This window comes from Chionomys nivalis, chromosome 10 (assembly GCF_950005125.1).
Source record: "Chionomys nivalis chromosome 10, mChiNiv1.1, whole genome shotgun sequence".
NCBI classification, from domain to species: domain Eukaryota; kingdom Metazoa; phylum Chordata; class Mammalia; order Rodentia; family Cricetidae; genus Chionomys; species Chionomys nivalis.
In genome coordinates, this window is record NC_080095.1 from 10,884,636 (window position 1) to 10,956,724 (window position 72,089).

At 39.2% G+C, this 72,089-nt stretch overlaps 4 gene segments (V, D, J or C); all 4 read left to right on the plus strand.

Moving 5' to 3' along the window:
• The first annotated feature begins 20,170 nt into the window (after nucleotides 1-20,170).
• Nucleotides 20,171-49,292, plus strand: LOC130882824 (Ig heavy chain V region MC101-like). The segment is given in 3 exon segments: nucleotides 20,171-20,216; nucleotides 20,301-20,706; nucleotides 49,214-49,292. Coding segments are annotated over 3 exon segments (531 nt in total).
• A 19-nt stretch (nucleotides 49,293-49,311) lies between these two features.
• LOC130882826 (Ig heavy chain V region PJ14-like) lies at nucleotides 49,312-49,800 on the plus strand. The segment is given in 2 exon segments: nucleotides 49,312-49,357; nucleotides 49,442-49,800. Coding segments are annotated over 2 exon segments (405 nt in total).
• Nucleotides 49,801-54,481: 4,681 nt separating this feature from the next.
• Nucleotides 54,482-55,128, plus strand: LOC130882827 (Ig heavy chain V region PJ14-like). The segment is given in 2 exon segments: nucleotides 54,482-54,535; nucleotides 54,620-55,128. Coding segments are annotated over 2 exon segments (555 nt in total).
• A 15,054-nt stretch (nucleotides 55,129-70,182) lies between these two features.
• Nucleotides 70,183-70,680, plus strand: LOC130882828 (Ig heavy chain V region PJ14-like). The segment is given in 2 exon segments: nucleotides 70,183-70,228; nucleotides 70,313-70,680. Coding segments are annotated over 2 exon segments (414 nt in total).
• The last annotated feature ends 1,409 nt before the right edge of the window (nucleotides 70,681-72,089 follow it).

The window sequence follows — 72,089 nt, forward strand, 5'->3', positions numbered from 1 at the left end:
TTATAAGAGGCCATCCTTTAGGCAATAGGGAAGACAAAAATATTCCAGACTGAAGAGAGGCCATTTGTGGAATTACATTATTAAGAGATCTTAGATCTGTTACCATTCTCCATTTTCCAAAATTTTTTAACAACACATTCAAGAGAATTCCAAGACTAGTTGATTCGTCAATATGCTGAAAATCTTGTTGCTCCTATACCAGATGTTCTAAAGCCTGTAGTTTCTCTATTTTTAAAAGTCATTGTTTAACCAATATAGCTTTCTTCATTAATCATTTTAAAGTTAGGGCCATTGGGTTCTATGAGAGTTTGCCAGTTGTTGTGCTTGTTTGGACAGCATGAATGTTCGGTGTCTGCTTTTTTAAGTAATTTATAATATCCTTCCAAAAATATAAGTTGGCTTGTGGTCTGTTTTGAGATTACATAAGTGTTTATCTGGGTATTCCGTTGTTGTAAAAGATCACAACCCATTAGCATCTCTACTATATTAGCCACATATGGCCTCAGCCTCTCTCTCTCTCTCTGTCCTCCTGGCCCTATGCAATCAGCCTAACTCATGTTTGATTTATCTGAGAAAGGTTTCCAATTCTTAAGAATTGAACTCTGCCTCCTATAGAGGCTAATTCAGATACCAAGATTCTGTAGTAATTATACTCATCTGTACCGGTGTCTCATAATCTTTCAAATATAAAGTTATTTATTTGTATTCTTAGCTTTTGTCAGTGATCATTTATAAAAGTCTGCCAAAATACACTTTTTCAATTTCCTGTTATAATTTTTTGAATTTCCTCCATGATTACTTGATCATTTATAAAAGTATAATTATTTTATAAAAAGAATTGAATTTTCTGATTTTCCTTGGGAGGCATGTTCTCCACAGTGCCTGGGAATGACTAGACCACATTTTACCTGGGGGCTTGCAAGAAGCCCCTCAAAGTGTTTCTCAGTGATAGCAGGTTGCCTTGTTTGTCTCTTTTTGCTCTACACTCATTGGTCTATTTGAGCCTTTGCCATATTGTTTACATAAAGCAGACATTTGGGGCCTTCTATTTGGGTGATTCCAAGACAAAACATTGTTTATAGGCATGTAATGTCTACAATCCCTTCTCAGATGGCCTGTTGTGCCAGAGTTAAAGCATTTGGAATTTGACATCTCTTCATAATTTTGGAAATTACTCCCTCTACATAAGCCTCAGTGTTAAAGTCAAAGGATTCAACCTAGCCTATGTGTAGTATCTATTTGTACATTGGTACTGATTTTAACTTCAAGGTTCCAAGTATCTTTTTGCATTGTAAATTATCATTTTTTCAAAACCAAAGATTCAATGAGTTCTCATCTAGCTTCTGGATAAGCTACCCTTATTTGTACAGCTTTTGTTAATCTTTGCAAAAAGTCACTAAAGTTTTTTCTTAGGCCTTGTATAACATTAATACATGATTCAATTCTCTGTCTTCTTGAATGTTATCCCAAGCAGTCAAGACTGTTGTGTGGCCTAGGGACAATATGTATACATTCTTTGTACCTTAGCTATATGAATTAGAATTAGGGCCATCACCAAGAATTTGATCTTATGAGGTCTCAAAACTTCTGACTCTACAATGTTCAATGACCTTAGCTTCCTCTCTCAAATAACACTTCTACTGAAGTTGTGGATCATGGTCTAGTGAAACTGAAACTAGTTGAAGTGGAGTGGTCTTATTTCTTGAAGTCCATGTCTTTACCAACTCACTCACATATGATTGATGTATGCCATGTGATACTACTGCTGGCTTAATACCTTTTAGATTATTTTAACATATAGTTTCCCATTTACATTCTGCATGTCCTTTCAGTATGTAATATTTGATAGCTTTTCAGAGGTGATAACAGGATAAGTATCTACAACTCTTGCTATGTCATGTCTTACTCTAAAAGGGACTGACAATGCTAAACCTTTACTGTCATCTTTTGCCTGTACCTCTTTTCCTTACTTACCAGTTCCAACATGTTCCTCAGTCAGTTCAGATTATTGTTTTTTGTAAGGTCTGAAGCTCTTGATCTGTAAATATTTCTAATGATTTCCTCAAATCAATTAATTCCTATTCTCATCATATACACATGACAAGGTTTTTTTTTTTTTTTTTTGAGACAGGGTTTCTCCATAGCTTTTGGTTCCTGTCCTGGAACTAGCTCTTGTAGACCAGGCTGGCCTCGAACTCACAGAGATCCTCCTGCCTCTGCCTCCCGAGTGCTGGGATTAAAGGCATGAGCCACCACCACCCGGCTATGACAAGGTTTTTATAATTTTTACATTAATAATATTTTCTTATCCTTAGAGATAATTTTGATGACATGTAAATATCCTTCCAGAAGTGATGTTCTATCTGCTAGCTTGCCATAACTTCTTAACAGATTTTGACTGTCAGTTTCAAAACTATGGATTCTTTTAGATAATCTCTCATTTTCTAAACTTTCATAATCCATTAGTATGAATTGAATTTTGCCAGTCAAATTAAGGTTGCCATTTTTAATGGTATGAATCCTTTTGGCTAACTTCTCATTATCAGTTTGTAAAGACTGTACTATTTCTAAAATTTCACATTATTGACTCTGTTTTCAAATGATTTCTTAAAATATATAATATGAATTATCAAACTGATAGCAGCTATGGGGAAGCATGCATGTGTCCCAGGTGGGTCACATACTCTCCTAGAATTCAATCAATAATATAACTGAAAACATTACTAAATTCCTGGATGGAGACCTGGGAGGTGGTAGTGTATTCCTGTAATCCTAGCACTTAGGAGGCAGACATATGTACATATCTGTGAGTTTGGGGTCAGCCTGGTCTATTAGACCTATGTCTAGGACCACAAAGGCTGATACATAGAGAAACTCTGTCTCCAAAAAAAAATATCCTAGATGGGGATATTATCTGACATTATCTTAGGAATGCTTTACAAATTGAAAATAACAATAATAATAAATAGTTAACAGATGACTTACCTCTGTTAAAAGTCTGTTTTGGTTGAGACTTTGAAGGTGTAATAATGATTTGGGTCAGGAAAATCTGTGGATTGTACACGCAGAACTCAAAACAAAACTGAACATAATTTTGTTAGACACCAGCCGTAGAAGCCATCCAACCGCGGTGTGTGGGACAAAGGAGTCAGGGAAAACTGCGGCAGCCACATGGGAGCTGCATGTATTTGGGACTGGGACCAACCCATGGCGACCTGGGAGCCAAAAGAAGCTCTGGAGCACTGTAGGAAACAACGTGGATGGCATGTGAGAGGCAGCAAGGGTGGGTGTTTAGCAAAAGAAGATGCTAAATTGGGACAGATTATAGCTGGAAGTGCTAGTGCCTCCCATGAACCCTGATGGCAAGTTTGGGGTCCAATTCCTAGAGCTGGAATTCCAATCCCTGCTCTGGCCTGATGCCTAAAAAAACTCGGACAAATGGCTTTTTGGTGAACTTGTACCCCAAATTTGAGCACCAAATGTAACATGATTAATAAAACTCAGAGACAGAAATAGGGGTTAAACCTGAAGGTCAGGTCCGGTGGTGGTGGCACACGCCTTTAATCCCTGTAGTAAGAGCTGTGGGCCTCTTCCCACAGCCCGGCTCATGGCTGCCTGGCTAGCTTATGCCCCAAAATAACGATACACAAACGGTATTCTTTTAAACACTGCTTGGCCAATTTCTATTCATGTGTGTAGCACCCCAAGGTGTGCTTACCGGAAAGATTCTAGCCTACGTACATCCTGGGTCGGAGCTTTATTGCATCTGCCGGGGAGAGGGGAGCATGGCATCTGCTCCAGAGAGCAGAGCTGTCGAGTCTGAGCTCACTTCCTCTTCCTCCCAGCATTCTGTTCTGTTTATTCCACCCACTTATGTTTTAACCTGTGAGGGCCAAGCAGTTTCTTTATTACTTAACCAATGAAATCAACAGATTGATATGACACTCCCACATCACTTCCCCTTTTTCTGTTTAAACAAAGAAAAGGAAGGCTTTAACTTTAACATAGCAAAATTACATATAACAAAACAGTTATATCTATTTTATCTTTTATCATAACAATGGAAAACTATAACTATAACTATCTATCTATTCTTCGACTCCGTCAAAGACTCCAGAAGAATACAATATTACCTAAGCAAACAAAAAGTAAGCAATTTTCAAAACTCTAGAAATGACAGAGACATCTCACTGTCTGGACAGTGACCCAAAGTTCCTCTGTACTGTTGAGGCATCCATCTTCAGCCTTCAGGCCCATAGTATCCAGCAGACTTTTCAATGAAGCAGGAAATTTCAAAGGCAGTTCAGTCACTATCTGCTGTGTCCTACAGAATGTCTCGCAGACTCTTTCATAAATCAGGAACCCTGAAAGATCATCTCACCTTTAGGCAAGTTCAGCAGTCCTCTCTCTGCGGGTTCTTTGTGTCCAGTTTATGCAACAGTCCAGGCAAGAGCAGTTTCTTGCCCAAATGTCTAACAAACTCCATAAGGAGCCTCTTCGATGCCCATCTTCTTTCTTCTTGAAGTAGATTGGTGCTGCCAGGAGCAGACGTGTCTCATTGTCATGAAAAACCTTAAGTTATTAAAACACTTAAAATGCCATATTTTATAATCTTTGAAAGATATGAAGAATGCCTATCTAAAATATATCTATGTACATCTAGAAAATCTAACTAACATGACTACAAGCTTGACTATTATTGATAATTATCCATTAACAACCTATATACATTACATTTTTAAGTGAACTACACAATCACAATACCTTAATCAATATCAGAAATACATATACATTAATAAAATTGACCTTAAATTAATATCAGTAAACCAAGATTCATATCAATGCAAATTATTCACATCTATATCATCTCCCCCTTTAAATGTAAAAGAACATTTATAAACAATATATGGGAACATGGGCGCAGTTTTTTCTCTCCAAACTGCTTCCTGCTGAATGGGGGCGCTGTTATTCAGATCTTTCATGGAGTAACCTGTGTGCCAGGGTTATCTCAGTTGGCAGTTGAGTGAAGTAATTTTCTGAAGGTGTTCACAGCAACCTTTCAGGAGGGCGTGGTCTATCATACCATATTGGAATAGAAAAAATCGACAGGGTCTCATCCTCTGTGAAAACAAAAGAAGAAACTCCTTTCCAAAGCATCATGTCCTTAGATTCAAATTTTAAAGTCAAGATATTTTGAAAATATCTATCTTGGATTAGTTCAGCAGCATTTATAAACAAATATCTTTTAGCATCTGTTGCTCCTTCCTCAGCATTCAAACAATTCAAAGAGAGCATAATAGCATACAGTATCAAGATTCTCTGTGTATTTTCCATCTTTGTGCAGCTTTATTTTAACTCTATTTTGTTTACTTTTACTTTTATTTTAGATTTTCTGTATATCTTTGTCCTGGAATAACTCTTTAGACCAAGCTGTCCTTGAACTCACAGAGATCTGTCTGTCTCTGCCTCCCAGGCAGTGGGATTAAAGGAGTGTGCTACCACACCTTGAAGTCTCAAAGGTCAATCTCCCTATGCCTCCCAAATTTTGGGATTAAAGGTGTGTACTACCATACCCAACTACTTCCTTATTTTTGTTTTTTTTACTTTTAAGAACTTTATCTTTCAGCCTGCATATATTTTTAAACACACTGTAAATCATTTAAAGTTTTCTTTGTCTTTGAATCTCTCTTTACTGTATATCTCTCTTTTTCTGACCACATGAATCTTTAATTTACCAAGCAATATCAGTAGGATGAAAGTCGTGGCTTTGATGGCTGGATCCAGCCATTCCTTAGCTTTCCAGCCTCATGGCTGAGGTACCGGCTGTAGCCATGTTTATCACCACAACTCTGTGGCGTTTCAAGGTCCTTGCCAGCAAACAAACTACAACACTCAAATGCTCTCTCTGTAGCTGACCTCCTGCCTCAAAGAGTCAGAGTTTGCCCTGGCAGGATGGCCCACAAAGCCGGCATTTTAAAACAGCACAACTTTTTTCCTGCTACAGCTGAAAACCGAAAAGCATGCCTTCAGCTTTTCACCAACACTGTTTTAAGTATTTCGTGGCAGGACCTCTTAAATGAGCTGCAAGGTTTCACAGCTGAAGCTGAGTCAGGAAGCCTCTCTTAGATGAGAGCATTTGCTTGCCTCTAGCAAGCAGAGCAGACCCGAGAAATTGTTGCTACCAAGAAAACATGCTTTACTCTATTCTTGCCCAAGCTTTCTCAAGCTTTCTGTAGATTCAGTGCCCCATGTCTGGGCGCCATCTGTAGTAAGAGCTGTGGGCCTCTTCCCACAGCCCGGCTCATGGCTGCCTGGCTAGCTTATGCCCCAAAATAACAATACACAAACGGTATTCTTTTAAACAAGCTTGGCCCATTTCTATTCATGTGTGTAGCACCCCAAGGTGTGCTTACCGGAAAGATTCTAGCCTACGTACATCCTGGGTCGGAGCTTTATTGCATCTGCCGGGGAGAGGGGAGCATGGCATCTGCTCCAGAGAGCAGAGCTGTCGAGTCTGAGCTCACTTCCTCTTCCTCCCAGCATTCTGTTCTATTTACTCCACCCACCTATGTTTTAACCTATGAGGGCCAAGCAGTTTCTTTATTACTTAACCAATGAAATCAACAGATTGATATGACACTCCCACATCAAATCCCAGCACTCGGGAGGCAGATGCAGGCAGATCTCTGTGAGTTCGAGGCCAGCCTGGTCTACAAGAGCTAGTTCCAAGACAGGAACCAAAAGCTACTGAGAAACCCTGTCTCGAAAATAAAAAAAAAAAAAAAAAAAAAAAACCTTGAAGGTCAGAAAAGCAAAACAGCCAGCTACTGGCTTTTTTCTCTACCTCATTTCCAAAATGATAATTCTGCTTCCAGCTATCTCAGAATGAGACAGAGTCGGAGAGCTGTCTCCTCTAGCTTTATACTCCTCTCTAGTTCTGAGATTAAGGGCATGTACCACTACTGCCTGGTATCTATGGCAAGCTAGTGTGGCTACTGGGATTAAAGGTGTTTGTCATTGCTAACTTGTCTGTAAGGCTGGCCATTGTGTTTGTTTTACTTTTCTGATCCTCAGCTAAGGTATAGTTATTAAAGTGCAAATTAAATGCCACTACACCTTTCAATGGGATCATAGTTCTTCTAGACATTGGTTAATAATATATAGGATCATCAGAGAATTAGAAACAAAGGCCATGTGACCAGCAATAGATTAGTTGTGTGGAAATGGAGTAGGATTTTCATTTGCAATTGATTTTTTTTTGCATTTCCATGTTTATTTCCTGATATCACAGATACACTATCTCTCCATCTGGATTCTCTGTCTAAAAGCCTGAGCCCCATAAAGTCCCATAAAGAACCCTTCAATGAATGGTGCTTCGTCCTCTCACATTCCCACAATTCTTATACTATGTGTCATTAGCATGGAGCTTTTCCTTGACTTAAAGTGGGGACTTGCAATGAATCAGCTCAGCCAGGGCACTAGGATCAATGGGACAGGGTCTCAGGAATAGGTGGGTAAGAGTCAGTGAATGATAGTCACAAGACTCAAAGGAATGGCATCTGAATGTATTTATTTATACTAGGCATGAGGCTCATCATATATACAGAAAAAAATGCTTAACAGCATGTATTTTTTTCATGTGATACAGATTATTCTTGGAATCATTATATCAGATGCATGGAAATAGATTTTAATCAGAGAGATGTCCCTGGTATGAGCCTGTGATTAGTCATGCTTGACATGGCTTGGCATTTGTTTCGATATAAAACTTTATCTAGGTTATGAATTCATTGCATTTTGAGCTAAGGGCAATCAGTCGGGGTTAATAGTCGAATAGTCTACTGTCTTTTTATATTTCTGTAATACATGCATAAGAACTTCTTTTATTCTCCTCCATGTTTCTAACTCCTTTTCAAACCTTCCCCAAAACCAATCTCGAGACGTTATGGGTATTTCTCTCTCTCGTCTTATAGTTATCACATCTTTGCTGAATTTGTCTTAATTACTTAATTAAGTTTGCTTTTTGTCACCTTAATCAAGAAGAAGTAGAAAAAATTGGCTTTATGAAAGTGATTGATGCCCTTAAACAACATGTAAAAAATGCCCTTATAGAAATGGTAGAGAAGTATAACAGAAAGTTTGAAGAATTGAGTAAATCAGTAAATGATACCCTAGGAAACCAAGGAAAAACAATCAGACAGACAATGGAAACAGTTTAAGACTTGAAAACTGAAAAGGAGGCAAAGAAGAAAACACAAACAGAGAGCTGGCTGGACATAGAAAATCTAGGTAAATGAATAGAGACTACAAAAACAAGCATAACCAAGAGAATACAAGAATAGAAGAAAGAATCTAGGATTCTGAACATACCATAGAGAAAATAAACACGCTGATCAAAGAAAACAGCAAGGCCAACAATCTCTCATCACAAAACATTCAGAAAATATGGGACACAATAAAAAGACAAAACCTAAGAAAAATGGGGACAGAAGAAGGGGAAGAGGTGCAGCTCAACGGTCCAGAAAATATATTTAATAAAATTATAGAAGAAAACTTTCCCAACCTAAAGGAAGATATACCTGTGAAGGTTCAAGAAGTATACAGAACACCAAATAGGCTGGATCAAAAAAAAAAAAAAAACATCCCCATGCCATATAATAATCAAAACACAAAGCATACAGAATAAAGAAAGAATATTAAGAGCTGCAAAGGAAAAAGGTCAAGTTACCTATAATGGTAAACCTATCAGACTTATACCTAACTTCTCTATGGAAACCATGAAAGCCAGAAGGTCCTGGATAGATGTATTGCAGAAACTAAGAGACCATGGATGCAAACCCAGACTACTATACCCAGCCAAACTTTCATTCACTATAAATGGAGAAAACAAAATATTCCAGGATAAAAACAAATTTAAACAATACGTAGCCACAAATCCAGCCTTACAGAAAGTAATAGAAGGAAAATCACTAACCAAGGAGTCTAACAATGACCACAATAACTCAGACATCTAGAGACCCTTCACCAGCACAACTCAAAGAAGGGAAACACACAAAATCTACTACTAAAAAAGTGACCGGAGTTAACAACCACTGGTCATTAATATCACTTAATGTCAATGACTCATCTCACCTATAAAAAGGCACAGGCTAAGAGATTGGATACAAAAACAGGATCCAACATTCTGCTGTTTACAAGAAACACACCGCAACCACAAAGACAGGCACCTACTCAGAGTAAAGGGCTGGGATAAGGCTTATCAAGCAAATGGACCTAAGAAACAAGCAGGTGTGGCCATACTAATTTCTAACAAAGTTGACTTCAAACTAAAATCAATCAGAAGGGTTGGAGAGGGCCGTTTTCTACTCATAACAGGAACAATTCATCAGGATGATGTCTCAATCCTGAATATATATGCCCCTAATATAAAAGCACCCACGTAAGTAAAAGAAACATTGCTAAAACTCAAGGCAGCCATCAAACCGCACACAATAATAGTAGGAGACTTCAACACTCCTCTCTCACCAATGGACAGGTCAATCAGACAGAAACCTAACAGAGAAATAAGAGAATTAATGGAGGTAATGAATCAAATGGACTTAACAGACATCTATAGAATATTCCACCCAAATAGGAAAGAATATACCTTCTTTTCTGCAGCTCATGGAACCTTCTTGAAAATAGACCACATACTTGTTAACAAAATCTAACATCCACAGTTACAAAAAAATATTAGTAACCACCTGTATCTTATCAGATCACCATGGATTAAAGCTAGAATTCAACAAGAATGCTACCCACAAAAAGCCTACAGACTCATAGAAACTGAACAGTCAACTACTGAACCATACCTGGATTAAGGAAGAAATAAAGAAAGAAATTAAAGTCTTCCTTGAATTCAATGAATATAAAGAAACAACATACTCAAACTTATGGGACACTATGAAAGCAGTCCTAAGAGGAAAGTTCATAGCACTAAGTGCCCACTTAAAGAAACCAGAGAAAGCACACATTGGAGACTTAACAGCCCACCTGAAAGTTCTAGAAAAAAAGAAGCAGACTCACCTAGGAGAAGTAGAAGACTGGAAATAAACTGAGGGCTGAAATTAAGAAAATAGAAACACAGAAAACAATTGAAAGAATCAATGTAACAAAAAGCTGGTTCCTGGAGAAAATCAACAAGATTGATAAACCCCTATCCAAACTAATCAAACGGCAGAGAGAGAATGTGCAAATTAATAAGATCAGAAATGAAAAGGGGGACATAACCACAGACACAGAGGAAATTCAGAGAATCATTAGATCTTACTACAAAAGCATGTGTGCCACAAAACTGGAAAATGTAAAAAAAGGACACTTTTTTTGATAAATACCATATATCAAAGTTAAACCAGGACCAGGTGAACAACCTAAATAGACCTGTTAGTCGTGAAGAATTAGAAGCTGTTATCAAAAACCTCCCTTTCAAAAAAAGTCCAGGACCAGATGGTTTCATTGCGGAATTCTACCAGAACTTCCAAGAAGACCCAATACTTATACTCCTTAATGTATTTCACAACATAGAAACAGAAGAGTCATTGCCAAATTCCTTTTATGAAGCTACAGTAACCCTGATACCAAAACCACACAAAGACTCAACCAAGAAAGAGAATTGCAATCCAATCTCACTCATGAACATAGATGCAAAAATCCTCAACAAAATACTGGCAAACTGAATCCAAGAACACATTAGAAAAATTATCCATTATGACCAAGTAGGCTTCATCCCTGAGATGCAGGGCTGTTTAAACATATGCAAATATATCAATGTAATCCATCATATAAATAAACTGAAAGAAAAAAGTATGATCATTTCATTAGATGCTGAAAAAGCATTTGACAAAATTCAACATCCCTTTATGATACAAGTCTTGGAGAGATTAGGGATACAAGGGTCATACCTAAATATAATTAAAGCTATTTACAGCAAGCTGACAGCTAATATCAAATTAAATGGAGAGAAACTTAAAGCCATCCCACTAAAATCAGGAACATGCCAAGGCTGTCCACTCTCTCCATACCTCTTCAATATAGTCCTTGAAGTTTTAGCAATAGCAATAAGACAACATAAGGGGATGAAGTGGATTCGAATTGGAAAGGAAGAAGTTAAACTTACGTTATTTGTAGATGATATAATAGTGTGTATAAGTGACCCCAAAACTCCACCAAAGAACTCCTACAGCTGATAAACACCTTTACCAATATGGCAGGATAAAGATTCACTCCAAAAAATCAATCGCCCTCTTATAAACAAAGGATATGGAAGCAGAGAGGGAAATAATAGAACCATCACCTTTCAAAATAGCCACAAATAGCATAAAATATCTTGGGGTAACTCTAACATGGAAGTGAAAGATCTATTTGACAAGAACTTTAAGTCATTGAAGAAAGAAATAGAAGAGGATACCAGAAAATGGAAGAATCTCCCCTGCTCTTGGATTGGGAGGATCAACATAGTAAAAATGGCAATTCTACCAAAGGCAATTTATAGATTCAATGCAATCCCCATCAAGGTCCCATCAAAATTCATCACAGATCTTGAGAGGACAATAATCAACTTTATATGGAAAAACAAAAAAACCCAGGATAGCCAAAACAATCTTATACAATAAAGGAACTTCAGGAGGCATTACCATCCCTGACTTCAAACTCTATTACAGAGCTACAGTAATGAAAACAGTGTGGTACTGTCATAAAAACAGAGAAGTCGACCAGTGGAATCTTATAGAAGACCCGGATATTAACCCACAAACCTATGAACACCTCATTTTTGATAAAGGAGCTAAAAGTATACAATGGAAGAAAGAAAGCATCTTGAACAAATGGTGCTGGCACAACTGGATGTCAACCTGTAGAAGAATGAAAATAGACCCATATCTATCACCATGCACAAAACTCAAGTCCAAATGGATCAAAGACCTCAATATCAATCTGACCACACTCAACCTGATAGAAGAAAAAATGGGAAGTACCCTACAACACATGGGCACAGGAGATTGCTTCCTATGTATAACCCCAACAGCACAGACATTAAGGACAACATTGAATAAATGGGACCTCCTGAAACTGAGAAGCTTCTGTAAAGCAAAGGACACTGTCACTAAGACAAAAAGGCAGTCTACTGACTGGGAGAAGATTTTCACCAACTCCGCAACAGACAAAGGTCTGATCTCCAAAATATATAAAGAACTCAAGAAACTAGACGTTAAAATGCTAATTAACCCAGTTAAAAATGGGGCACTGAACTGAACAGAGAATTCTCAACAGAAGAAGTTCAAATGGCCAAAAGACACTTGAGGTCATGCTCAACCTCCTTAGCAATCAGAGAATTGCAAATCAAAACAACTTTGAGATATCATCTTACACCTCTCAGAATGGCTAATCAAAAACACCAAGGATAGCCTTTGCTGGAGAGGTTGTGGAGAAAGGGGTACCCTCATCCATTGCTGGTGGGAATGCAAACTTGTGCAACCACTCTGGAAATCAGTGTGGCGGTTTCTCAGGAAATTTGGGATCAACCTACCGCTGGACCCAGCAATATACCCAAGAGATGCCCTATCATATGACAAAAGCATTTGTTCAACTATGTTCATAGCAGCATTATTTGTAATAGCCAGAACCTGGAAGCAACCTAGATGTTCTTCAATGGAAGAATGGATGAAGAAAGTGTGGAATATATACACATTAGAGTACTACTCTGCGGTAAAAAACAATGACTTCTCGAATTTTGCATGCAAATGAATGGAAATAGAAAATACTTATCCTGAGTGAGGTAACCCAGACCCAAAAAGAAGATCATGGGATGTACTCACTCATAATTGGTTTCTAGCCATGGATAGGGGCCACCGAGTCTATGATTTGTGATCGTAAAGAAGCTAAATAAGAGGGTGAACCCAATGAAAACATATAGTTACCCTCCTGGCTATGGGAAGTAGACAGATTGCCGGGCAAAAAATTGGAATCTTGGGGGTGGGATGGGATGGGGGTAAAGGGAGATGGGGAGAGAAAAGTGTGAAGGAGAGGATGGGGGGAACTTGGGGAAACGGGATGATTGGGGATAAAGGAAGGTTGGATAGGGGAGCAGGGAAGCACATATCTTAGTTAAGGGAGCCACCTAAGGGTTGGCAAGAGACTTGAACCTGGAGTGACTACCAGGTGCCCAGGGCAATGTCCCCAGTTAGTTCCTTGGGCAGCTGAGGATAGGGAACCTGAAATGACCCTATCCTATAGCCATACTGATGAATATCTTGCATATCACCATCGAACCTTCATCTAGCGATGGATGGAGATAGAGACAGAGACCCACACTGGAGCACCGAATGAGCTCCCAAGGTCCTAACGAGGAGCAGAAAGAGGGAGAACATGAGCAAGGAAGTCAGGACCACGAGGGGTGCACCCACCCACTGAGACAGTGGGTCTGATCTATTGGGAGCTTACCAAGGCCAGCTGGACTCTGACTGAAAAATCATGGGATAAAACCGGACTCTCTGAACATGGCGGACAATGAGAGCTGACGAGAGGCCAAGGACAATGGCAAGGGGTTTTGATCCTACTTCATGTTCTGGCTCTGTGGGGGCCTAGACAGTTTGGATGTTCACCTTCCTAGACCTGGATGGAGGGGTGAGGACCTTATACTTTCCACAGGGCAGGGAACCCTGACTGCTCTTCGGACTGGAGAGGGAGTAGAAGAGGAGTGGGGGGAGGGAGAGAGGGGCGGGAGGAGGGGGAGGGAAATGGGAGGCGGGGAGAAGGCAGAAATTTTTTTTTCAATAAATAAAAGAAAAAAAAGTTTGCTTTTTGTTCTTTATTTACTAAACACCACATTAAACCTATAAAATTTTCTCTTGAATGTTAACCCATCATTTTCCATTAGCATCCTATACTCCTGTATAGATTGCTCATCAGTAGATTCTAGAAACATAAACAAACTATCTTTCCTTCCAGAAGAAATCAAACTGAATTCCTTAGAACATAAGTAGGTAATGCCAAAAGTTCAACGACTCCAATGCTGGTAGGACAGCACACACACACACCTTCCCTGCGGATACTCTTCCTTGAAGATTTTGCCACATCTTACATCATTGACCACACAGACTCCGTGGAAGGTGGCATGACAGGAACTGAAGTTACATAAGTCAGAATTTTAATAAGAAATTTACTGAGGTTGTTTCAGCATACTACCATCTCTGGTTACTAATGTGTACCTTGATGTATATTAAAATAGTTGTATTGTGAGTTAACACTGGTAAAAACATTCATTTCTCTCTTGAGGTTTCCATCAATATTACATCATGCAATTTTTTTTAGCCACTTTGAAGCTCATGTATTGAAATGTTTATGCTTTCTGGATGAGTTTCCCTGGTCTTTTCATCTTTCGAAAAATGCTCACTGAAATTTTATAGTGGATTTTATATTTTTTATATATTTCTAATCTCATAGATTGTTTGTCTTCAGTGTTCCTTGTCAAACACCTGAGTCTTCAAGCATCTTTGCTTCCCACTATATTGAAACTTAGCATATATTCAAGAAATTTTAATTAAATGTTCTTTTCACAAATTCATGAAACAAAGTTTGTGGTTATTATCATTTTCCCCCTTTAGAGATCCTACAATTATCTCATGAGCCTGTGAGGCCCCATGAATACACCTGAAACTCCTAGTCACTCTTATCTATAGGGAATTCCCAAATCCCCATTCACTGTCCAGCCAGCATCTTGAATTTCTCTTCCTGGTCCCTCTTTTTTGAGGCATCCCCAAATTTCAAGCACAGACTATCAAGGGCCCTCTACTTTTCTCACTAAGCCAGCAGAACAATACAATGAATGATCTTGCAACTTTTACTCTGTGAACATCTCCACTAAGGAACATCATAAAGTCCCTCTTGCCAATGCCCCACTATTCTCTCTCAGGCCCTCTCTGTTAAGAGTCTCTATAGTTATATTTTCACCAGCCATTGATCCTTCAGTTGCCCTGTGTGTGGAGGAAGTATAAGTGGTAAATTTCATTTCCTCCTGGCCCCTTTGCTCTTTCCCAAACTCAGCCATCATCCTTTACCATGCACATCTTCTGGGTTTCTACATTTCAAATATCCCCAATGTCCTGCTTTCAGTATATCTGTTGTCCTTAGATGGCTAAGATAACTCATATAGTTACCTAGCTATACTCATTGTACTCTTACCATCTCCCTAAACATCATCCAGGGAGGAACACTGCCTGTTTTGATCATTTTTAGAACCTGGAATATGTGTTTGGTGATGGTTAGCACTAAAAACAGGCCACTCACCATGGACCTGAGGCTTATTTATCTTTTTCTTGTCATTAATTTAAAAAGTAATTTGTAGAGATGAGACGGTGTGTCATGTGTGTGCATGGGAATGAAAAAAAATGGATTTTGGTCAGTTTTATGATCAGATTTCTCTGGCTTTCAGGTGTCTAGTGAGAGGTGCAGTTGGTGGAGTCTTCGGGATTCTTAGTGAAGCCTGAAAAGCTCCTGAGACTCTGTGGATGCACCTTCAGTATATATAACATGAACTGGGTCTGCCCAGCATGAGGGAAGGGGCTGGGGTGGTTTTCATGCATTATGGGTGGTAGTAGTTCCAACTACTATGCTGATGCCATGAAGATCTGATTCACCAGCTCTAGAGACAGGGACAAGAACACTCTGTACCTGGAAATAGGCAGTCTGAGGTCTGAGGACACAGCCATGTATTACCGTGCAAAGCACACAGTTAGTAAATACTATTGTGAGATCAGATGCAAAAGTCCCTGCAGGTACCTAAGGATCAGCAGGAGGCGCTAAGAACACACAGAAGAGCCTGTTGACAGAGGCAAAAAAGGACCACACACTTCTTTGTCTGTGCTGATTCTCCAAATCACACTCAGGATTCGCTCTACAGATTTGGTGTGTAGAAATTCTTGAAGTCTCCAAGTGTTTATTTAAATTTTTGGTTTTCAGTTTGATAAGTGTTTTCGTATTTGTTTTATTCATTTTTACTTTATAAAATTGTATTTATATATGTAATCATTTGTTATACTGTTTTTTCTTCCTCTCTCTCTCCCTCTAAATCCGCCCATGTTTATATGTGTATTTCTGTACATTTTGATATGTGATTCATTCATCTGTCAATCTGCACCTTATTTTAAAGACAATCTGTATCACTTAGCCTTGTTGCCAGAGGCTGTTTGTTCATTTTCCAGTCTCCCAGACTCCAAAAATAATTACACAGAAACTATATTCTTTAAATCACTGGTTGGCCAGTCACTTAAGCATGTTGACAGTTTCCTCTTTTATCTTTGCTTAACCTATTTCTATTTACTGTATATTTTACCATGATGCTCATGTCCTCTGGCAAAATTCTGGCTTGTGGCTCACATCTTTCTCCTCTGGCAGCTACGTGGAGTCTCACTGACTCTGTCTACTTCGCTACATATATATCTCTTCCAGCCTTGCTATATTCTGTTAAGCCATTGGCTAAAAGCACCTCATTTATTAATCATCAAAAGCAACACATAGACAGAAGTACTTCCTGCACCATGGCCTGGATATCACAAATGACTAGACTAGTTTTAGTGAGTTCCAGTGATTATGTTGTCTCCACATCCTATGAATGGAAAAACTTCTTGGCTGACACACAGCTCTTTTTGTAGCCTTGAAGACTTGAGCTTGTAATTAAGATCCCAGTTGAAGATTCTGCTTCAACAAGAACCTGAACTGCAGATCTCTTTCCATTGCCCCATTTAAGTTGCTTTTTAAAGTTAGGGTATATTCAGACATGAACAAAATGAAAACTGTCATAAATGGTGGAACTGATTCTGCCATGACCAGCATCAGATCTGAAAGAAACTGGAGTTTGTAAATCCTAGACTCAGGGCAGTTCAAAACCACATGTGATCTAGAGGACCCTGTGATCTCTATTTGTCTCCATGTTCACTACACCAACCACACAGAATCACATATGCATAACTCAAATTAATGTATTTGCCTGGTGGTGATAGCTCACATCTTTAATTCCTGCACTCAAGAGGCAGAGGCAGGCAGATCCTTTGAATTCAAGGCCAGCCTGGTCTGCAGAGCCAGTTCCAGGTCAGCTAGAGAAATGCTGTCTTGAAAAAAAATGTATTTATTAAAAAAAATACTCATCTAGTGTTGGGAGTTAATTTGATGGAACAGTTCTTGTGTAGTGTAAATACTGTTTTGATTCAGAAAGAAATATTTCAAGTATTAATTGGTCATTTTGATTAATAAATGCTATGTTTAAATAATCACTACTCCCTGTTAAAGTTTAAGAATTTTTTTCTCATGAAAGTACTGTCTCATTTTTCTTCTCAAGAACAACTCATTTCAATCACTTCTCTGAGATTTCAGTCCACAGGACAACACATAGCTCAGAAATCACAGGGTAATCCAGAGTGGATGCAGGAGAGAGAGCGTACTGGGATGTATCAATATTATCAAGCTATATAATGAATGAACATGATATTTTAAGTAGAATGAATGAATTCATTAACATGTTGGCATCCATATATCTGGTTCCTCTAGTATATAGGTCTTTGCGTAGGTTTGTCTATGTTTTTTTGTCTGTTTGTCTGTATCCATGTCTGGGAGGTTATGTGTTTGCTTAAGAGAGGCTTATTTTCTCATACTATGTTAATATTTTGCATTACAGTGGTTACCACACCATCCTCTGACCACAGGGCCAAGGTAAGGTGTCATGTACCCTGGGAGACTTGGGGGATTGACTTCAAAGTTGGGACCTCCCTTCCCATTACAAAGGCTCTAAACACAACCCAGATACATTTTTTGCCTAAGATCCAAAGTGAAAATCAGAACATCAGTGAGTGCGAGCACAACTCAGTAGCCCCTGCCTTCCTCAGTTCAGTGTGTTGCAGACAATGTGTTTTACATGTGCACAGTACATTGTTATTTTTTACCATTTCATTCAAGTATGTGGTGTTGAATATAAATAGGGAGATTCCTGCATGTTCTATGAATCTTTACAGTACATGATGATTTCATTATTTAATGTACTACAGATTGTGGATGGGAGCCACAAGCTGGGAAGGAAGTTTCTTTCCCCTGGCCTCGTTTTATTTCTTTGGTTTTATTTGTTCTTCCTACTCTACATTCTGGACATTGATGCTCAAAAATGACTGAATAAACCCTTAAGAATAAGGATACACCTCTCAAATAGAAGATAATAATGAATAATGTGTGACTTTACCATGAAAGAATTCCCTTTGCAAATGCTGTTTTCCCAGTGACTTCCTTCTTGAGAGTCTCATGGAAAAAGAGAAACCCAAAGAGTAAGAGAGTATGGAATATGAATACAAAGTCTCTATGGGAGTTTGAATGGAATTGTCCCACATAGTCTCAAGGAGAGTAACACTTTTAAGATGTGTTGCATTGCTGGAATGTGCATGGCCTGGTTGGAGGAAATGTGTCACTGGGGAGGGTAGGCTTTGAGGCTTTCTATACTCAGGGTGCTTCCTAGTCTGTCAGCTGAGTTCTTGTTCCTTGCAAGTTGTTGGACTCTCAGCTATTCCTCCAGCACCATGACTTCCTATATGCTGCCATTCTTCCTGCCAGGATGAGAATGGTCTGAACTTCTGGAGCTGCAGGCAAGGGCCCTAAATTATACAGTTTCCTTATAACAGTTAGAGTCATGGTGTCTTTTCACAGAAATAGAAACCTAACTTAGACAACATCTCTGAAGTAACTAAGGACAAAAATATTTGAATAACTGAATTTATACCTAGTTCCCCAATATAGTATAAGAAATGTGTATTTATTTCTGAGATACTCCTTTCCAGATTATTGTAAACACAATGAAAATACCAAACCAACCCAAGAAGAAACATACTAAGCATCATGTCTGAAAAAAATCTTTTTATAATCCTGAAGCATTAAAAGATGCAGGGAACATTTAACTCATACTGTACATGATGATCAATGTTTTCACAGGTTGGCTGTCTCCCTAAAGTGAAGAGCAGTTTTATCACAGCAACTCACAGTATAAAGTGAAAAGACTATGCATGAAGAAATAATGGACACAAATTGTGACGTCTCTAATGCCATGTTAGACAGACATTTCCTGATCTTAAATGAACAGTTTAGTTCCACCTCTGTACTTCTCTTCCCTGGTAATTTGCACTAACAAGACACAGGAAACAAACAAACACTAGAAACTCTTGTTATCTATACTTTAACTATCATTAAAGTCACAGGGTTTCCCATGTCCATATCTGCCTTCCAGTCCACTTCTTGTCTTCACTTAATGTTCTCTGTCTTGTTATTACTTCAGTGAAGATAACCCTCAAATCTGGCTGTATGCTTTTTATTTTTCTGAAGTGTTATAAGTAGCTGAGCTTCCCATAACTTACCAAAGCAACAATCATATTTAGAAACCTGTGATTGGCTTGCAGAGGAGAGTGACAAATATAGATATAAAAGTACATGGATAGACTGACATAAATCAATAGGAATGAAAACTAGTGTCCACGTAGGATGTTCCTAAGTGAGAAGGTGAAATATGAGCCAAATAAGATAGGACCCAAATCAGTCCCAGAGATTTTCTTGCAGATAAACATGGGAAATCACATGTATGAAATGTGTGTGAGCTGCTTCCTCAAAAGTTATTTCCTGAGAAGCTATAAGAATGAGACAGCTCCACAGACACCAAGACAAAGAATTTTAAGTAGTTCCTTAAACAGGATCTGATCACCAAAAGTACCAACACCACTTAAATTTTCTACTGGAAGTTAAAGAGATACATAAATCCATTGAGAACTTGGTATCTTCCTCTACCTGAACTGAATGAATTTGGACCAAGTTAATGTAAACACTTCCATGCTTTGCTTATAAGGCTTGTACTGTATGATTAAATATTTCCTGTTTTTCTGGGATTGGAAATCCAAACAGAATTACAGAAATGTTCCTTAGATTCAATATTGAGTTCCTCTAAGATGTACAAAGCTATCTCAGTTTCCTGGAGGAGAAATTGGAAACATTGCCTGTGCTTCCTTTTATGTTCTCAGGAACCTCCCCAAATGCAAATCAGTCCTCAAGCTCAGGATGAAATCCAAGGCCAAGCTGAGAGGCCACATCTCCTTCTGACTAGAGCCTCCAACACAGCATGGCTGTCCTGGTGCTGTTCCTCTGCCTGGTGACATTTCCAAGCTGTAAGTGCCTCAGGGTTTCAGGAAAGAGACCCAGGTTTTTCATCTATGGGTTATATGACTGATGGTGATGTTGCTTCTGCCTAGGTGCCCTGTCCCAGATACAGCTGAAGGAGTCAGGACCTGGCCTAGTGCAGCCCTCACAGACCCTGTCGCTCACCTGCACTGTCTCTGGATTCTCATTAACGAGCAATTATGTACATTGGATCCGCCAACTTCCAGGAAAGGGTCTGGAGTGGATGGGAGTAATACGGAGTAGTGGAAGCACAGAGTATAATTCAGCTCTCCAGTCCCGAATCACCATCACCAGGGACACCTCCAAGAGCCAAGTTTTCTTAAAACTGAACAGTCTGCAAACTGAGGACACAGCCATGTATTACTGTGCCAAAAGCACAGTGAGAGAACTCCAGTGTGAGCCTCTACAAAAACCTCCATGTGGAGAACCTCACGACCAGCAGGTGGCGATGGGAACCAACAGGGTCTCCCAAGAGCAGTATGTGGTTAAAAAAAAAAAAAAAGAAAAAGACTGAACTGAACAGAGAATTCTCAACAGAAGAAGTTAAAATGGCCAAAAGATACTTAAGGTCATGCTCAACCTCCTTAGCGATCAGAGAAATGCAAATCAAAACAACTTTGAGATATCATCTTACACCTGTCAGAATGGCTAAAATCAAAAACACCAAGGATAGCCTTTGCTGGAGAGGTTGTGGAGAAAGGGGTACCCTCATCCATTGCTGGTGGGACTGCAAACTTGTGCAACCACTTTGGAAATCAGTGTGGCGGTTTCTCAGAAAAATTGGGATCAACCTACCCCTGGACCCAGCAATACCACTCTTGGGAATATACCCAAGAGATGCCCTATCATATGACAAAAGCATTTGTCCAACTATGTTCATAGCAGCATTATTTGTAATAGCCAGAACCTGGAAGCAACCTAGATGCCCTTCAATGGAAGAATGGATGAAGAAAGTGTGGAATATATACACATTAGAGTACTACTCTGCGGTAAAAAACAATGACTTCTCGAATTTTGCATGCAAATGGATGGAAATAGAAAATACGATCCTGAGTGAGGTAACCCAGACCCAAAAAGAAGAACATGGGATGTACTCACTCATAATTGGTTTCTAGCCATGGATAGGGGCCACTGAGTCTATAATTTGTGATCCTAAAGAAGCTAAACAAGAGGGTAAACCCAAGGGAAAACATATAGATATCCTCCCAGCTATGGGAAATAGTCATGACTGATGGGCAAAAAATTGGAATCTTGGGGGTGGGGTGGGATGGGGATGAGGGGTGATGGGGAGAGAAAAGTGTGAAGGAGAGGATAAGGGGAACTGGGGGAATCGGGGTGAATGGGGATAAAGAAAGGTTGGATAGGGGAGCAGGGAAACTCATACCTTAGGTAAGGGAGCCACCTAAGGGGTGACAAGAGACTTGAACTTGGAATGGCTACCAGATGCCCAGGGCAATGTCCCCAGTTAGTTCATTGGGGCACCTGAGGATAGGGAACCTGAAATGAACCTATCCTATAATCTTACTGATGAATATCTTGCATATCGCCATAGAACCTTCATCTAGCGATGGATGGAGATAGAGCCAGAGACCCACACTGGAGCACCGGACTGAGCTCCCAAGGTTATAATGAGGAGCAGAAGGAGAGAGAACATGAACAAGGAAGTCAGGACCATGAGGGGTGCACCCAACCACTGAGACAGTGGGGCCGATCTATTGGGAGCTCACCAAGGTCAGCTGGACTGCTACTGAAAAAAACATGGGATAAAACCGGACTCTCGGAATGTGGCGGACAATGAGAGCTGACGAGAGGCCAAGGAGAATGGCACAGGAACTTTCATCTGGCGATGGATCGAGAGAGAGACAGAGACCCAATTTGGATCAACCGTCTGAGCTCTTAAGGTCCAAATGAAGAGCAGAAGGAGGGAGAACATGAGCAAGGAAATCAGGACCACGAGGCGTGCACCCACCCACAGTGACAGTGGAACTGATCTATTGGGAGCTCTCCAAGGCCAGCTGGACTGGGACTGAATAAGCATGGGTTGAAACTGGACTCTCTGAACATGGCGGTCAATGAAGGCTGATGAGAAGCCAAGGACAATGGCACTAGGTTTCGATCCTAATACATGAACTGGCTTTGTGGGAGCTTAGCCTGTTTTGATGCTCACCTTCCTGGGCCTGGATGGAAGTGGGAGGACCTTGGTCTTCCTGTAGGGCAGGGAATTTGGACTGCTCTTCAGTAGCGAGAGGGAGGGGGAATGGACTGGGGGGAGGAGAAGAGGAGTGGGGTTAGGGGAGGGGAGAGGGGGGAGGGGGCAATGTGTGGGAGGAGGGGAGGGAAATGGGAAACGGGGAGCAGTTGGAAATTTTAATTAAAAAAGAATAAAAAAAAATATATAAAATAAAAAAAAAAAAAAAAAAAAAAAAAAAAAAGAAAAAGAAAAAAAAAGAAAATTTAAATCTAGCCTTGTACCTGAACCAATACTCCTTGAATTTTTTCTTTTTTTCCTTCTGGATAGTTAGAGATAGGAGAAATATCACTTTACATGGTTCATTTTTTATGTTTCTAAAAGGGATTGCAATATTTGTGAGTATGTATATCGGGCAGAGAGACTGTCTGAAAATACTTACCTTCATATAATATCAGTGGAATAATTCATTGTCAATACTGAATAACTTTAATTCCCTGTCATTGCTGATATTTTGCAAAAGGTTAAATTTTCTAGCAAAATTTTGATTGTGTTAGCAAAGTATCCAACTGCAAGTACATATATGGAGATACCAACCATTTGGCACAGAGTTGTATGGCTGGCACTGTGACTCAGTAAGTAAAGGTGTTTGGCACCAAAGTACAACCACCTGGCTTAATACCTAGAGCCTATGATGGGAGGACAAAACAACTCCTACAAGCTGTGTTCTGACTGCAATTGCATGCCTCTACAATAATGAATAAAGAAGCAAATAAATATTTAAAATGTAATAGAATAGAATTCTGCTGTTCTGGAGTTCACTCTGTAGACAAGAGTGATCTTGAACTTACAGAGACCTCCCAGTCTCTGCCTCCTGAACTATTGGATTTAAAAGTGTGTGCCACCATGACCAGCTCAGAATTCTCTTAAGATGCCCAGGATGATTAAGTTGTAGCTCAGTAGCAAATATTTGCCTATGATCTACAAGGGCAGGGATTTAATGTCCAACGTTACGTTAAAGACCAAAGAGACATTATAAAGCATCAATTTCCAGCTAAAACAAGAAATGGAGATGAAAACAGAAGTACCAAAATAGAGATAAGATTCTATAGAGGATATGCAGAGAGGCAGATGTGGATAATTGGAAAGATACTAACCCAACAAACCAGACAGACAGCATGGAGAAAAAAACCTCCCAAGAGAGAGAAGAAATTTCGATTCTATTTAGCACGGCCAAGAAGGTGCTGGAACAGCGGGTCTGACAACTTCTGGAATGCCAGAAAGTGAAAAGAGCAGAGAGTTAAAGGACAAAATTTATTATCAGTTTCCAGAGAAGACTAAAGACAGGGTTAATATAGAGTTTTTCTCCTACGTAAGGGGCACAGGGCTACTAACCCTGATTTTACTACCAAATAGATCTAGCATGAGAGTGATAAAGCAGGCTTCACCCCAGAGACCCACTCTGGGAGCCTCTGATAGCGGCTGATAGCTGATAGCTCTTCAGAGTCGAGAATACTGGGTAGGAAGCAAATTATGGTGCTGTTTAGTCATATAAAAGCTACACAGGATCACCAAATTGTGCTAAATTCAACCAGTGTTGATTAGAACTACCTTAATTTAAAAAATGACTTTAGACATAATTTAGAAAAGTTCCTTTTGATCAAAAAAGGAAAACTACAAGCTATGTAACCTAATAAAATATTTAAACCATAAAAAAAAGAAATTCTAGACTATGCTGCATGAGAATATGTTTCAATATTAGAATCTGTGTTTTCATCTTCCAAACACAAATAATAATAAAAAAAAATTTTCTACAGGCAATTCTTCACTGTCATAGTCTAATACACTTTTTATTTTTTCAAATAATATAATAGCTTTTCCCACAAGCCCTGTAAGCCAACAATCTGCTTCCTGTTATTAGATAGAATGACATATAACTTTATATATTTTACATACACACATATATACACACATATTCACATATTTTATATATGCAGATGTTTTTGATTTTTTTCTTTATTATTATTGTTAAAATTTTTCACCTCCTACCCTCCTCCCATTTCTCCCCTCTTCTCCAACTCCCCCATCCCCTCCCTTTCCAGTCCAAAGAGCAGTCAGGATTCCCTTCCCTGTGGGAAGTCCAAGGTCCTCCCTCCTCCATCCAGGTCTAGGAAGGTGAGCATCCAAACAGACTAGGCTCCCACAAATCCCGTACATGCAGTATTGTCCTTGGCTATTCAGTCAGCCCTCATTGTCCGCCACATTCAGAGAGTCCGGTTTGATCACATGCTCCATCAGTTCCAGTTCAGCTGGCCTTGGTGAGCTCCCATTTTATCAGCCCCACCATCTCGGTGGGTGGGCGCACCCCTCGCGGTCCTGACTTCCTTGCTCATGTTCTCCCTCTCTCTGCTTCTCATTGGGACCTTGGTAGCTCATTCCAGTGTTCCAATGTGGGTCTCTGTCTCTATCTCCATCCACCACCAGATGTAGGTTCTATGGTAATATGCAAGATATTCATCAATATGGCTATAGTATAGGGCCATTTCAGGCTTCGTCTCCTCAGCTGCCAAGGAACAAGCTGGGGACATGTCCTTGGACACTGGCAACCCCTCTAGAGTCAAGCCTCTTGGCAACCCTAAAATGGCTCCCTTATTTGTAATAGCCAGAACCTGGAAACAACCTAGATGCCCCTCAATGGAAGAATGGATAAAGAAAGTGTGGAATATATACACATTAGTGTAGTACTCAGCAGTAAATAACAATGACATCTTGAATTTTGTATACAAATGGATGGAAATAGAAAATACTATCCTGAGTGAGGTAACCCAGGCCCAAAAAGATACATATGGTATGTACTCACCATAAATAAAGGACATTGAGCCCGTATTTCATGATCCTAGGGAAGCTAAATAAGAAAGTGAACCCTAAGAAAAATATATAGTTATCCTCCTGGATATTGGAAGTACACAAGATGGCCAGGCAAAAATTGGGAACTTGGGAGTGGAGGTGGGCTGGGGTAAGGGAAGATTGGGAGAGAAAAGTGAGAAGGGGATGATGTGGGAGGGTTGGGATGGAGGAAGGGTGGATATGGGGTCAGGGAAGTATATGCAGATATTTTAAAGGAGTCAGCAGATATGACACTTGTTGGATGTTAGGTTCAGTTATAAGCTAGAGAACATTAAAAGAGCTGTAATTTGTCCTCTTTGTTTTTGCACCTCAGATAGAGAAATCACAGCTTCCTTAAGTTAAAGTCATTTTCCCATAACATCCTGGAAACTGAAATACTCATAGTTTCCTTCTACTCCAAGAAGTTCCCATAAAAGGATAGAATTGAATATTGATTTAGACAGATCCCATTTGGTGCATTTGCATCTTGGTAAAAATTAATTTCCCATCAGACTTATAAGCAGTGGTTCCTCAGGCTAAATGAATAGTTATTTGGGGGCCAGGGGGTCTGTCTAACTTTAAAACTGACTTTCTCTGTATATGAGAACAGGATGTGTTCCATTAACTTTGCTCAACTTCCATATAACTTATTATTTGGGATAATCCTTCCCAACTAAATGATTAATCTTCTCACTCTACACTGTCCAAACCATGATCAGACTTCCCTAATTTTACTTTTCCTAAGATGAGCTTCTTAAGTTGCACAGGGTAAGTGGTCATCTTGTCCTCTTTATGCCTGTTTATTACTGATACAAGGTCCTACATGTTCATGCAGATTTGGTTTAATATTTTAATTGTTGAGAACTGAGCTGCAGCAAACATAAAAGGGATGATTGCCACTGCTTATCTGCACATTCGGGAAGAAGTTCAGAGGTTCAGAGAAAATACTGTTCTTACAGGAAAACAGTTTCAATTTCTGGCACCCACAATGTTTAAGTCATACCTACCTGTAAGTTTGGAGAACCCATGGTCTATATTTGTTCTTGTGCACACTACACTACTCACACTGAAACATGCGCACATAATTAAAAACAAAATATTTCATTTTCTCATCAACTGTTGAGAGTTAACCCAATGTGTGTGCTCCATAGTATATATGAAGATTTGATACATATAGAAAATTTCAAAAAGTATTCCTCATGTTTTTTAAATACCACTACTCCTTATAAAAGTTTAGGACTTTTAACTCCTAACTTTTTTGTCTCATCCAAGAGATAAGTCTCATTTTTCTTCTCAAATATAACTCATTTCTATCTATCTGAAATTTGAGTCTAAGGATAGCACATAGCTCTATTGCCCTATTGAACAGGCATTTTCCTGCATGCCACCCTCTCCTTTGGTTCTTTCATCTTGGCCAATGTATGTGGGCAGAGTAGGTGCATAGCACAAGCATTTTCGATAAACATAAAAATAAAAATTGAAGTCAAAAGGATAAGTTGCCTATAACCTGTAATTCAAGACCCATTTACTAAAGGAGAGAAAGACATCATAGTGCTATGAGGATGGAGAGAAATGGGTCCTGTGCCTTGTAAAAGGGAACATGGTTCTGTTACATTACTGTAAAAGAGTTTGGGCGAATGACAAAATTTTATATACAAGAACACATGCCCAAAATTCTCACTTATGTGAAGATCCAAAGAAAATCACATTTTCAATTAGAATCGATTATTGCATTTTGATGATTATTTCCATAACCTACTGTTAAACTGTCTCTCGCTGATGGACTCTTCATAAGTGAAGCCTGAGGTGTCAAATCTCACACAGACACCAACAATTGTGATTTTAATTACCACATTCTTATAATTTTCACTTAATTGTTTTCAGTATGGCAATTGTCCATAAGTAATAGTGGACACAGAAGTTACATTGGGTATATTTCTGTAAATTAATTTATTGAATTAATGTGGCCATATAATAAATTGTGCATTCAAAAATCAGCATCCTGCAAAGTTTTCAAATGAGTAAACACCTATGAAAATTTTATACTGAAAGACAGAAAAAGAAAAATATTCAGTTTTCTCTTGAAGCCCCTTTCATGATTGCCTCATATAATTATTTTACGGACCATGAGAAATTTTTATTTACAACAGTTATGCTCCCTTGATGAGTTTGCTGCATTGATCACTGGCCATTAGCTTTTGTTACACATGAACTGACATTGACTGTTTTTTTTTTTTCTAATTGAAGCAGACTCTCCTAGTCACTGTATTTTCCATTCTAATGGATTATATTTTTCCAAGCTCTCATATTCATTCTGTGTCTTCAGGCATAAGGAATATCTCTTATACAATATCATTTATTTATTTATTTATTTATATTAAATATTTCCACCTCCTCCCCTTCTTACAATTCTTTTCCTTTCCCCCACCCCCCTCCCTCTCCCTCTCCAGTCCAAAGAACAATCAGGGTTCCCTGCCCTGTGGGAAGTCCAAGGTCCTCACCTCTCCATTGAGGTCTAGGAAGGGGAGCATGCAAACAGACTAGGCTCCCACAAATCTAGTACGTGAAGTAGAATCAAAATTCTGTGCTATTGTTAATGACTTCTCAGTCAGCCCTCATTGTCAGCCACATTTAGAGAGTCCAGTTTGATCACATGCTCCATCAGTCTCAGTCCAGCTGGCCTTGTTGAGCTCCCATTAGATCAGCCCCACTATCTCAGTGGGTGGGCGCACCCCTTGCAGTCCTGACTTCCTTGCTCATGTTCTCCCTCCTTCTGCTCTTCATCTTGACCTTGGGAGCTCAGTCCACTGCTCCAATGTGGGTCTCTGTCTCTATCTCCATCCATCGCCAGATGAAGGTTCTATGGTGATATGCAAGATATTCATCAGTGTGGCTAAAGGATAGGGTCAGTTCAGGCACCCTCTCCTCAGCTCCCCAAGGGAAAGGCTGGGGACATCTCCTTGGACACCTTGGAACCCATCTAGAGTCAAGTCTCTTGCCAACTCTAAAATGGCTCCCTTATTTAAGATATATACTTTCCTGCTCCCATATCCACTCTTCCTTCATCCCAAACATCCCATTTCCCCAAGCTCTCCCCATCCTCCCCTTCTCACTTCTCTTCTCCCCTTCCCCTTACCCCACCCCACCCACAGGCCCAAGCTCCCAATTTTTGCCTGGCAATCTTGTCTACTTCCAGTATCCAGGAAGATAACTATATGTTTTTCTTTGGGTTCACCTTCTTATTTAGCTTCTCTAGAATCATGAATTATAGGCTCAATGTCCTTTATTTATGGCTAGAATCCACTTACGATTGAGTACATACCATATTCATCTTTTTGGGTCTGGGTTACCTTACTCAGGATAGTGTTTTTTATTTCCATCCATTTGCTTGCAAAATTCAAGATGTCATTTTTTTTTACCTCTGAGTAGTATTCTAATGCATATATATTCCACACTTTCTTTATCCATTCTTCCATTGAAGGGCATCTAGGTTGTTTTCAGGTTCTGGCTATTACACATAATGCTGCTATGAACATAGTTGAACAAATGCTTTTGTAGTATGACAGGACATCTCTTGGGTATATTCCAAAGAGTGGTATTTCTGAATCCTGAGGTAGATTGATCCTGAATTTCCTGAGAACCTGCCACACTGATTTCCAAAATGGGTGCACAAGTTTGCTTTCCCACCATGAATGGATGAGTGTTTCCCTTATTCCACATCCTCTCCAGCAAAAGCTATCTTTGGTGTTTTTGATTTTAGCCATTCTGACAGGTGTAAGATGGTATCTCAAAGTTGTTTTGACTTGCATTTCCCTGATTGCTAAGGAGGTTGTACATGGCCTTAAGTGTCTTTTGGCCATTTGATCTTCTTTTGTTGAGAATTCTCTGATCAGTTAAGTGCCCCATTTTTTAATTGGGTTAATTAGAATTATAACATCTAGTTTCTTGAGTTCTTTATATATTTTGGAGATCAGACCTTTGTATCTTGAGGGGTTGGTGAAGATCTTCTCCCAGTCAGTGGGTTGCCTTTTTGTCTTAGTGACAGTGTCGTTTGCTTTACAGAAGCTTCTCAGTTTCAGGAGGTCCCATTTATTCAATGTTGTCCTTAATGTCTGTGCTACTGGTGATAAATGTAGGAAGTGGTCTACTGTGCCCATGTGTTGTAGACTACTTCCCACTTTCTCTTCTATCAGGTTCAGTGTGTTCAGATTAATATTGAGGTCTTTAATCCATTTGGACTTGAGTTTTGTGCATGGTGATAGATATGGATCTATTGTCATTCTTCTACAGGTTGACATCCAGTTGTGCCAGCACTATTTGTTAAAGATGCTTTCTTTCTTCCATCGTATACTTTTAGCTCCTTTCTCAAAAATCAGGTGTTCATAGGTCTGTGGGTTAAGATCCAGGTCTTCTATTCGATTCCATTAGTCGACTTCTCTGTTTTTATGCCAATACCAAGCTGGGTTTTTTTGTTTGTTTGTTTGTTTCGTTTTGTTTTTTTTTTTTTTTTCTGTAGTTTTGTATTAGAATTTGAAGTCAGGGTTGGTAATGCCTCCAGAAGTTACTTTATTGTATAAGACTGTTTTGGCTATCCTGGGTTTTTGTTTTTCCACATAAAGTTGATTGTTGTTCTCTCAAGGTCTGTGAAGAATTTTGTGGGGATTTTAATGGGGATTGCATTGAATTTATAGATTGCCTTTGGTAGAATTGCCATTTAAACTACGTTGATTCTACCCATCCAAGAGCAGGGGAGATCCTGATTTTAGTGGAATGGCTTTGAGTTTCTCTCCATTTAATTTGGTTTTAGCTGTTGGCTTGCTATATATTGCTTTTATTATATTTAGGTATGATCCTTGTATCCCTAACCTCTCCAAAACCTTTATCATAAAGGGGTGTTGAAGTTTGTCAAATGCTTTTTCAGCATCTAATGAAATGATCATATGTTTTTTTTTCTTTCAAAAAGATATTGGACCAATACCACTCATAACATGGATACAATATATTTTTGTACCCCATGATATTGATAACAAGCACGGAGCATGTATCTGTTAAATTTGTTTATTAATAAATTTATAACAAATTTAACAGATACATGGAATACAAAAATCATTCATGTTGCTATTGTCCACCTGTGAGAAAACCTCCAACTGCTCCATAAGCCTGGGCAACAGAGATAACATCTCTAAATCTCTTTGTTGCTACTTACCAATGAGAAATCCTCAAATTCCTACCTACTCCCACAACCTGGGGCACTCTGAAATGAAGCCCTAGGATTTGTCATAATGCACAGAAATACGTGTATTCACAATGAATTGTAGGATGTGGATGCCTGGTCTTATTTGCAGGCTTTATCAGAGAAGGCCATGCTGGAAATATTGGGATGCTATTTGGTCAAGGTTAGGCACCAGTTCTTATGTTTTTCTGATTCTCAGACAGTTTAGAGACATTCCTGTTTATTGATATGAGACAAAATTATCCAGAAAATTTGAAATATAATGTTTGGATTCTCATTGCTAAAATATATTCTGTTTCTATTAAACATGCAAGATATATCATTTTGTGGTTATAAATTTCATAACTGGTATCCCCTCACTTTTCTCAACAAGGAAGCTTCTGCATATTTTAAGTTAAGATGATTTTAATGGTTCTTGATTTGTCATCTAAAATATATTTGAAACTGTTAATTTTTGCCATGTTCAGTTTAATTTTATCATCTTCTTTTCTTCCATGTATATAAAAATAAAAAGTTGTTCTTTTAACACCTTCACAGTGACTGCACCTGTAGCTGCTGCTGGTTCAGATAGTAATTTTGACTCCATGGTTACTAGGTAGCCCACGTCTCAGCCAATCAGATCCAAATCCGCCACTGTCAAAAATGTAGATAGTAACTAAATCTCTAATGATCTATTTACCAGTAAAGTCTCAGAAGCCAGAAGCTGAGCTGGCAACTAACTAGCCTGAGAGTTGAGGAGCTGCCATTTCCTCTTCATCATGGTCTCAGAATTGAGAGCATCCTACTACTCCATCAACTCAAAAATGATGGCCACAGTCAAAGTCACCTCTTCCATCTTCCTGTGCATCTCTGTATCTGTGAAAATATAATTCTGTTCTCAAATCCTGAGTTACCATCAGCAGGGCCACCTCAAAGAGACAAATTTTCTTAAAATGCAACACTCTGCAAACTGAGAACACAGACATGTATTACTGTGACTGACACACAGTGAGGAGAATCCAGTGTGAGTCTGCAAAAAGTCCAACTTCAGAGAAACTTGGAAACAGGAGGGGTTTCAAAGGACCAACATGAGTTCTAAGACCATTAGGGGTCACATTAGAAATATGGAAGTTATAGACTATGCTGCATGAACTCTTGCTTTAATTTTAAAATGTGAGGTTTCTTCTTCTAGTCAAAAAAGTCCAGTTGAGGTCCCTCTCAACTTTTGAAGCTCTTTTGATCTGTGAGTTCCCCTTTAATGAAGAACCCCTTATGATACCCTATTTATAGATAGTGTGGGATTACTTCATTTTGTGTATTCTCCTTTATCGGGTATGTTCCCCTTTTAAGTTACTTTACTCAGATTTTTCAAAAAGAAAATTATTGAGGTATTGTGAGCATATAATAATTTCTGCATACATATACTTTTTGTATCACTATATGAGGTGTATCACTATATGAAATCACTATGCTATAAGATAAAGTATTTATTGCTTTTCTAAAGTTTCTGTCAATATCCCCTCATATGATTATATTAACTAATTTGGGAAATACACACTGACACTAGTTATGCTTTCTGGATGAGTTTCCCTGGCATTTTTCCCTTAGAAAACGTTGATAGAATTATTTATTTATTTATTTATTTATTTATTTATTTATTTATTTTTGGTTTTTCGAGAGAGGGTTTCTCTGTGGTTTTGGAGCCTGTTCTGGAACTAGCTCTTGTTGACCAGGCTGATCTCGAACTCATAGAGATCCTCCTGCCTCTGCCTCCCGAGTGCTGGGATTAAAGGTGTGCGCCACACTGCCTGGCTAGAATTTTTTTTAATGTTAGCAGACACTATTGGTCTTTGTATTTTCTGTACCCATGGATATTGTTTGTCTCCAGGCTTCCTGGTCAAAATACCTGTTTTCTTTTCTTTTTTTTTTTTTTTAGATATGGCTCCAATGAGTCATTGCAATCTTTTTTTATTAATTAATTTATTTAATTATTAAAGATTTCTGCCTCTTCCCCGCCACCACCTCCCATTCCCTCCCCCTCCCCCAATCAAGTCTTCCTCCCTCCTCAGCCCAAAGAGCAAGCAGGTTTCTCTGCCCTGTGGGAGGTCCAAGGACCACCCACCTCCATCCAGGTCTATTAAGGTGGGCATCCAAACTACCTGGGCTCCCACAAAGCCATTACGTGCAATAGGATCAAGAACCCATTGCCATTGTTCTTCAGTTCTCAGTAGTCCTCATTGTCCGTTATGTTCAGTGAGACCGGTTTTGTCCCATGCTTTATCAGACCCCGGCCAGCTGGCCTGGTGAGTTCCCCATAGAACATCCCCTTTGCCTCAGTGTGTGGGTGCACCCCTCGCGGTCCTGAGTTCCTTGCTCGTGCTCACTCTCCTTCTGCTCCTCCTTTGGATCGTGAGACTTCAGTCCAGTGCTCCAATGTTGGTCTCTGTCTTCTTTTGTCGCCTGATGAAGGTTAATATTCAGGAGGATGCTTATATGTTTTTCTTTGGGTTCACCTTCTTATTTAGCTTCTCTAGAATCACGAATTATAGTCTCAATGTCTTTTATTTATGGCTAGAAACCAAATATGAGTGAGTACATCCCATGTTCCTCTTTTTGGGTCTGGCTTACCTCACTCAGGATAGTGTTTTCTATTTCTGTCCATTTGTATGCAAAATTCAAGAAGTCATTGTTTTTTACTGCTGAGTAGTACTCTAATATGTATATATTCCATACTTTCTTCATCCATTCTTCCATTGAAGGACATCTAGGTTGTTTCCAGGTTCTGGCTATTACAAACAATGTTGCTATGAACATAGTTGAGCATATACTTTTGTTGTATGTTTGGGCATCTCTTGGGTATATTCCCAATAGTGGTATTGCTGGGTCGAGAGGTAGGTTGATCCCGACTTTCCTGAGAAACCGCCACACTGCTTTCCAAAGTGGTTGCACAAGTTTGCATTCCCACCAGCAATGGATGAGAGTGCCCCTAACTCGACAACCTCTCCAGCAGAGGCTATCATTGGTGTTTTTGATTTTAGCCATTCTGACAGGTGTAAGATGGTATCTTAATGTTGTCTTGATTTGCATTTCCCTGATTGCTAAGGAAGTTGAGCACGATCTTAAGTGTCTTTTGGCCATTTGAACTTCTTCTGTTGAAAAGTCTCTGTTCAGCTCAGTGCCCCATTTTATAATTGGATTGATTAACCTTTTACGGTCTATTTTCTTGAGTTCTTTATATATTTTGGATATCAGACCTTTGTCAGTTGCGGGGTTGGTGAAGATCTTCTCCCAGTCAGTGGGTTGCCTTTCTGTCTTAGTGACAGTGTCCTTTGCTTTACAGAAGCTTCTCAGTCTCAGGAGGTCCCATTTATTCAATGATGTCCTTAGTGTCTGTGCTGCTGGGGTTATACGTAGGAAGTGTTCTCTTGTGCCCATGTGTTGTAGAGTACTTCCCACTTTCTCTTCTATCAGGTTCAGTGTGTTTGGACTGATATTGAGGTCTTTAATCCATTTGGACTTGAGTTTTGTGCATGGTGATAGATATAGATCTATTTTCATTCTTCTACAGATTGCCATCCAGTTTTACCAGCACAATTTGTTGAAGATGCTCTCTTTTTTCCATTGTATACTTTTAGCTCCTTTATCGAAAATCAGGTATTCATAGGCTTGTGGGCTAAAGTCAGGGTCTTCTATTCTATTCCATTGGTCGACTTCCTGTTTTTATGCCAGTACCAAGCTGTTTTTAGTACTGTAGCTCTGTAATAGAGTTTGAAGTCAGGGATGGTAATGCCTCCAGACGATCCTTTATTGTATAAGATTGTTTTGGCTATCCTGGGTTTTTTATTTTTCCATATAAAGTTGATTAATGTCTTCTCCAGATCTGTGAAGAATTTTGATGGGATTTTGATGGGGATTGCATTGAATCTATAGATTGCTTTTGGTAGAATTGCCATTTTTACTATTTTGATCCTCCCAATCCAAGAGCAAGGGAGGTCCTTCCATTTTCTGGTGTCTTCTTCAATTTCTTTCTTCAAAGACTTAAAGTTCTTGCCAAATAGATGTTTCACTTCCTTGGTCAGAGTTACCCCAAGATATTTTATGCTATTTGTGGCTATCGTGAAAGTTGATGCTTCTCTGATTTAAATTCAAGGAAGACTTTAATTTCTTTCTTAATTTCTTCCTTGACCCAGGTGTGGTTCAGTAGTTGACTGTTCAGTTTCCATGAGTTTGTCAGCTTTCTGGGGGTAGCTTTGTTGGTGGCTTCTAACTTTAATCCGTGGTGATCTGATAAGACACAGGTGGACACTGATATTTTTTTGTATCTGTGGAGGTTTCCTTTGTTTCCAAGTATGTGGTCAATTTTCGAGAAGGTTCCATGAGCTGCAGAGAAGAAGGTGTATTCTTTCCTATTTGGGTGGAGTGTTCTATAGATGTCTGTTAAGTCCATTTGATTCATTACCTCCAACAATTCTCTTAATTCTCTATTAGTTTTCTGTCTGATTGACCTGTCCATTGGTGATAGAGGTGTGTTGAAGTCTCCTACTACTAGTGTGTGTGATTTGATGTCTGCCTTGAGTTTTAGCAATATTTCTTTTACATAAGTGGGTGCTTTTATATTAGGGGCATAGATATTCAGGATTGAGACTTCATCCTGCTGAATCGTTCCTGTTATGAGTATAAAGTGTCCCTCTTGATCTCTTCTGATTGATTTTACTTTGAAGTCAGTTTTGTTAGAAATTAGTATGGCCACACCTGCTTTTTTCTTAGGACCATTTGCTTGAAAAACCTTTTCCCAACCCTTTACTCTGAGTAGATGCCTGTCTTTGTGGTTGAGATGAGTTTCTTGCAAACAGCAGACTGTTGGATCCTGTTTAAGTATCCAGTCTCTTAGCCCCTGCCTTTTTATTGGTGAATTGAGGCCGTTAATATTAAGTGATATTAATGACCAGTGGTTGTTAACTCCCGTTATTCTTATTGCTTTTGGTAGAAGAGTTTGTGTGTCTCCCTTCTTTGAGTTGTGCTGTTGAAGGGTCGCTAGATGCCTGGGTTATTGTAGGCAGTGTTGGCAATGTTGGATTCCTTGGGTTGTGATTTTCCTTCTATTACTTTCTGTAGGGCTGGATTTGTGGCAACGTATTGTTTAAATTTGTTCTTATCCTGGAATGTCTTGTTTTCTCCATTGATAGTGAACGATAGTTTGGCTGGGTATAGTAGTTTGGGTTTGCATCCATGGTCTCTTAGTTTCTGTAGTACCTCTATCCAGGACCTTCTGGCTTTCATGGTTTCCATAGAGAAGTCAGGTGTAAGTCTGATCGGTTTACCTTTATAAGTTACTTGGCCTTTTTCCTTTGCAGCTCTTAATATTCTTTCTTTAATCTGTATATTTTGTGTTTTGATTATTATATGGCGAGGGGACTTTTTTTTTTTTTTGATCCAGTCTGTTTGGTGTTCTGTATGCTTCTTGAATATTCAAAGGAATATCTTTCTTTATGTTGGGGAAGTTTTCTTCCACAATTTTGTTAAAAATATTTTCTGGACCTTTGAGCTGTGCCTCTTCTCCTTCTTCTATCCCTATTATTCTTAGGTTTGGTCTTTTTATTGTGTCCCATATTTCCTGAATGTTTTGTGATGAGAATTTGTTGGTTTTGGTGTTTTCTTTGATCAGTCCGTTTATTTTCTCTATGGTGTCTTCAGAATCTGAGATTCTTTCTTCTATCTCTTGTATTCTATTGATTATGCTTGTTTCTGTAGTCTCTGCTCGTTGACCTATATTTGCCATATCCAGCTGGTCCTCAGTTTGTGTTTTCTTCCTTGCTTCCATTTCAGTTTTCAATTCTTGGACTGTTTCCATTACCTGTTTGATCGTTTTTTCTTGGCTTCCCAGGGTATCATTTATGTATTTACTCATTTCTTCAAACTTTTTGTTATACTTCTCATCCATTTCTATGAGGGTGCTTTTTACATGTTGTTTAAGGGACTCTATTGCTTTCAGAAACTCAGTTTTTTCCTCTTCTCCTGTGTTAGGGTGTTCAAGTCCTTGTGTTGTAAGATCATTGCGTTCTGGTGTTTTCATGTTGTTTTTCAGATTGTTGGGTGAATTCTTGCCTTGGCGTCTGCCCATCTCCTCTTACCGATGCTATCTATTGGGTTTGATTGAATTGTAGCGGGACAATCTGCTCTCAGTGCGGGCTTCACTGTTTCTTGCCTGCACTATCCTGCATCCAGTGCCTCCGCCGCTCGGGCCTGTCTGCCCGCCGGTGCCTCCGCCGCCCAGACTTGCCTGCCTGCCGGTGCCTCTGCCGCCCGGGCATGCCTGTGCGCCGGTGCTTCCGCCGCCTAGGCTTGCCTGCCGGTGCCTCCGCCACCAGGGCCTGCCTGCCGATACCTCCGCCGCCCGGGATTGCCTGCGCGCCGATGCTTCCGCCGCCCAGACTTGCCTGCCTGCCGGTGCCTCCGCCGCCCGGGCCTGCCTGCGCACCGGTGCTTCCGCCGCCTGGGCCTGCCTGCGTGCCGGTGCCTCTGCCACCCGGACTTGCCTGCCTGCCGGTGCCTCCGCCGCCCGGGCCTGCCTGCGCGCCGGTGCTTCTGCCGCCTAGGCCTGCCTGCCAGTGCCTCCGCCACCAGGGCCTGCCTGCCGGTGCCTCCGCCACACGGGACTGCCTGCGAGCATGTGCTTCTGTCGCCTAGGCCTGCCTGCCGGTGCCTCTGCCACCTGGGCCTGCCTCAAAAATGCCTGTTTCTAAAGGATGAAATATCTGTGTTACGTAATATCTTTGTCTCCCACTGTCTTGAAACTCAGGGGATACTCAAGAACTGTTGATTAATTGTGTTTTAACAGATATAAGAAACATAAAAAATATGCTTGTCATCCTCCTCCTCCCAGGAATCTACAACTGTCTTGGGATGCTTAGTCAATACTGCCCCTACTCCTCACTCAGATTGCCCAGTGCCCTGCTCTCTACCTGACAGATGACCCATGTATCCCTAAGAGAATTATGTATTGACCTTGTAAATCCTTATTTTTCTCTGGGAACCTCCACAAGCACCATCAACCGCCTCAGTTCTGTTGCTTCTCTCCGAGACTCCATATGTCAGCATTTTAGCTTGTGCCATACTGGCTTTAATAGCAAGGTACTTCAGTGTAGTTTGAAATAAAGTGAAGATAAACCTTCATCACCATTTCTTTTTCTAAAGGTTGCCCTGCATACCCATTTCTTTCATATTTAGTACTTTCTTCCTTTAAATTTTCTTTGGGAATTTATTTTTTAAACAATTCAGCCATTCAATAGGTATTATTTCATCTTCATTATGATTGCTTGCCATGTGGTGTCTTATGCCGCTTCCAGTTTCTGCTCCCTGCCCCTGGGTTCTGGGTTTCTTGCTCTGTGTATGTAATTGATTTAATTGCCTTTAGTTTGTCAAGCAAATGTATTTAACCAGTACCACGGTGAAAACTAAAGCAGCCCAAGACAATTCCTGTTGTCATCAGTTTCATTCCTTCTAGTTGCAACTCTGCCACCACGACATCTGCTGGACAAGAACAGGTAATACATAAATCATTATGACAGACTTCATTAACAATGCAACTTTTAGTAAATTTTTGGCTAATACTATGAATTGTATTATGCAAAGCTTATATGACTATGTCAATAATTCAGTTAATTTGGTATTAGGTTTAAGTTTTCTTCTCCATGTTCTATCATTAAGAAAGAATATGACACTTTTAGGAATGATACAACCTTTACAGACTAATAATCAACAGCTAATTGACAGAATTAATATCATCAAAAATCAAAGGATACCTGAAAAAGTTAATACTATTACAGAAAAAAATTAAATCTGTATCTAAGTGTACTAAGAAGTTATCTTAAAGAATCCATACTGTTGAATTTGACAATCAAAAGTTGTCAAAAAGTCATGATAAGTTAACAGAAAAACTGTCTCTCCAGGAAGGCAATCTGCACGCTATGCAAGTAAAGTCCAAGAATGAAATGTTATCTTTAAAGGAGAAACTTCAGATCCTGGAATCACATATGCAGAATGAGGACCAGAGACTAGGCGCCACAATAAAATCACGAGAAATATGTACAGGCCAGGAGATTCCATCTTTACAAAAGACAATAATAAAAAGATTTGAAATAATTAAGGAAATTATTGGAGCTGTTGAACAGGGAAAGAAGGCACAAGTACAGGATTCAACATCACCAATAGCTGTCAGAGATGGCTTACCCAGGGTTTTAGTTTTCTACCCTGTATCCACAAATCTACAAAGTGTCCGCTTCTAAAGGCTCAAAAGAATCCATACAAGGTAGACGGATATTTATCGGAATGAATGATCTAAAAGAAATTAAGCAAGCTCTTGAAACTTATGGCTTACATTCCACATTTGTTAAGGAGATGATAGAGTTGGGCATCTACCATCAGGGCAACCCCACATGATTTTTTTTCATTTAGTTCCAGCAGTCCTGGATTATGGACATCTATTGATGTTTAAAATTTATTTCAGAGAAGAAGTCAAAATTTTGGAACAACAGGGAAAAGCAAAAGGCATTAAGACGTCCCAAGATCAAATTCTTGGTGAAGACCCTTATGTTGGTCCACAAGTTCAAACACTTTATGATGAAGAAATCTTGTCCCTATACCACAAAGCAGCCTTAAATATTTGTGAAAGGAATCAAGAACTATGAACAAGAATTGAATCATATACCAGGGTTAGACAGAGACAGAGAGAACCATTTACTGACTTTTTACAAAGATTAAGTAAGGCTATAACAGACCCAGATACTAAATGAGTACTCCTTGAATTTCTAGCTTTTGAAAATATAGACTTAGAATCCAAAAAGATACTTTGGAATTTAAGGATAGTTCAGCACCTGTGGATAAATGGATTCTGCACACAGTGAATGTTGCAACATTTGATTGAATGCTGAATTTTGGGTAGGAGAAGCAGTTTCCAAAGGAATGAGTAGATATCAAAATTTCTCTTCCTGGTACCTCTTTATTGAGGAGTCCCTATATGATGAGCACAAACTCTAAAGGGCCCTGCAATTGTCTCACTAAGCCAGCACAACAATACGATGAATGATCATGCACATTTTATTCTGTGCACATCTCCACTAAGGAATCTCATAAAGCCCTTGCCAGTGCTGTACTGCACTATCCAGTGTCAGGCCCTCTCAGTTAAGATTCTCTACAATTATATTTTCACCAACCATTTGTCCTTCAGTTGCCTGATATGGCAAGAAAAAGCAAGTAGTAAATTTTCATATGCTCCTTGCCCCTGTGTTATTCTCCAAACTTAGCCATTAGCCTTTACCCTGCACAAATTCTATTGGTTTTCTGAATTCCAAATATTCCAATGTCCTGCTTTCAGCCTGTTCTGATGCCCCTCGAAGGCTAAAATAAACCATTTCATGACCTAGCTAATACTCATTTTACTCTTGGCACCCCCCTAAACATCATCCACCTCATTAGGTCTCTACTTCTTCACCCAGACTCTCATACTCTCTGTCTCTCTGTCTCTGTCTCTCTGTCTCTCTCTGTGTCTCTCTGTGTCTCTCTCTCTGTCTCTCTCTCTCTCTGTCTCTCTCTCTCTCTGAATTTGTACTGGTCCCAAGCTGAATTTATTATCATGCTGAATTTATTATCATGGTAACTGCAGTGTAGCACCTGAAATAATGTGTAGTGCACCTTAATCATCATTCTTTTTACTGAGGGTTGTCTTGACTACCCCCTGCATATCACATTTAGCAATAGCTTCTTTAAACCATTTAGTTATTCAGTAGGTACTATTTTTCCTTCTTTTATAGAATTGTATACTCTGCTTGTATACAGTTATTATGATCACATCTCTATGCTATTTCCATCCAATTCCCTTCCATATCCTCTCCTATGTAAGTTTCTCACCACTCACCACTTCATGACATGTAGAAGGCCACTTAATGTTGGCCATATGTGCATGTGTATGGAGACAAACACTGTAACATAGGAAACTACCAATGACTACAGTCTCAGATGAGAAGCATTCTTCCTCTCCAGGAATGGTCTACATCCAACAGCTCCTCAGTAAGACAGTAAGAGATAATGTCTGAAAATAATTTCTACTAGGTTTTTGGCAGACTTGGTCTTATGTAGGGCTTACACACAAAATAGCAGCCATTATGAGTTCATGAATTAATTACCATGTCACATCCTGTACACAGGATATCACAGCACTGCTCCCCATGCTCCACCTTTTATATTCTTTCTGCCTCCTCTTCTTCTGTGTTTATTCAGCCTAGGACATGATTGAAACTAGAAATTCGTGTGTCAAACAGTAGAATAAAGATTGGTGGGGGAGGAACACTGCCTGTTTTGATCATTTTAGAACCTAGGTTATGTGTTTGGTGTTCTCACTTCAATTTTGTAAATTTTGGAGCTATAATGAAATCCCTAGGAAGGGAAAACATCTTATGTGAGAAACAAAGAGTACAAAAGGCAAAGTTGCACTGATGATGTGAAAGCAGAAGTGAGGTGTGCTGAGAGAAGGGGATGAGTAGTGAGGAAACAAGAGAATTTAAGAAAATGTTAACAATTGAAAAAAGCCAGGACATCCTAAAACTTAATCAAAATCCCAGGATATGCTAATTATATTAATTGGATGAAAAAAAAACAGGTTAAAACAACATAAAAGCAGTCATGAGTTGCCTGGTGTAAACATGAAGAAGATAATGGTAGAAAGTTTAAATGAATCAAAGAGAGAACAAAAGGATGCAGAATGTGAGTTTGATGAAAATAGAAATATGTGACTGCAAAATGGTAGTGAGACACTGACAAGACTTGTCTCATTTCTAAGTCTCCTGTTGCCTGCAAACAGCATTGTCTCAGAAATAATTAAAATTCAGAAAATTCCCAAGTATTCCCACAACAGACAAGGAGTTCTGCAAAGATCAAATTTCAGGTGTGCCCTTATCTAAGAGACACATCATGGAATAGCAATGTCCAGTCCAGACAACGGAAAAAGATGAGCTTGTGTATAGAAACAGAGACATGTGTGGAACTCCTTAGTTATACATTTATCCAATGGAGACATATATCATGGTAATAAACCAAGTTCTGTGCCATTGCACAAAAGAGAACAATAGGTGATGAATCCTTAACCAGGAAAGGATGAATACTGAACTACGATTCTGTGTCAATTACTATTAATGTCATTATTGTCTTTTATGACTATTTTCTGCTTTGAGAGATGCCTTCCTTTGAGATCCAACTTCAGTGCTTCCTATAGCAGGAAGACATGCAAATAAGTCTTTTCTGTGCCCATGAATACCAGCCCTGCCCTGATCCTGCAGCTCTGGCAAAGGAGCCCAGCCCTGAATTCCCAGGTCCTCCCATTCAGTAATTAGCACTAAAAACAGGCCAGTCACCATGGACCTGAGGCTTATTTCTCTTTTTCTTGTCATTATTTTAGAAAGTAATTTGTAGAGATGAGACGGTGTGTCATGTGTGTGCATGAGAATGAAAAAAAATGAATTTTGGTGAGTTTTATGATCAGATTTCTCTGGCTTTCAGGTGTCTAGTGAGAGGTACAGTTGATGGGGTCTTGAGGATTCTTAGTAAAGCCTGAAAAGCTCCTGAGACTCTTTGGATGCACCTTTAGTAACTATAACATGACCTGAGTCTGCCCAGCACGAGGGGGGCACTTGAGTGGTTTCCATGCATTAAGGGTGGTAGTAGTTCTACAACCACTCTGCTGATGCCATGAAGATCTGATTCACCATCTCCAGAGACAGGGAGAAGAACACTCAGTACCTGGAAATAGGCAGTCTGAGGTCTGAGGACACAGCCATGTGTTATTGTGCAAAGTACACAGTTAGTGAATGCTACTATGAGCTCAGATGCAAACTGCCCTGCAGTTTCGTAAGGACCAGCAGGGGGCACTAAGTTCACACAGAGCTCTGGGTCACAGTAGAGCCTATTGGAAGAGGCAGAAAAGGCCAGACACATCTTTGATGTGCTGATTCTCCATATCACAATCAGGAATTCTCTCTACAGGTGTGATGTGTAGTAATGCTTAAAGTGTCCAAATGTTTAATTCCTGTTTTTCAGTTTGATAAGTGTTTTTGTATTTATTTTATTCATGTTTATTTTATAAAATTGTATTTATATATGTATGTATTTGCTACACTGTTTTTCTTCTTCTCTTTCCCTTCCTTTAACCCTGCCCTCGTATATGTGTGTATTTGTATACATTTTGATATGTGATTCACTCACCTGTCAATCAGCACCTCATTTTAAAGACAAGTTGTATCAAATGACCCTGTTGCTAGAGGCTGTTTGTTCATTTCCCAGCCTCCCAGAGTCCCAAAATAATCACTATCAAGTGTATTAGTAGCTACCTCTTATATCTTTAGTTAACCCATTTCTATTCTTTTATATTTTACCACGATGCTCATGGCAAGGTTCTGGCAGGTGGCTCATGTCTTTCTCTTCTGGCAGATACATGGAGTTTCATTCACTCTGCCTACTCTCTCTCTCTCTCTCTCTCTCTCTCTCTATATATATATATATATATATATATATATATATATATATATCTTTTCCAGGCTGGTTATATTCTGTTAAGCCATTGGCCAAAAGCACTTTATTTCTTAACCAATAAAAGCAACACATACACAGAAGGACTTCCTGCACCATGGCTTGTATATCACAAATGGTTAGACTAGTTTTAATGAGTCCCAGTGATTATGCTCTCTCTACATCCCATGAATGGGAAACTTGTTGGCTGACACAGCTCTTTTTGTAGCCTTGAAGACTTGAGCTCATAATTTAAGATCTCAGTTGAAGATTCTGCTTCAGCAAGAATCTGAACTGCAGAGCTATTTCGATTGCCCCATTTAAGTTGCATTTTAAATTTAGTGTGTACTCAGACATGAACAAAAAGAAAACTGTCATAAAGGGTGGAACTGATTCTGTGGTGAACAGCATCAGATCTTAAGAAAACTAAAGAAATAGGAGATTGTAAATCATACACTCAGTGAGGTTCATAACCACATGTGAGTCCGGACCTCTGAATGTCTCCATGATCACTACACCATGCACACAGAAACATGTATGCGAAACTCAAAATACTGTATTTGCCTTGTGGTGAGGGTGCACTTCTTCGATTTCAGCACTAACCAGGCAGTAGCAGGCTGATAATTTGACTTCAAGCACAGCCTGGTGTGCAGAGTCAGATCCAGGATAGCTAGGGCTCTTCCACAGAGAAGTCCTTCTTCAAAAAAAATATTTATTTTACAAACTACTAATCTAGTGCAGGGAGTTAATTTGAAGGAAGTGTTCATGTGTAGTATATATGACGTTTTGATTCAAAAAGAAACATTTCAAGTATTAATTGCTCATTTTAATTAATAAATACTGTGTTTGAATCATCACTACTCCCTGTTAAAGTTTAGGACGTACTCCTCATCAAAAGAACTGTCTCATTTTTCTTCCGACGAACAACTCATTTTAATCACTTCTCTGAGATTTCAGACCACAGGACAACACACAGCTCAGGAAACACAGGGTCATCCAGAGGAGAATGCAGGAGAGAGAGGGTACTGGATGTATCAATATTATTAAAGTATATTATGAATGAACATGATATTTTAAATAGAATAAGTGACATTCAAATAACGTATTGACATACATATATCTCTTTGCTCTAGTATTTATGTCTTTGTATAGGTTTTCTCTGTTGTTATGTCTGTCTGTCTGTGTCTATGCCTGGGATTTTATATATTTGCTTAAGAGAGGCATATTTTCTCATACGATGTTAACAGATTACCTTACAGAAGTTACCACAACATCCTTTGACCACAGAGCCCAGCTCAGGTGTCAGGTGCCCTAGGAGACTTAGAGTGGGGTATTGACTTCACAGCCAGGGCCTCCCTTCTCTTTATAAAGGCTCTAAACACAACCCAGATCCACTTTCTGCCTAAGATCCAAAGTGACAATCAGAACACCAATGACTGAGAGCACAACTCAGTAGCCCCCACCTTTCTCAGTTCAGTGGGTTGCAGACAATGTGTTTTTCATCTGCACAGTACATTTTTATTTTTTAACCATTCATGTAAGTGTGTGGTGTTGAATATAATTAGGGAGATTCCTGAATCCTCTAGGAGTCTTTAGATTACATAATGATTTCATCATTTCAAGTACTCTAGATACTGGATGAGAGCCAAAAGATGGGAAGGAAGTTTTTTACACAGCCTCATTTTATTTCTTTGATTTTATTTGTTCTTCCTACTCTACATTCAGAATATTGATCATATCCATTTTTATGCTGTGTTACATACATTCATAAGTGCTGGATATCAAATAGAAGTGGGGGGCTGGTGTTTGTTTTGAATGTTGTAATCAAAACTTTATTTTCTGATGGAAATGTGATATTTTAAAGGATAGAAGGGCTAGGATAGCTCTGAGTTATAGTACTTACATTTCATCTACAAGGTATTAAGTTCAAAGAAAAAAGTTCAAATTAAAAAAATCGGAATTGTATACAGAGCAATATCATTTACCACATTCACAGACTTGAAACAGGCAATTTTGTGGCTGGAGAAGGAATGATAGCTCCTAGAGTAGAAAGAGCAGATGAAAGTTTTCGAGTGGGAATAAGTATACAGTATAAGAGGAGATCTGTTCTTGCTTCCCATAAAAATCAGCTCTTCCTAGGACTGCAGCATTCTTGACTTGTTTCTATATAACAGTAAATGATGAGCTCAACACATGGAAAGGAAAATGATCAAAACAATGGAAACATTAATTATCACAGTGTATGATTGCACATGGGTGTAGAGGCCATAAGTCGATTCTGAGTGTATTTCTCAGTTGACATCTACCTTATTTTTTGAGGGTCTCACACTATACCTGAAGTTCAGGAGAGTCATTTAGAATGGTTGGATGGCAAGATCCAGAGAAGCTCCTTTTACTACCTCACCAGTTCTGAGAATATAAGGATAAATCATCACCACCAGCTTCAAAGCTAAGTGGTGAAAATCAAGCTAAAACACATATTCTGTGAGGCAGGCACTTTACTACTGAACCATCTCCTCAGCCCTGAACTGTAGCACTGTTCATTGTAAACATTAATAAAAATGTTGTAAACTATAAAACTAGCATATATATCATATAATAATTTTTAAGAGAACAAGTTTTGTCAATTCTGTACTTTTAAACCATTTATTGTCAATATGAAAATGAGTGCTATATGTCTGGCCCCAAATATGTCTCTAAAAATAAGCCTGTTTTAGAGTTGGGCAAGTTGTGAAAGAGGAAAGATATGGGAAGAGATGAGGGAAGAACATAATGATCAGAATTCATTATATGAAAAAAAATATTTCATTTTTTTAAGAACTCTGTATGAGATGGTTGGGAATGAGCACCTTTAATTCTATCACTGGGGAGATAGTAGCAAGAGATTCTTTCATGATTCAATATCAGCTTGGTCTACATAGTTAGTCAACTAGAGTGGCCCTGTGTAAAAGACAGGAAGAAAGAAATTCAGTCCCTCTGCTTATAAATAAATATTTCTACCTGTGGATGTGGTAGTGGTGGAGGTGTTGGAGGTGGTGGTGGTATCTGTGCATGTGTGTGTGTGTCTGTGTGTGTGTGTATGTGATTACATCATTAAATGTTACCATTGGAGTGTAATTATATTTGTGACTGTGTCTGTAAGTGTGACTCTGCATGAGTGTGAATGTGTGTGTTGTGAAGTGAGGCTGTCCCTAACTGTGTAGTTGTATTGTGACTATGGTTGCAGTTGTGCACACTGTCACCATCCCCACCCCCATTCTCTCATCAGAAAAATTTTAAACTGTCCCAGTCTGCTACCTATTGATGTGGTCAGCAACATGGAAAGGAAAGGGTTTGTGTAATCTTAAATATTACAGACCACTGTGACAGAAAATTAGGATCTGAAATCCAGACAGAAACCTGAAAGTGGGAACTGAATTAGAGATCAAAAATAAACTGAATTCATAGACGTGTTCTCCATGGTTGTGCAGCCTGCTTCCTTATACAATGCAAAAGAATGGCCATTTCCACCTGCCAAAGAATGGCAATTTCAACATTTGTCTGGGCCCTCCTACAACAGTTGTTAATAAAGAAAATGACATCACAGTCATGTCTGCATAGTAATCTAATGTGCGTATTTTTTCCAACTACGGTTCCTTTTCCCATAATGACCCTAGTTTATTTATTTATTTTTTTATTACTTTATAAAAAATACCAATGAAGATTTCCACTTCCTCTGCTCCCCCACTCCCCTCCTGCTCCCCAAATACCTTCCGCGCTCCCACTTCATCCTGAGTGAGGGCAAGGTATCCCGATATGTGGGAAATCCAAGGCCCTCGCCCCTATATCCAGGCTTAGGAAGGTATGCATCCAAATAGAAAAGAATCCCAAAAAGCCAGTACATGCAGTAGAGACAAATCCCAGTGCCATTATCATTGGCATCTTGATCTGCCCCAATTGTCAGCCACATTCAGAGGGATCAGTTTGATCCCATGCTCATTCAGTCCAAGTCCAGCTGGTGTTGGTGAGCTCCCATTAGTTCAGGTACATTGTCTCAGTGCGTGGAACAACCCCTCCTGGTCCTGGCTTCCTTGTTCATATTCTCCACCCTTCTGTTCTTCAACTGGACCTTGGGAACTCAGTCCAGTGCTCTGGTGTGGGATGCCCCTAGTTTATATCATGTAAAAAGATTCTGACCACCACACAAATGAACAGGCTGGTACTGTTAATTCTATATGACCCATTAAATGAGTATCCATCTATCCACTTTACATAATTAAACAAATGACCAAATAAACCTTTAAAAATGAGGATATACCTCTCAAATAGAAGATAATAATAAATAATGTGTGATTTTACTATGAATGAATTCCCTTTGCAAATGCTCTTTTTCTAATGACTTCCTTCTAGAGAGTCTCATGGAAAAAGAGATACCCAAGGAGTAAGAGAGTATGGAATATGGACACAAACTCTCTGTGGGTGTTTGAATATAATTGGTTCACATAGTATCAAAGGGAGTGACACATTTTAAGATGTGTGGCATTGCTGGTATGGGCATGGCCTGAGTGGAGGAAATGTGTCACTATGGAGGGTAGGCTTTGATATTCTCTATGCTCAGGATGCTGCCGAGTATATAAGTGAATTCCTCTTCCTTGCAAGATGTTGGACTCTCATCTATTCCTCTAGCACCATGACTTCTTGCATGCTGTCATTCTTCCTGCTATGATGAGAATGGTCTGAACTTCTGGTGCTGCAGGAAAGTCCCTAAATTATACAGTTTCCTTATAACAGTTGTGGTCATAGTGTCTTTTCACAGAAAGTAACTTAAAAAATATCTCTGAAATAACTAAGGAAAAAATATTCAAATAGGTGGATTTATACCTAGTTCCCCAATATAGTATAAAAATGTGCATTTATTTCTCAAATACTTATTTCCGGATTTTTGAAAACACAATGAAAATATTAAACAAACCCAAGCTGAAACATACTAAGCATCATGTCTGAAAAAATCTTTTTAGAACCCTGAAGCATTAAAAAACACAGGAAACATTAAACTCATACTGTACATGATGATCACGGCTTTCCCAGGATGGCTGTCTCCTTAATGTGAGAAGCAGATTCTACCATTGCAACTCACAATAAAAAGTGAAAAGACTATGCATAAAGAAAGAGTAGACACAAATTGTGATGTCTCTAATGCCAAGTTAGACAGACATTTCCTGAGTCTTGAATGAATAGGTTGGGTCCAGCTCTGCACGTCTCTTCCCTGGTGATTTGCATTAACAAGACACAGGAAAAGACGCTAGAAACACTTGTTATCTATGCCTTGACTATCATTCAAGTCACAGGGTTCCCCATGTTCATATCTGCTTTCCAGTCCACTTCTTCTCGTCACTTAATTTTCTCTGTCTTATTATTACATCAGTGAACATAACCCTGAAACCTGGCTGCATGCTGTTTCTTTTCATGAAGTGTTATGAGTAGCTGAGCTTCCCATCACTTACCAAAGCAACAATCATATTTAGGAATCTGTGATTGGAGACAAACTGCAGAGAGTGACAGAGAAATATATAAAAGTACCAGGATAGACTGATATAAATCAAAATGAACAAAAAATAGTGTCCAGGTAGGAAGTTTATAAGTGAGAAGGTGAAATCTGAGCCTAATAAGATGGGACCCAAATCAGTCCCACAGATTTCCTTTCAGATAAACATGTGAAATCACATGTATGAAATATGTGTGAGCTTCTTCCTCACAAGTTATTTCCTGACAGGTTGTAAAAGTGAGACAACTCCACAGACACCAAGAGAAAGAATTTTAAGTAATTCCTTAAACTGGATTTTAGTTCACCAAAAGTAACAATACCATTTAAATTTTCTCCTGGAAGTTACAGAGATACATAAATCCTTTGAGAACCTGATATTCTCCTCTGCCTGTAGTGAATGAATATGGACCTAATTAATATAAATACTTCCATGTTTTGCTTCTAATGACTGTACAGTATGACTCATAATATTTCCTGTTTCTCTGATATTAAATCCAGACAGCATCACCTAAATGTTCCTGAGGTTCAATATCAAGTACCTCTAAGACAAACAAAGCAAATCTCAGTTTCCCGGAGGAGAAATTGGAAACATTGCCTATGCTTCCTTTTATGTTCTCAGGAACCTCCCCAAATGCAAATCAGTCCTCAAGCTCAGGATGAAATCCAAGGCCAAGCTAAGAGACCCCATCTCCTTCTGACTAGAGCCTCCAACACAGCATGGCTGTCCTGGTGCTGTTCCTCTGCCTGGTGACATTTCCAAGCTGTAAGTGCCTCAGGGTTTCAGGAAAGAGACCCAAGTTTTTCATCTATGGGTTATATGACTGATGGTGATGTTGCTTGTCCCTAGGTGCCCTGTCTCAGATACAGCTGAAGGAGTCAGGACCTGGCCTAGTGGAGCCATCACAGACCCTTTCCCTCACCTGCACTGTCTCTGGATTCTCATTAACCAGCTATAATGTACACTGGATCCGCCAGCCTCCAGGAAAGGTTCTGGAGTGGATGGGAGCAATAGCATATAATGGAAATACATATTATAATTCAGCTCTTCAGTCCCGAATCAGCATCACCAGGGACACCTCCAAAAGCCAAGTTTTCTTAAAACTGAACAGTTTGCAAACTGATGACACAGCCATGTATTTCTGTGCCAGAGACACAGTGAGAGAACTCCAGTGTGAGCCTGCACAAAAACTCCCTGGACACTCATGACCAGCAGGGGGTGGTGAAGACCAACAGGGTCTCCCAAGACCAGTATGTGGTTGCTTAATAAGATGAGAAGTTCTAGACTCTGCTGCATGAGATTATGTTTCAAAATTAGAATCTGTGTTTTCCTCTTCCAAATACAAATAAGAAAAAAATCTTTAGAGGCATCTCTTCACTGTCATAGTCTAATAAACTTCTTATATGTTCAAATACTATAACAAATAGCTTTTCCCCTAGCTCTGTAATCTATCAATCTGCTTCTTGTTATTAGATAGAATGACATATAACATTATATGTTTTACACACACACATATACACACATATTCACACACTTTTTATATATGCAGATATTTTAAAGGAGTTAGCAGTTATGACACTTGTTGAGGTTAGGTTCAGTTATAAGCTAGAGAACTTTAAAAGAGCTGTAATTTGTCCTCTTTGTTTTTGTACCTGTGATAAAGAAACCACAGCTTCCCTAATTTAAAGTCATTTTCCCACAACACCCTGGAAACTGAAATAGTTTCCTTCTACACCAAGAAGGTCCCATAAAAGGATAGAATTGATAATTGTTTTTCACAGATCCCATTTCGTGCATTTGCATCTTGGTAAAAATTAGTTTTGCCTGTAATTCTCTTTCTTGGTTGAGTCTTTGTGTGGTTTTGGTATCAGGGTAACTGTAGCTCCATAAAAGGAGTTTGGCAATGACTTTTTTGTTGCTATTTTGTGAAACACATTAAGAAGTATAGGTATTAGTTCTTCTTGGAAGTTCTGGTAGAATTCTGCATTGAAACCATCTGATCCTGGGCTTTTTTTGGTAGGGAGGTTTTTGATGACAGCTCCCAAGGACTAGATGAAGAGCAGAAGGAGGGAGAACATGAACAAACAAGTCAGGAAAGAATTAAATCACAGTGCAATGCGGATGGAGAGAAAAGATGGGCATTGTAAAAGGGAACATAGTTCTGTTACATTACTGTAAAGGAGTTTGGACAAATTGCAAAAATTTAATATAAAAGAAACATGCCCAACTTTCTCACTTCTATGTGAGGATCCAAAGAAAATGAAATTTTCAATTAAAATTGATTATTGCATTTCAATGGTTATTTCCATATCCCACTGTTCTATTGTCTCTTACTGCCTGAGTCTCTATAAGTAAAGCCTGAGTTGTCAAATCTCACAGAGATACCCACAATTACTTGTGATTGTAGTTATCATATCCCTATGATTTTCACTTAAATGCTTCAGTATGCAATTGTCCATAAATAAATGTAGACACAGAAGTTACATTGATTATATTTCTGTAAATTAATTTATTGAATTAATGTGGCCAAATAATAATTTGTGCATTCAGATATCAGCATCCTGCAAAGTTTTCAAGTGAGTAAAAAACATATGAAAATATTATACTCTAAGACAAGAAGAAGAAAAATATTCATTGTTTCCTTGAAGCCCCTTTCATGATTGCCTCATATGATTATTTTAGTGAACATGGGGCATTTTTATTTACAAGAGTTATGCTCACTTGATGAGTTCACTGCATTTTTCTCTGGCCATTGGCCTTTGTTTCACTTGGACTGATATTCACTGTTTTTTTACTGAACTGAAGCAGATTCTCCTAGTGACTTGTTTTCCATTCTAGTGTATTATTTTTCTCCGAGCTCTCACATTCATCCCCTGTCTTCCGGCATAAGGAATGTCTTATACAATATCTTTTGTATCCTGTTGTATTGAAAATAAGCACATACATCTGATACATTTATTAATAAAATTTTCAATACAATTTATTAATAAATTTAACAGATATATGGAACATAAAATCATTCATGTTGCTATTGTCCACCTGCGAGATAACCTCCAGCTGCTCTATAAGCTTAAGTGACAGAGATAACATCTCTACATCTCCTTTTTGTCACTTATCAATGGGAAAGAAATCCTGAAATCTTCACCTACTGTCCACAACCTGGGACACTCTGACATGAATCTCTAAAATTTGTCATAATGCACAGAAATACTTGTATTCAGAATGAATTTTTGGATGTGGACACTGGGTCCTATTTGCAGGCTTTATCAGAGAAAACCATGCTGTAAATATTGGGCTGCAATTTGAGCAAGGTTAGACACCAGTTGTTATGTTTTCCTGCTTCTCAGAACGTTTAGAGGCAGTTCTGTTTATGAACATAAGACAAATTTATCCAGAAAATTTAAAAATATGTATGTTTGGATTTTCATTGCTGAAATACATTCTCTTTCTTTTAAACATGTAAGATGTAACATTTTGTGCTTCTAAATTCTGTAACTGCTATCCCCTCTCTTCCCTCAACAAGGAAGCTTCTGCATGTCTTAAGGAAAGATGATTTTAACGATTATTGATTTGTCACTTACAATATATTTGAAGCTGTTAATTTTTTCCATGTTCACTTTAATTTTACCATCTTCTTTTCTTCCATGTATATAAAAATAAAAACTTATTGTTTTGACACCTTCACAATGAATATACCTGTAGCTCTTGCTATTTCAGAAAGTAACTGTGACTCCATGGTTTCTAGCCAGCCCACATCTGAGTCAATCAAATACAAACCTGCCACTGCCACAATATGTAGTTTGCAACTAAATCTTTAATGCTCTATTTAAAAATAAAGATTCAGGAGTCAGAAGCTGGGCTGGCAACTCACTAGCTCAGAGAGTTGAGGAGCTGATATTTCCTCTTCATCAAGGTCTCAAAATAGAGAGCATCCTACTACTCCATCAACTCAAAAATGATGGGCACAGTCAAAGTCACTTCTTACATCCTCCTGTGCATCTCTGTATCTGTGCAAATATAATTCAGTTCTCAAATCCTGAGTCACCATCAGCAGGGACACCTCAAAGAGATAAGTTTTCTTAAAATGCAACACTCTGTAAACTGAGGACACAGACATGTATTACTGTGACTGATACACAGTGAAGTAAATCCACTGTGAGCCTGCAGAGACCCCCTATTCAGAGAAACCTGGGGAAAGGAGAGATGCAAAGGACCAACAAGATTTCTAAAACCATTAAGGATCACTTCAGAAATTTGAAAGCTATATACTATGCTGCATGGACTTTTGCTATGATGTTGAAATATGAGGTTTCTTCTTCTAGACAAAAAAGTCCAGTTGAGGTCCCTCTCAACTGTTGAAGCCTATCAAGCTTACTATTTTTTCCCAAGGTAGAACCAATGGATTATACCCACATATCAAATCATCTGAGCTATAAATTTGCTTCTTTTTGTCAGACAGATTGACATATAATTTTATATGTGTTGTGCATTTATGAATACTTTTCTGGTTAATTCCATTCAATGCATTATATACATATGTTTGTGTGTGTGCATGTGTATTTCAAGAGGAGACTGTAAGTTATGACACTTGTTAAGTGTAAGCTCATTAAGTATGCTTAAATATTTAAAGTAATCTATAATTTTTGTATTTTTTCTTTTTTGTAGACATGATGGAAAAACTACTTCTAGCCTGAATTAATATTTCTTTCACAAGACATCTTGGAAATTTAATATCCAAGGGAAGAGCAGTTTCTACCGCTGCAACTCACAGCAAAAAGTGAAAAGACTATGCATAAAGAAATAATGGACACAAATTGTGATGTCTCTAATGCCAAGTAAGACAGACATTTCCTGAGTCTTGAATGAAGAGGTTGGTTTCAGCTCTGCAATTCTCTTCTTTGGTGATTTGCATTAACAAGACACAGGGAAAGACACAAGAAACTCTTTTTAATCTATGCCTTGATTATCATTAAAGTCACAGGGTTCCCCATGTTCATATCTGCCTTACAGTCCACTTCTTGTTATCACTTAATGTTCTCTGTCTTGTTATTACTTCAGTGAACATAATCCTCAAACCTGGGTGCACACTGTTGTTTTTTTATGAAGTGTTAAGAATTAGCTTATATTCCCATAAATTACCAAAGCAACAATCATATTTAGGAACCTCAGACTGGCTACAAGCTGAGGAAAGTGAAAGAGAAAGATATAAAATACATGGCTAGACTGACACAAGTCAAGAGTAACAGAAACTAGTGTCCAGGTAGGGTGTTCCTAAGTGAGAAGGTGATATTGAGCCTAATAAGATGGCACCCAAATCAGTACCACAGATTTCCTTTCAGATAAACATGTGAAATCACATGTATGAAATGTGTGTGAGCTCCTTCCTTACAAGTTATTTCCTGAGAAGTTATAAGAATGAGACATCTCCACAGACACCAAGACAAAGAATTTTAATTAGTTCCTTAAACAGGATTTCTGATCACCAAAAGTAACAATATCATTTAAATTCTCTACTGGAAGTTACAGAGATACATAAATCTATTAAGAACCTGGCATTCTCCTCTGCCTGCACTGAATGAATGTGGACCTAGATAATGTAAACACTTCCATGTTTTGCTTCTAAGGCCTCTACAAAATGACTCTTAATATTTCCTATTTCTCTGGAATTGGAAATCCAGAAAGCATCACGGCAATGATCCTGAGGTTCAATATCAAGTACCTCTAAGATGCACAAAGCAAATCTCAGTTTCCTGGACGAGAAATTGGAAAGATTGCATGTGCTTCCTTTTATGCTCTCTGGGACCTCCCCCATTGCGAAGTAGTACTCAAGATCAGTATGAAATCCACGGCCAAGCTGAGAGGCCCCATCTCCTTCTGACTAGAGTCTCCAACACAGCATGGCTGTCCTGGTTCTGTTCCTCTGCCTGGTGACATTTCCAAGCTGTAAATACTTCAAGGTTTCAGGAAAGGGACCCAGGTTTTTAATATATGGGTTATGTGATTGATGGTGTTGTTGCTTGTCCCTAGATGCCCTGTCCCAGATACAGCTGAAGGAGTCAGGACCTGGCCTAGTGCAGCCATCACAGACCCTGTTGCTCACTTGCATTGTCTCTGGATTCTCATTAACCAGCTATGGTCTAAGCTGGATCCGCAAACCTCCAGGAAAGGGTCTGGAGTGGATGGGAGCAATATGGGGTGGTGGAAGTACAGAGTATAAATCATCTCTCCAGTCCCGAATCACCATCACCAGGGACACATCCAAGAGTCAAGTTTTCTTAAAGCTGAACAGTCTGCAAACTGAGGACACAGCCATGTATTACTGTGCCAAAAGCACAGTGAGAGAACTCCAGTGTGAGCCTGCTCAGAAACCTCCATGTGGAAACACTCACCACCGGCAGGGGGCGATAGGGACCAACAGGTTCTCCCAAGACCAGTCAGTATGTGGTTGCTTAATAAGACAAGAAGTTCTAGACTATGTTGCATGGGCAAATGTTTCAATTTTAGAATCTGTATTTTCATTTTCCAAACACAGATAAGGAAAAATCCTCTAGAGGCATCTCTTCATTGTCATAGTCTAATAAACTTCCTATTTGTTCAAATACTGTAACAAATAGCTTTTACCCCAAGCCCTGTAAGCTAACAATCTGCTTCTTGTTATTAGATAGAATGACATATACCTTTATATGTTTTACATACATACATACACACACATACATATTCACACATTTTCTTATATATGCAGATATTTTAAAGGAGTTGGCAGTTATGACACTTCTTGGATGTTAGGTTCAGTTATAAGCTAGAGAACTTTTAAAGAGCTGTAATTTGTCCTCTTTGTTTTTGTACCTGCGATAGAGAAACCACAGCTTCCCTAATTTAAAATCATTTTTTCACAACACCCTGGAAACTAAAACACCTTCTACTCCAAGAAGGTACCATAAAAGGAAAAATTGATTATTGCTTTTGACAGATCCCATTTCATGCATTTGCACCTTGGTAAAAACTTTCCCATTAGACTTATAAGCAGTGTTCCTCAGGAAAAACAAATAGTGATTATCTGGGGTCTGTCTAACTATAAAACTGACTTTCTCGATATATGAAAAGAGGATATGTTCTTATTAACTGTGGTAATCTTCCATATAACTTATTATTTGGGATAATCATTCCCAACTAACTGATTAATCTTCTCATTCTACACTGTCTGAACAATGATCAGACTTCCGTAAATTTACTTTTCCTAAGACGAGCTTCTTAAGTTGCACAGGGTAAGTGGTCCTCTTGCCCTCTTGATGTCTGGCTATTACTGACAAGGCCCACCATGTTCATGCAAATTGGTTTGATATTTTAACTGTTGAGAACTGAGCTGCAGCAAACATAAAAGGGAAGGTTGTCACTGCTCTTCTACACATTCGGGAAGCAGCTCAGAGTTTCAGAAAGCACACTCTTCTTGCAGGAAAACAGTTTCAATTTCTGGCTCCCACAATTTTAAGTCATACCTACCTATAAGTCTGGAGAACCCATGGTCTCTATTTGACTGCATACACACTACACTACTCACACAGAAACTTACACACATAATTAAAAACAAAATATTTCATTTTCTCATCCACTGTTGATGTGAATACTCTATGGTTTATATGAAGCTTTGATACATACAGAAAATTTCAAAAAGTAAAATGTTAGGACCTTTAACTCCTCACCTTTTTGTCTCATTCAAGAGATCAGTCTCATTTTTCTTCTCAAATATAACTCATTTCTATCACTTGTCTGAAATTTGAGTCTAAGGATAGCACATAGCTCTAATGCCCTCATGATCAGCTATTTTCCTGCACTCCATCCTCTCTTTTGGTTCTTTCATCTTGGCCAATGCATGTAGGCAGAGTAGGTTGCATAAAACAAGCAGGTTGGTCAACATAAAAAATGAAAATTAAAGCCAAAAGGATAAGTTGCTTGTAACCAATAATTCAAGACCCATTTACTAAAGGAAATAAAGAAATCACAGTGCTATGGGGATGGAGAGAAATGAGCCCTGTTCCTTGTAAAAGGGAACATGGTTCTGTTACGTTACTGTAAATGAGTTCGAGACCCACAAAAATTTTGTATACAAGAACACATGCCCAACATTCTCACTTATATGCGAGGATCTGAAGAAAATGACATTTTCAATTAAAATAGATTATTACATTTCAATGATTATTTCCATATTCCACTGTTATAGTGTCTCTCATTGCTGGACTCTCTATAAGTGAAGCCTGGGGTGTAAAATCTCACAGAGATGCCCACTATTAATTGTGATTGTAGCTATCACATCCCTACCTGAAAACTAGTTTCTGTTACTCTTGATTTACGTCAGTCTAGCTATGTATTTTATATGTTTCTCTTTCACTCTCCTCAGCTTGTAGCCAGTCAGAGGTTCATAAATATGATTGTTGCTTTTTTGGGCACATAACACCACCCTGCTCAGCCTGTCTGGGCACTGGGGGCAAATCCTCAGGGCAAGCAGGCGGGCAGGAGTTCTTTGTTTCACTGGCCTGCCTGCACCAAGCAAGGTAGGTGCTTTGTTTATGAACTACCCAACCAGCAAGGAGATCTGTTCTCGGCGCCAGGAGAGCCATCTTGGGGGTGAGTTTCTGACCCATGACAGAAGCCCAGGACAGGGAACTCAGAACTTCCTCATCCCCCACATACTTCCTGGGCTCCCTGCAGGGGCTCTACTCCCTGCATACTGCCTCTCTCTTCCTATCCCACCCAGCTTGCATCCAGAACCCTCCTCCCTTCTGCACCCTTCCCTCTTTGGGCACATAACACCACCCTGCTCAGCCAGTCTGGGCGCTGGGGGCAAATCCTCAGGGCAAGCAGGCGGGCAGGAGTCCCTTTAATACTCTGGCCTGCCTGCACCAAGCAAGGTAGGCGTTTTGTTTATGAACTACCCAACTAACTTGGAGAGCTAACCTCGGCACCAGGAGAGCCATCATTGGGCACGGAGATCTGATAGTGGCACCAGGAGAGACATCACTGGAGCACCAGGAGAGCCATCACTGGGGAGTGCCATCACTGGGAAGGTACATCAGTAGGCAAGGAGACCTGTTCCTGTAAAAGAAGATCCATAGGAGAACATTTGGAGGAAGAGATGGGCAGGCGCCAATGCAAGAATTCACCCAACAATCTGAAAAACAATATGAAACCACCAGAACCCAGCGACCTCACAACAGGAGGACATGAACAACTTAATCATGAAGAAGTAGAAAAAATTGACTTTATGAAAGTGATTGACGCCCTTAAACAGCATGTAAAAAATGGCCTTAAAGAAATGGATGAAAAGTATAACAGAAAGTTTGAAGAATTGAGTAAATCAGTGAATGATACCCTAGGAAACCAAGGAAAAACAATCAAACAGATAATGGAAACAGTTCAAGACTTGAAAACTGAAATGGAGGCAAAGAAGAAAACACAAACAGAAGGCCGGCGGGACATGGAAAATCTAAGTAAATGAATAGAGACTACAGAAACAAGGATAACCAACAGAATACAAGAGATAGAAGAAAGAATCTCAGATTCTGAAGATACCATAGAGAAAATAAACACGCTGATCAAAGAACACAGCAAGGCCAACAAACTCTCATCACAAAACATTCAGGAAATATGGGACACAGTAAAAAGACCAAACCTAAAGAAAACATCTTCAACAAATGGTGCTGGCACAACTGGATGTCAAACCTGTAGAAGAATGAAAATAGACCCATATCTATCACCATGCACAAAAATCAAGTCCAAATGGATAAAAGACCTCAATATCAATCTGAACACACTCAACCTGATAGAAGAGAAAATGGGAAGTACCCTACAACACATGGGCACAGGAGATTGCTTCCTATGTATAACCCCAACAGCACAGACATTAAGGGCAACATTGAATAAATGGGACCTCCTGAAACTGAGAAGCTTCTGTAAAGCAAAGACACTGTCACTAAGAGAAAAAGGCAACCCACTGACTGGGAGAAGCTCTTCACCAACCCCACAACAGACAAAGGTCTGATCTCCAAAATATATAAAGAACTCAAGAAACTAGACGTTAAAATGCTAAATAAACCAATTAAAAAATGGGGCACTGATTTGAACAGAGAATTCTCAACAGAAGAAGTTCAAGTGGCCAAAAGACACTTAAGATCATGCTCAACCTCCTTAATGATCAGAGAAATGCAAATCAAAACAACTTTGAGATATCATCTTACACTTGTCAGAATGGCTAAAATCAAAACACCAAGGATAGCCTCTGCTGGAGAGGTTGTGGAGAAAGGGGTACCCTCATCCATTGCTGGTGGGAATGCAAACTTGTGCAACCACTTTGGAAATCAGTGTGGTGGTTTCTCAGTAATTTGGGATCAACCTAAACCTGGACCAAGCAATACCACTCTTGGGAATATACCCAAGAGATGCCCTATCATATGACAAAAGCATTTGTTCAACTATGTTCATAGCAGCATTATTTGTAATAGCCAGAACCTGGAAACAACCTAGATGTCCTTCAATGGAAGAATGGATGAAGAAAGTGTGCAATATATATACATTAGAGTACTACTTTGCGATAAAAAACAATGACTTCTTGAATTTTGCATGCAAATGGATGGAAATAGAAAATACTATCCTGAGTGAGGTAACCCAGACCCAAAAAGAAGATAATGGGATGTACTCACTCATAATTGGTTTCTAGTCGTGGATAGGGGCCACTGAGTCTATAATTTGAGATCCTAAAGAAGCTAAACAAGAGGGTGAGCCCAAGGAAAAACATATAGTTATCCTCCCAGCTATGGGAAATAGACAAGAATGCCAGGCAAAAAATTGGAATCTTGGGGGTGGGGTGGGATGGGGGTGAGGGGAGATGGGGAGAGAAAAGTGTGAAGGAGAGGTTGAGGGGAACTTGGGGAAACGGGATGATTGGAGATAAAGGAAGGTTGGATAGGTGAGCAGGGAAGCACATATCTTAGTTAAGGGAGCCACCTAAGGGTTGGCAAGAGACTTGAACCTGGAATGGCTACCAGGTGCCAGGGCAATGTCCCCAGTTATTTCCTTGGGCAGCTGAGGAGAGGGAACCTGAAATGACCCTATCCTATAGCCATACTGATGAATAACTTGCATATCACCATAGAACCTTCATCTAGCGATGGATGGAGATAGAGACAGAGACCCACACTGGAGCACCGAACTGAGCTCCCAAGGTCCTAACGAGGAGCAGAAGGAAGGAGAACATGAGCAAGAAAGTCAGGACCACGAGGGGTGCACCCACTCACTGAGACAGTGGGCCAATCTATTGGGAGCTCACCATGGCCAGCTGGAATGTGACTGAAAAAGCATGGGATAAAACCGGACTCTCTGAACATGGCGGACAATGAGAGCTGACGAGAGGCCAAGGAGAATGGCACAGGGTTTTGATCCTACTTCATGTTGTGGCTTTGTGGGAGTCTAGACAGTTTGGATGTTCACCTTCCTATACCTGGATGGAGTGGGGAGGACCTTGGACTATCCCAAGGGCAGGGAACTCTGACTGCTCTTGGGGCTGGAGAAGGAAGAGAAGAGGAGTGAGGGAGAGGGAGAGGGGCGGGAGGAGGGGGAGGGAAATGGGAGGCAGGGAGGAGGCACAAAATTTTTTTTCAATAAAAAAAAGACCAATAATAGGAGCAGAAGAGGAGGAAGAAGTGCAGCTCAATGGTCCAGAAATATATTTAATAAAGTTATAGAAGAAAACTTTCCCAACCTAAAGAAAGATATACCTATGAAGTTTCAAAAAGCATACAGAACACCGAATAGACTGGATCAAAAAAAAAATCCCCTCGCCATATACTAATCAAAACACAAAGCATACAGAATAAAGAAAGAATATTAAGAGGTACAAAGGAAAAAGGCCAAGTTACTTATAAAGGTAAACTGATCAGATTTACACCTGACTTCTCTATGGAAACCATGAAAGCCAGAAGGTCCTGGATAGATATACTGCAGAAACTAAGATACCGTGGATGCAAGCCCAGACTACTATACCCAGCCAAGCATTTGTTCACTATAAATGGAGAATACAAAATTTTCCAGGATAAAAATAAATTTAAACAATACGTAGCCACAAATCCAGCCTTTCAGACAGTAATAGAAGGAAAATCACTAACCAAGGTGTCCAACAATGACCACAATAACTCAGACATCTAGAGACCCTTCACCAGCGCAACACAAAGAAGGGAAACACACAAAATCTACTAATAAAAAAGTGACCGGAGTTAACAACCACTGGTCATTAATATCACTTAATGTCAATGGACTCAACTCACCTATAAAAAGGCACACACTAAGAGATTGGATACAAAAACTGGATGCAACATTCTGCTGTTTAAAAGAAACACATCTCAACCACAAAGACAGGCACCTACTCAGAGTAAAGGTTTGGGATAAGGCTTATCAAGTAAATGGACCTAAGAAAGAAGCAGGTGTGGCCATACTAATTTCTAACAAAGTTGACTTCAAACTTAAATCAATCAGAAGAGATGGAGAGGGACATTTTCTACTCATAACAGGAACAATTCATCAGGATGAAGTCTCAATCCTGAATATTATGCCCCAAATATAAAAGCACCCACATAAGTAAAAGAAACATTGCTAAAACTCAAGGCAGCCATCAAACCGCACACATTAATAGTAGGTGACTTTAACACTCCTCTCTCACCAATGGACAGGTCAATCATACAGAAACCTAACAGAGAAATAAGAGAATTAATGGAGGTAATGAATCAAATGTACTTAACAGACATCTATAGAATATTCCACCCAAATAGGAAAGAATATACCTTCTTCTCTGCAGCTCATGGAACCTTCTCGAAAATTGACCACATACTCGGTAACAAAGCAAACATCCACAGTTACAAAGAAATATTAGTAACTACCTGTATCTTATCAGATTACCATGGATTAAAGCTAGAATTCCGCAACAATGCTACCCCCAGAAAGCCTACAAACTCATGGACTGAACAGTCAACTACTGAACCATACCTGGATTAAGGAAGAAATAAAGAAAGAAATTAAAGTCTTCCTTGAATTCAATGAAAATAAAGAAACAGCATACTCAAACCTATGGGACACTATGAAAGCAGTCCTGAGAGGAAAGTTCATAGCACTAAGTGCCCACTTAAAGAAAACAGAGAAAGAACATATTGGAAAATTAACAGCCCACCTGAAAGCTCTAGAAAAAAAAAGAAGCAGACTCACATTGGAGGAGTAGAAGAATGGAAGTAATCAAACTGAGGGCTGAAATCAATAAAATAGAAACACAGAAAACAATTGAAAAAAATCAATGAAACAAAAAGCTGGTTCCTGGAGAAAATCAACAAGATTGATGAACTCCTATCCAAACTAATCAAACGGCAGAGAGAGAATTTGCAAATTATTAAGATCAGAAATGAAAAGGGGGACATAACTACAGACACAGAGGAAATTCAGAGAATCATTAGATCTTACTACAAAAGCCTGTATGCCACAAAACTGGAAAATGTAAAAGAAATGGATACTTTTTTAGATAAATACCATATACCAAAGTTAAACCAGGACCAGGTGAACAACCTAAATAGACCTGTTAGTCGTGAAGAATTAAAAGCTGTTATTAAAAACCTCCCTTTCAAAAAAAGTCCAGGACCAGATGGTTTCAATGCGGAATTCTACCAGAATTTCCAAGAAGACCTAATACCTATACTCGTTAATGTATTTCACAATATAGAAACAGAAGAGTCATTGCGAAATTCCTTTTATGAAGCTACAGTAACTCTGATACCAAAATCACACAAAGACTCAACCAAGATAGAGAATTACAGGCCAATCTCACTCATGAACATCGACGCAAAAATCCTCAACAAAATCATGGCAAACCGAATCCAAGAACACATTAGAAAAATTATCCATTATGATCAAGTAGGCTTCATCCCAGATATGCAGGGCTGGTTCAACATGAAAATCTATCAATGTAATCCTTCATATAAATAAACTAAAAGAAAAAACACATATGATTGTTTCATTAGATGCTGAAGAAGCATTTGACAAAATTCAGCATCCCTTTATGATAAAAGTCTTGGAGAGATTAGGGATATAAGGGTCATACCTAAATATAATTAAAGCTATTTACAGCAAGCCGACAGCTAACATCAAATTAAATGGAGAGAAACTTAAAGCCATCCCACTAAAATCAGGAACATGCCAAGGCTGTCCACTCTCTCCATACCTCTTCAATATAGTTCTTGAAGTTCTAGCAATAGCAATAAGACAACATAAGGGGATAAAGGGGATTCGAATTGGAAAGGAAGAAGTTTAACTTGCATTATTTGCAGATGATATGATAGTGTACATAAGCGACCCCAAAAACTCCACCAAAGAATTCCTATAGCTGATAAACACCTTTAGTAATATGGCAGGATACAAGATCAACTCCAATAAATCAGTCACCCTCTTATACACAAAGGATAAGGAAGCAGAGAGGGAAATAAGAGAATCATCACCTTTTATGATAGCCACAAACAGCATAAAATATCTTGGGGTAACTCTTACCAAGGAAGTGAAAGATCTATTTGACAAGAACTTTAAGGCATTGAAGAAAGAAATTGAAGAGGATACCAGAAAATGGAAGGATCTCCCTTGCTCTTGGATTGGGAGGATCAACATAGTATAAATGGCAATTCTACCCAAGGAAATCTATAGATTCAATGCAATCCCCATCAAGGTCCCATCAAAATTCTTCACAGATCTTGAGAGGACAATAATCAACTTTATATGGAAAAACAACAAACACAGGATAGCCAAAACAATCTTATACAATAAAGGAACTTCTGGAGGCATTACCATCCCTGACTTCAAACTCTATTACAGAGCTACAGTAATGAAAACAGCGTGGTACTGGCATAAAAACAGAGAGGTCGACCAATGGAATCGTATAGAAGACCCGGATTTTAACCCACAAACCTATGAATACTTTATATTCGATAAAGGAGCTAAAAGTACACAATGGAAGAAAGAAAGCATCTTCAACAAATGGTGCTGGCACAGCTGGATGTCAACCTGTAGAAGAATGAAAATAGACCCATATCTATCACCATGCACAAAACTCAATTCCAAATGGATCAAAGACCTCAATATCAATCTGAACACACTCAACCTGATAGAAGAGAAAATGGGAAGTACCCTACAACATAGGGGCACAGGAGATCGCTTTCTATGTATAACCCCAGCAGCACAGACATTAAGGGCAACATTGAATAAATGGGACCTCCTGAAACTGAGAAGCTTCTGTAAAGCAAAGGACACTGTCATTAAGACAGAAAGGCAGCCTACTGACTGGGAGATTTTCACCAACCCTGCAACAGACAAACGTCTGATCTCCAAAATATATAAAGAACTCAAGAAACTAGACGTTAAAATGATAATTAACCCAATTAAAAAATGGGGCACTGAACTGAACAGAGAATTCTCAACAGAAGAAGTTCAAATGGCCAAAAGATACTTAAGGTCATGCTCAACCTCCTTAGCGATCAGAGAAATGCAAATCAAAAACAACTTTGAGATATCATCTTACACCTGTCAATATGGCTAAAATCAAAAACACCAAGGATAGCCTTTGTTGGAGAGGTTGTGTAGAAATGGGTACCCTCCTCCATTGCTGGTGGGACTGCAAATTTGTGCAACCACTTTGGAAATCACTGTGGCAGTTTCTCAGAAAACTTGGGATCAATCTACCCCTGTACCAAACAATACCACTCTTGGGAATATACCCAAGAGATGCCCTATCATACGACAAAAGCATTTGTTCAACTATGTTCATAGCAACATCATTTGTAATAGCCAGAACCTGGAAGCAACCTAGATGTCCTTCAATGGAAGAATGGATGAAGAAAGTGTGCAATATATACACATTAGAGTACTACTCTGCGGTTAAAAAAAATGAATTCTCGAATTTTGCATGCAAATGGATGGAAATAGAAAATACTATCCTGAGTGAAGTAACCCAGACCCAAAAAGAATATCATGGGATGTACTCACTCATAATTGGTTTCTAGTCATGGATAGGGGCCACTGAGTCTATAATTTGTGATCCTAAAGAAGCTAAACAAGAAGGTAAACCCAAGGAAAAACATATAGTTATCCTCCTGGCTATGGGAAATAGACAAGATTGCCGTGCAAAATATTGGAATCTTGGGGGTGGGGTGGGATGGGGGAGAGGGGAGATGGGGAGAGAAAAGTGTGAAGGAGAGGTTGAGGGGTACTTAGGGAAATAGGATGATTGGGGAAAAAGGAAGGTTGGATAGGGGAGCAGGGAAACTCATATCTTAGTTAAGGGAGCCACCTAAGGGTTGGCAAGAGACTTGAACTTGGAGTGGCTATCAGGTGCCCAGGGCAATTTCCCCAGTTAGTTCCTTGGGCACCTGAGGATAAGGAACCTGAAATGAACCTATCCTATAGCCATACTGATGAATATCTTGCATATCACCATAGAACCTTCATCTAGCGATGAATGGAGAAAAAGACGGAGACCCACACTGGAGGCCTGGACTGAGCTCCCAAGGTCCTAATGAGAAGCAGAAGGAGGGAGAACATGAACAAGGAAGTCAGGACCACGAGGGGTGCACCCACCCACTGAGACAGTGGGGCCGATCTGTTGGGAGCTCACCAAGGCCAGCTGGATTGTGACTGAAAAAGCATGGGATAAAACCAGAATCTCTGAACATGGCGGACAATGAGGGCTGATGAGAAGCCAAGGACAATGACACTGGGTTTTGATCCTACTTCATGTTCTGGCTTTGTGGGAGCCTAGACAGTTTGGATGTTCACCTTCCTAGACCTGGTTGGAGTGGGGAGGACCTTGGACTTTCCACAGGGCAGGGAACCCTGACTGCTCTTGGGACTGGAGAGGGAGGAGAAGAGGAGTGGGGGAGAGGGAGAGGGGCGGGAGGAGGCGGAGGGAAATGGGAGGCGGGGAGGAAGCGGAAAATTTTTTTTTCAAAAAAAAATGTTAAAAAAATATTAAATAATCCTAAATATGATTGTTGCTTTGGTAATTTATGGGAATATAAGCTAATTCTTAACACTTCATAAAAAAACAGCAGTGTGCACCCAGGTTTGAGGGTTATGTTCACTAAAGAAATAACAAGACAGAGAACATTAAGTGATAACAAGAAGTGGACTGTAAGGCAGATATGAACATGGGGAACCTTGTGACTTTAATGATAATCAAGGCATAGATTAAAAAGAGTTTCTAGTGTCTTTTCCTGTGTCTTGTTAATGCAAATCACCAGGGAAGAGAATTGCAGAGTTGAAACCAACCTCTTCATTCAAGATTCAGGAAATGCCTGTCTAATTTGGCATTAGAGATGTCACAATTTGTGTCCCTTATCTTTATGCATAGTCTTTTCCCTTTTTGCTGTGGGTTGCAGTTGTAGAAACTGCTCTTTCCTTTAAGGAGACAGCCATCCTGTTAAATTCCTGATCATCATGTACAGTATGAGTTCAATGTTCCCTGTGTTTTTTGATGCTTTAGGGTTATAAAAAGATTATTTCAGACATGATGCTTAGTATGTTTCATCTCGGGTTTGTTTGATATTTTCATTGTGGTTACAATAATCTGGAAAGGAATATCTCAGGTAAATTCACATATCTTATACTATATTGGGGAACTAGGATAAATCCACTTATTCAAATATTTTTTTTGTCCTTAGATACTTAGATATTTTCTAAGTTAGGTTTCCATTTCTGTAAAAAGGCACCATGACCACAACTGTTATAAGGAAACTGTATAATTTAGGGGGCTTTCCTATAACTCCAGAAGTTCAGACCATTCTCATCATGGCAGGAAGAATGGTAGTGTGCAGGAAGTCTTGGTGCTGGAGGAATAGCTGAGAGTCCAACATCTTGCAATGAATAAGAAATCACCTGACAGACTGGGCAGCACTCTGAGCATAGAAAACCGCAAAGCCTACCCTCTAAAGTGACACATTTCCTCAGTCAGGCTGTGCCCACTCCAGCAATGCCACACATCTTAAAAATGTCACTTTTAAGGAGTGAATTAAAAAAAACTTTATGTAATGGTCTGGAGTGTTGTACATACCTTTAATCCAGTCACTAGGGAAGCAATAATAAAAAATCTCTTAGTTTAATATCAGACTGTTCTAGACAGTGAGTGCAAGCCAACCAGAGTGACCCTTAAAAAGAAAGGAGAAACGTTATTTAACCAATTTATCTGTGAATATGAGTTTCTGCATGTAGAGGATATGATGTGTGTGTGTGAGTGTGTGTAGGCGTGTGTTTGGACGAGTGGTATATGTGTCTCTGTGGTTGAAATTGGGCAAACTGTCACTGACTCCACATCCATTCTTTCATCAGAAGTAACTGAAATTATCCTAGTTTTTATTCTGTACATGTCATGACCATCGTACCTAAGCAACATGGGAAGGAAAAGATTTATGTCATCTTAAATCTTACAGTCCATTGTAGGTATACCAGTACATGAAATCAAAGCAGGAAACTGAACATGGGAACTGAAATGAAAACCATAAAGAAGCCTGTTACTGCCCTATACTCCCTTGTTGTTTAGCATGCTTTCTTATACAAAGCAGGTACAACTTCCCATGGATGGCACCTCCCTGTCAATCTAGACCCTACCACATCAATCATTATTCAAGAAAATGACCCCACAGTTATTCTTATAGAACAACCTGATGGAAAAAATTTTTCCAAACAAAATCCCGTCTTCCCTGATGACTGTAGTTTGTATTATGTTCATGGAATTCTAACCACACCACAAGTGTACAAGCTGGTACTGTCATTATAACATGACCCACTGAGTCTTCATGTGTCCACAAGACATAAGTAAACAAATAAATATGAAAGACTTATGGATAAGAAACTACTTATCAAGTAGAATGTAATTATATGTAATAAGATGATAACTATGAATTCTTTTTTGTTGTTGTGGAATCAGAATCCCTTTAGTGTACATCATTAAGGGTATTTTTTTCCTAACCCAGACAGGTGGGTCAACAGGATGGAGACATAATCACTGGATCCTTGGGTTAGGGCCCCCAGATCCTTGGGTTAGGGCCAAGGAAATGTGTACTCAGAAAGCAGGGTTGGTAAACAACTCTGAAAGTACAGAATTTGTAAATTTCTCAGAAACCCAAAACAACAAGGACAAGAATGGTCACCAGCAGGGAAGGTATGTAGGATGGCCAGGTCTCCATTAGGCCCCAACATCTCCTCCCTAATTGTTTTATAAAAGGAAAACCCTCCTGTCTTAGGTCATCTCAGCAGAGCAGTTTCTTACCCGTCCTTGGGAGGCTTCATTCCTGTCTTAGGTGGGCCTTCCCCTGTAGAAGTTGTCCGTCTATAGAGGTATCTTCAACATTCCATCATTTGTAGCCAGAATGTGGCACATCTGGATTTCAAGATGACAGACCAAGAATTTGCTGGGTGACCATGTTTAATGATCTCATGGATTGCCTAAGTTTACACAGAATCCAGAGACAAATATCCATGGCTATGAAACCCAGAATAGTCAGTGAGAGAGACACCGATCATTGCTGAACCCAGCCACCCAACTGGGCCATAGCATTCCACCACATCTTGGATGAAACAGGGGGCACCCAAGTATCATTTCAAATATTTTGATGTGACAATTGCAAAGTAAAATTAAGGAAAGTAGAATTCCACGGAGCCTGCAAATATGCATTAAGTTGTTTTACAATTTTAGAAGCACTGGTCACAACAGAGGGTGTAAAACAAGTTATATGATAAAAATGCAAGCAAGACATTTGTTGAATTACCCATAATGAGTACACATGCTCTTGCAATAAGGCAGTTTGCTGATTTAAATTTAAAAGTCCAGATTTGAAGTGAGAATTCAAGGCATTTTGCGTTTGAAGGACCTCGCTAACTTGTCCTGCCTATCTATCCACCATGTCCGCCACAAGAGATGTTTGGGCCATTGCCAGTCCAGCAACTGTCACAGCAGCAGCAGAGCCTGCAATGACCACAACCACAGCAGCCATTCTGATATCACGTTTTTCTCCATACAGTAACCATGAATTCTTATCCTTTACAAAATATTTGCTTATTTTCTTCTTTTAGGGATGCATGGAGAAGGGAAACCCAATGAGCAAGAAAGTGCAGATTACAGACACAAACTATCTCTAAAGCAACAAAAGGCCAAGTTCTCCAATATAGTACAAGAGATACATATTTATTTAGGTAAAACTCCTTCCAAATTTTTGTTAACACAATGAAAATATAACCCAAATATACAACCCAAAATATAATCCAGGATGACACATTCTGAGAATGATGTCTGAAAAATATTCTAACATTCAGACCAAAGAATGTGTGAAACACAGCACTCATAGTGGAATTGACCATCAGAGCTTGCACAAGATGGTTGAATCCCCAATGTTAAGACCTAAGACCTGTCTCTACCACTGCCACTCTAGTACAAAGATTATGCACATACAAATAAGGAATTTAAAATATGAGATCTCCAATACCAAGTAATAGGCAGACATTTTCTGAATGCTGATTGATCAGTGTGTGTCCAGTTCTGCACCCTATGGTTTGTATTACTAAAGCAAGAATGAATGTTCTACAAACTCTTGTTCTCTATGGTGATCTGCAACTCAAGGCATGGGGTTTCCCATATTCATATCTCTCTACTTCTCCACTTTTTGTAATGATTCACCTTCTTTTTTTATATTTCACTTTTATTAAAATAAATCAACTCTCAAGACTAATTGCATACTACAGTGCTTCATGAAGTTTTATTGATAGCCAAATTTCGATCCCTTATTAGTGCAAGTATTATGTATAGGGACCTTGATTTTTCTTTATTACTGGATAATAAAAGTGATGAAAGAACATAGAGAAAAGTAGACTGACATAAAAAAATGAGGTACTAAAACTCAATAAAGTGTTCCCAAAAGAGAAAGTAAATACGTTGAGCCACATAATGTAGGAACCAAATAAGTCTCTTGGGTATCCTCTCAGATACACACTTGAAATCACGTGTAATAATGTTAGTAAGCTTCTTTTCACAAGTTATCTTTTAGACAAGTGATGAGAATAAGAATGATTTCACTGACACCAGAGAATAAATTTTAAGTCGTTCCTTAAAATAGGGTTGGTGATAATCTATTTTATCAGAGGTCCAATTGCATACTAAATCCAGTGCTGCTGTTTATAAAGATATAAAAATGCATTTAGGATATGGTACTCTGTTCTGTCTGCACTGTGTAAATGTGGACTTACTTAACATAAACACTCTTGTGTTTTGCTTGTCAGTTCTGCACAGTGTGATTTGTCAGGGTTTGGAAATACAGACAATAACAAGAAAATGTTCCTGAGTTCCCATATTCAAATACTCTAAGAAACATAAGACAAATCTCATTCACCTGAGGGAAGTGGAAACCAAGTCCTGTGCTTTCTTTTATCCACTCAAGAACCTTCCCCAATGCAAAGCAGCCCTCAGACTCATTATAAAACCCAGGCCTAGCTGAGAGGCCCCATCTCCTTCTCACTACAGCTTCCAGCAGAGCATGGCTGTCCTGGTGCTGCTCCTCTGCCTGGTGACATTTCCAAGTTGTAAGTATCTCAGTGTTTCAGGAGAGGGACTCAGGCATTTCATCTATCTGATTTATAAATGATGGTGATGTTGCTTGCCTCCAGGTGTCTTTTCCCAGATACAGCTGAAGGAGACAGGACCTGGCCTTGTGCAGCCCTCACAGTCCCTGTCTCTCACCTGCACTGTGTCTGGATTCTCACTAACCAGCAATAGTATACATTGGGTTCGCCAGCCTCCAGGAAAGGGTCTGGAGTGGATGGGAATAATATGGTATGATGGAGAAACAAAGTACAGTTCAGCTCTCCAATCTCGAATCACCATCAGCAGGGACACCTCCAAGAGTGAAGTCTTCTTAAAACTGAACAATGTGCATGCTGAAGACACAGCCATATATTACTGTGCCAGAGACACAGTGAGGAAACTCAAATTTGAGCCTACACAAAAAACAACCTCCTTATGGAGACATCTGTGACCATCAGAGGGCACCAAAAACCAACAGGAACTCCTGAAAAACAAAAGTAAGATTCACTTTAGAGGCTAAGAAATCCACCTCTAAAGTATGGCAGAGATATCGATAGTGTGTGGAGATACCCTTGGAATTTCTCCTCTTGATCATATCCTCTCATTGTTTCTAGAGTTACAAATAAAAGAAGCACACAGATGACATGAGTGTAGAAACCTGGCACACACTATAGCATCCAAAACACAAGAGATAGGGTTTATAGCATGTGTGTTTGATAGTGTGACAAAACTGGCACGTGACATGGGTTCCTGTGATATTTTCCCTAATTCTGACATATGAACAAGTACCACTTGAGTGAGAACTGTCAACTAAGTAAATGTAAACACTATATTACAAAACATGTGTAGGTTTTCTTGTGAAATGATTATATAAAATAAGTGATGGACCCTGCCAGTTCTCAGTCAGTCAGGCTAGTGGTCTCAGATTAATTGTATGATCCTGGTACAGACATGGAAGATGTTAAAATAAAATTCAAAAGCGCCTGTTATCTTCAAATCTGACATATTTTCCTACTTGAAATCATATTGTATGCATTCTTACTATTAAGTTGTTTGAGTAATTAATAAACTTATTAATTATTTACTTATTGGTAAAATTTAAACTTTTGAAACTGCTAAAGTATTCTAATTAATTAGAAGGACCCCATAAATTTGGTAAATAGTTGATCCACATTATAGTAATGAAATTAAGAGTTTAATAATCATGATACACATTTTTTTTACATTTTAGATTTAAAGTTTAAGTAAAGTAACCCATAATCTAATAGTACAAAATAGAAACATGGATTTAAGTTGACATTTAACAAGAATCTTCAGTAGAGCACTGTGTGAGTTAATACCACCATACATAGGTGCTGTAGGATATCCTACAGCCAGTACTTACCCACCCACTGGGGTGTGGCCTCTTATTCTATTTATGCCAATGTAGAGCATGCCTCTTTTCTGGCTGTGGGATTCGTTTTCTAATCTCCGTTCTACCAGAGGGTTCTGATTTATAAGTCTTCCCGTAAATCTATTTCTCAGTTCTGTGCTAGTGTGGGATTTCTTTTAAGTGTGCTTCTTCATCTGGTGCCCATGTGGATTTGGACACCACACCTACCATGTGGATGGCCTAATGGCATAGCAAATACACTGCCCAAGCAGTCTCGCAACCCTGCCTGTTCAGCTTATTTTTACCTAAGAAGCTTTTTGTTGAACCCACCACAGTGGAGTTTACTGCATGTGGCAATTTGGAAATTTTTCAAGCACATGCACAAATTCCACATTTCCTGGTGCGGTGCCCTGACTCAGTTCCCTACCATGTGGTGACTTGTACAGCTTCTGCTTTCTGCTCCCTGCCCATGAGTTTTGGGTTCTTGC